The following is a 72,089-nucleotide window of genomic DNA, read 5'->3' on the forward strand; positions in this document are numbered from 1 at the left end:
CCTCATTCACATTGCCTTGTGATATTCTTCAATATAAACTGGAGAATTATTACTTGGATAAGCCTTGGATGTGAATAACTCTTGCCATTGCTCTAGAAGTGGGCCTATGAAAAATAAGCCTTATTTTAACTGGGAGAATGGAAAGGAAACCAAAATCATTCAAGGTTGTAGGAGATTGAAAAACTCACTTTTTTGCATAGACCTTGAAAGTGTAATATATACCTCATTGTGCTCCAATCATGGTACCCACCATCAAGATACAAAGTGGAAATCCTCTGGTGAATAAGCCAACCACACTAATGCTCTTAATTGCCTACAAAAATGACATATTTATAGACATTACACACAATTAAAACTAAGAACAACAAGAAGAACTATAATAGAATATAGAAAATCAATATATTTAATAAAATAAAATACTATGTTTTAATTTCATATTAGTCTTTGTAAGAGATTAATCTTACATCAATCACACATACGTTGCTGCTACAACTTAGGATTGAAACCAAGTTATCTGTTGGCTAGGAAACGAGAGCACTAGAGACACTTGCAATGTAACCTGCTACAAAGCTTACTCCCAACTGTACTACTTTGGAAAACTTCTCCTTTGGTATAGGGATCATGTGCTTGTATATACCATCCACTATTTTTCTCATAGCAAGCAAATTTCACCATTATATCTATAAATGAAAAGCACCAATCTTAAATCATTTTGTTTATCAATTGAAAAACTTTCTATGATAGATTTCAATAAAATGGCTTTTTTAAGGATCATAAGCCATGTACAATAGATAGAGCCATTCAAAGCATACACAAGTCACAACAAGTTCAAAATATCAGCTAGAGCCATGCTGCTATAGTATGAGAACATGTTACCATAATGAATTCAAATTCAAGGAGAGGACAAGAGATTGCTCTATCAAAATATAGGCTTGTGCTAGGTCAAGTGCAATAGTGTGAGGGCACTGGGGCCAACATCACATTAACTCCAAGGCTATGATCCAAGATGTAGTTGGTCTTCTCAACCAACTACCAAGTTATCCCTCTTTACAAGGTTTGTACCAAAAGCAAAAACTCAAGTACCAACCTCCAATGTCTAATCTAACACCCCAATAGGTCTCCTCATTTTACATTTAATATGTCCTAGCTGCCTAGGTACTTTCAAACATTGATTTGATATCAAATCCCTTCTAGGGCTTAACTAGGCTTTCCTTGTAGCCCTTCCAAACCTATTTTTTTGACTTTTCTCTCAAACTCCCCAAAACACTTGACAAACCAATCATAGTTTTAGATACCCTTTATTGAGATACAAAACATATATGAACACCACATATCACTACTTTGGGCCAATTGTGTGCACAATAACTTGCCAACCCAAGGCCTAATTAGCCCTATTTTCCAATGCAACTATAAGGCTACAAGATTAACACCATCCAAAGACACCAAACCAAGTGGTAGTCTTCTATTTTACTCCCAAACAAAGGATTCTTACAATTATTTGCATAGCCATAGCCATTTGATAGGCTAACTTACAAACCCTCACTAATAGACCCTTAAATCTAGGGCTTTTTCAAAAACACATCTCTAAGCACTTCTAGACTTGAAACAAAGTTATCACCGTGCATTGATCATGTACAAACATAATCCATCATAAAAATATGCCCTCATATGGATAGATCCTCAAATCCAATACCAAACCCTCAACTTTCATGATTTTCTTGAGCATTCTTGCCGTCGAACTCAAATATCACCATCTTATCAACCTGACCTCTACATTTTTGTTAGTCAATCATGTTAGAATACATGTCAAGGCCACGTTCCTAAAGAAATAGAAAATATATAAAGAGGAATGAGCCCTACGTAGTCATTAGGCTCACAAAATTAAGGCAAAATAGTCACTTACAACACTGTCAAAGAGAAGTCAACATAAATGGATCTCAAATTGATAGGAATACCTTAAAAATGAATTCAAGTGCTCATTAAAAATTCAAGAATCATAAGTTTTACATTATTAGATCAAAGTGTAAAGGTAACAATACAAACAACCAAGCAATACTCAGACTTTGTACTCAAGACTATAGAAACTTGTGTATCTTCATTAAGAAAACTGTTCACCTTACATTCCCCTTCATTCTCCACATTTAACAACATTAAATAGGCATGGATCAAGAGTTTTTAAAATCCTTTTGCATACCAAACCTCCCATTACTAAACAAACTCCCATCCCAACCAACTAGCCATTGGAGTTCAAATTTGAAATTCACAACTAGAGCTGTGTTCTAGCCAAAAGCGTAACTAGATGATAAAGAATCACACATCTCTCAAAAGAGTATGTATGTACAAAACACATGTACTAATATGGTATGTAGTCTCAATCCTTTGATTTCCCAGCTTATCTTTCTTATAAATTTTAATATGGCAACTTTAATAGGAACTTGTATCATATGACTTTAATATGGAAAATCTTATAAATTTGGACATTCTCACATTTTCAAAGATTGAAGAGATGGAAAGTTTTGCACATCAAGGTCATCTAAAGAGGATTATTGTTCATGTCCAAAACCACAGAGTACAATAAGCTATATAGAGTTGAAAGGATTTTAGTATCTACATCCTATGGAGCTATGTAAATTTGAATTCATAGGTTAGTGATATTAAATTGTTATATAGAGAAAACTTGATCTTAAGCTTTCTTGAAATTCATCAAGATAGACTGTATTTGGTATTTTAAGTAGGCAGCTCTTTAACATTATTTTGATTTATTGTTTTGTATTTTTTTATTTTTACCAGTTCAGTGGTTTCTATTAGAGATTATATCTACAACTATAATGATTGTAGAGTCTAGACAGACCAAAAAGATCAATGTTCTTTTAATACACCGAATTTATTCAAGGAGCCTAGTATTCTTGGTGGGAGTTGAAACAACTTTTCAGTATCTTTTTCTTACTGTAAGAAATAGTTTTTAATGTATGTCATAAATATGTAGATGTCAAGGTGGGTTTAAATCTTTAACAAATGGTCAGCATAGAAGTAGTGATTATGTTTTGATGGATGGGGCTCTTGTTTGTTTTTGAATAGTCCAACTTGGTTTCCATAGACTGCCTAAGTTGATCCATGTCATCAAAACTTTCACACATTTACTCACTCATTTAGAACAAGCTTAAATTGTTGAATATTGTTGCATTTTCAATTATCACAAGTCAAAGGGAACCACAAACCCCATAAAAGCTATACCAAACAACAAACAATGGAAAGAGAAGCAACATATTTTGTGCTTGAAGAGATGAAAGGAAATGAATAAAAAAAATTGCAAAATGGAAAGTTGAGGAAGAAAGGAAAGGAAAAGTAAGACCTAATGAAATATTCTTAATGAAATGACAAGAGTTAACTACATTATAAATCTATTTTATGAGTAAAAAATGCAAATAACCTTAGCAATCAACCAAAAAAAGAGTAAGCTAAGATGACCTTCATAGGGATGGGGTTGGTCAAAACGATCAATTTTTTTAAAAAATTCAATAATGTAATAAGGAAAATATCTTCACTGAACCTTCATTACACTAGTGTCAAATGCTCACATTCGAAGAAAACATTCCAGTGATTATTTATCAAGCATAAGAAGTTATGATGTTTGATTACCAAAAAGGATTCACAAGTATACAAATTAAGATCATTTGGAAAACTGTTCACCTTACATTCCCCTTCATTGTCCACATTCAACAACATAAAATAGGCATGGATCAAGAGTTTTTAAACTCCTTTTTCATACCAAACCTCCCATAACTACACAAACCCCCATGCCAACCAACTAGCCATTGGAATTCAAATTTGAAATTTGTAACTAGAGTTTTGCTCAAGCCAAAAGCATAACTAGATGATAAGGAATCACACATCTCTCCAAAGAGTATGTATGTACAAAACACATGTACTAACATGATATGCAGTCTCATTCCTCTGATTATAGACAAAATGGGTAGAATTGTAAATGATTATATGATTTTAATTTAAATTAAGATTTTATCCATCCTTTAAAAGTTATCCTAGTTATGGTGGACTAGCTCTTTGTAGGTTTTTGATTTTTGTTGGATTGTATAATTTGGTTTATGCAAAAAATTTGATGGATTTTTTTGGAAGACAATGGGAAGATGAGAGACTAGAATTACAATCTCACAAAACATTACACAAAAATTATAATTCTAGAGAAAGTGTAAAGGACCAAGGTAGGCAATAATTTCTTTACACTTCATAGTATTGCTATTATTAATTAATTTCAATTCCTAGTCTGAAACTAATACTACTTATTCTCAAGGAAGTAAATGGATTGTTAGTGGATTGAGATGTCAGGTGAGGGTGAGTCTCTAACTAATACTGCTCAGTCTCAGGGAGGTGAAACTGAAGGGGTTGTCAATAGAAGGCTACATGTTAACAAGGGTAAGACCCCCAAGGGAAGTGAAGGGATTAATCTTACATCAAAATGCCTAAAACTTAGAGATACTACCATAAAAGCCTTCTTTGGAATCAAAAATGTTTTTGGTCCATCAACTTGTGCAACTACAAGTGTAGAAAGAAATCACAATAGCTCACCACCACCAGAAGATGGGGTTGTTATTCAGTTAAATCAAAATGCATCAAATGAGGATAATAATGTGGAACAATAGAAGATGTTGTAACAAAAGATAATATTGATGTTGGTAGGAAGAAAAGAAAAAGGAATGTAAAAATGGGGTGAGAGTGGAAAATGAAAAGGAATTTCTAGGTTGATTGGGTAGCAAAGTACTGGTTTATTAAACTAGTCACAAACAATGATGAACCACCAATAGAATGTAGGTGTATGATTTGTACCTGAAAAACTTAAAGAGAGAGAAAGTTCTAGCTAAAGCTTGACACTATAGAAAAACATATTGGTAAGGTTTATGAAAAACAAATCATAGATGGAAAGGAAGTAGTGGTAGTGAGATGGAAATCAAAGGAAGAATGCCTTCATGATAAGCATGCCATTAAATATGAAGAGCATTTCAAGAAAATAGAGGTAATTGATAGTGGTAGTAATGGCAATCCAATCAAGGCTGGGCTTCAACATGCAACCAATGATGCAAACTTGGCAAAGACCATTCAGATGAGTGTTATTTTTTATATTCTATCTAGAGGGAATCCTATGTGAGACTTTTTAGAATATAGTAATTTATTATATTTTTTGAGAGTTCCTCACTATCCTATGTCACATTGGTCAATATAGGTTGGATGGGAAATGACAAGCTATCTTGTTGAGGTGGAAAAGCAAAATGTATAGGAGAGAGTAAAAGAATCCAAGTTGATTTCATTATCCTTAGATGAAGTCATTGTAGTAGATAAAACTGCTTGGGTCTATATGCATGTATATATTATAAAAGAACATGTTCGTCAAGCTCATCTACTTTGTGTTCATAAAATGAGGGCCAATTCAACTGCAAAAAATTTATATTTAGAAGTTAATAAAGCTTTGAATGAAATTGCTGGTATGGATGACTTAACAATTGCCAAGAAGTTAGTGTGTGTCAGAGCTAATGGAGTTGCACTAATGCAAGGGCAAAGGACTGGTCTTTGTGCAAGATTACAAACAAGTATTGCACCTTACATGCTTGGCATACACTGCATGACCCATTGAATGAATTTAGCATATAAGATTGTAAGTACTTTTCCTACAGTGTCAAAAGTTGAAGATCTAATCCATGAGCTCCACTCCTACTTTTGTAGAAGTCCTAAACATTTTGCAAAATTTAAGATTTTTTTTCTGAGGAAGTAATAACAAGAAATAAGATTCTCAAGGATGTTGAGACTAGATGGATATCTTTGCATGGACCAACAAAAAAAGTTCTAGCAGAATATTAATCCTTGATTGGAGTTATATATGAGCAACGCCTTATAGTAGACAAAGCTCCTAATTTGTTAAATAAGTTAAGTGATATAGATAGCCTATTAACTTTTTCCAATCTTCTCCCCATGCTGGATTTAATGAAAAGACATGTTAAGAAAGCCCAAGACAGAACTATGTATATTCATGAGTATAGTGATTTACATAAAATGACATGCATGGCTCTAGATTCTTTGTATTCAAATCTCACAGGTCATAGCCCAATTTTTTCAAGGTGGGAGATAATTATAGATTCGAATCATGTTGAGATTTTTTTATGATTCAATGCAAAAAATGAGCTATGTGTGTTTGTGAAAGGATTTCAAATACCAATGCACCAATCTAACACAAGCAAGAGAGGCAGAGTAATACCAGTTAGAAAGGATGATTTTGAAAAGATTGTTAATTCTATTAGTGAAATTGTGAAGTCTATTTCCTACCAACTTCCAAGTGAGATTCATGAAAGATTCCCTCGAGAAGAAATTCTTGAAGCCATTAGTTGTGTGTTTCCTCAATTTTGGAAACACTTCAAAGATAATCCAAGTGATGCAAAGTTATTTCATAATAAACTTGATGAATTGATAACACAATTTTCAAAGCATATAGATTGTAATGGACAACCAATACAAGGAATCCTAGATTCAAATAATCTTAAAAAACAATGTAAACATTTTGCATTGTCTATGAAACACCAGATGGAAAACTTTGAGAATCCATTTGATCCTGGTGCAATAACAAGGCTCTGGAAAAATGATACGTCAGAGTGAAGTATTGCATACTTCAATATCAAAAAATTTCAAAGTTGCTAATTTATGTTAGACAATGATATTAGGGTCGGTGGAAGATGAGGTAGTTTTCAACGCATTGGAGTTTTTGAAATCAAAGGTTAGAAACAAACTAAACAAAAATTTGGAAAATTGCTTGAGGTTTTTTGTAACTTAATACAATGTTAGAGATCTTCCTTATGATAGGTCATTGGCCATTTGGAATTCCATGCGTGAAAGATGGGGCCTTTGCAACACTTCAAAAGATGGTAGCGCTATTGCTGATTTTAACATAAATGATGAATTTAGGTCTCAGAGTCAGAATGAAGATGAAGATTTTATGGATTTTGAATACCTGACTCAGAATGAAGAGGAACCTATTAGTACTAGTCAGTTTCAAGATCTGGAGTCCATATGGGATATAGAAGCATCACATTTGAGATTGAGTCAATGAAGTGATTTAACATTCAATTCTAAGGTATTTATATCTATACTCTACTTTAGTTCTTCCATATTCAGTCATATTACAATTACAATTTACAAAAATAGAGTTCAAGATTTTTGTTACTCTATTGTTGACATAATGTTATATTTGTTGGGACAACTTAATAGTTTTTTTGTTATCAGCTAAATTAATATCTTTGATAATTTGTTATCATCATCATTTGAAGCAGATCATGAGGTACATAGCCTTTTAAGAGGAACTGCAAGTGCAAATTTATGGATGCTTGTCATCACTGCTAGTGTTGATGAATGTAGGGCATTAGCAACTTCTATTGTTGCTGAGGAACATGACATTATTAAACACGGTCTTAACTAAAAATGCACATCTATAATATGTTTATGGAAATAGAAAGGTTTATTTATAATTGTATTTCCTGTAAATAAAATAAGTTCAAACCAAGAAAGTTTCTATCAAAATTTCTTTTATTTTTGTAGATCACTACCTTTAGGCTTTGAGTGGTATTACCATGCCTCATGCTTTAAATTAACTAATACAAATCTCTTTGCTTATAGATGTGGGCTGGATTCAAAGTTTTAGATTCTGTGCATTCTGATTTCATTAGTCATACTGAAACAACATTCAAACAACTCTCATATCAATACATCTTGAGAAAAATGAAAATCTCAAAAAATAAATAAGAGAATTATGTCACAAATTTGAAATTCTTAATGAATGAGTGCTTTTACAAAGATGGAAAATAATTTACAAAGAAATAAAATGATTTATGTATGATGAACATTAATAAATTTACCATTTCATAAATTATCCTACAACTATGCTTGCCTATGGTCATACTCACATTGGATTTTTACCATCATCTTTTATTGTAGAGACTCCTATACCTCAAGCATTCTCTATAAGAAAAGGAAGTAGTTGGCATATATAGTATTCATGGGCTTAAGAAGTGTACTAAAGAAAATTATATTGATGAATCCCACTTTGGATTTACCATCATTAATTCTACAGACTCTTTTACCTGAAGTACCTTTTGAAACAAAAGGAAGTAGTTGGCATATCTAGTATCCATGGGGTTGGGAAGTTTACATTAGAAGATGATATTGATGAGTGGTTGATGTTTAATATCTATGCACACATCCCTTACCCAAGCTTGCCTCATTTCCTATGGCATTACATCCAATATAGAATACTATCTATCAAGGCAGGTGGTTCGTAGTTATGTTCTTTGTGGTACAAATGAGGGACCAACAACAATTGCATCTTTGAAAATTTGTTTGAAGTAGGAAGAATGTTTGGTAGAATCCTCTCCCCTTTGATTCTTAATGTCTATGTTATTTTGTAGGGAATGACATACAAAGCTACATAGTTTTAGTGATATTTCCTTATATATTTCCTCCACCTCCATGTACCACCTAGTAACTTTCATAGCCAGAGTTATTTTTTCACATTCTTTTAATAACCTTTTCTCACTTATGCAAGTTCCTTGGACATATCTCTATCATCTTTGGAATGGCTAAGCCTTCCCTGCCATTTTCTTCTATAAATCTCCCATTCTGTGCTATATCCTCTTGCAAATATTACTTTCTATAAATATGTTTTGTTTCTGCCAAAAGTTTTCTATGGGGGACATATCTTATGCATCCCCAAAATGTATCCAATAGGGGAGGAGTCAACATATGAAAGGGATGCATCACCAACATACCTGGGTATAATATACAAAATTTAATAATATTTATGATGAAGATAGCAACTTCTATGGTCCAAAACTATTGGTTGTCTATCATGCAATTTGATTTTGCAAAAAAAAAAAAACACTAGCTTTGATTGCATGTTCTTTTTTTGATGATTTATCAAGATATTTTTTATATTGAGGGTATGTGCAATTGATTGTAATCTATATTTGCATCCCCAAGGTACCTATGTATAATATACAAAATTTAATAATATTTATGATGAAGACAACAACTTCTCTAATTTACTATGCCATTTGATTTTGCGAAAAATAAGTTTAGCTTTCATTGTATGTTCTCTTTTTGATGATTTATGTAGATTATTTTCTATATTGAGGGTACATGCAATTGATTGTTGTCTATATTTTCATAAGTTGGTGGGCATCTTTTTTTGTTTTAATCAAAGTTTTTGTACTCATTAATAAACTATAAGCTCGTGTCCTTGATAATAGTCTTAACTAGAAAGTCTCTCTTTAATACAAGGATGGATTGGCTTAAATTAAACTGTCTATTCATTGAAGGCCAACTTACAAAAATAGTTATGTAAATTGTTACCTTGCTCTCAAACTCTATCTAAAATGGTGTTTTTTTTTGGGGCAGAATATGTAGGCACATCTGTAGTTATTACAGCAACAACATCAACATCAAGGGCCTTTACTTCAAAATTATCAAAGCCCTTCTCTTCAGCAGCAACAAGTGGGGTTAGGTCTTTGATTGTAGTCACAATCCATTTTAGTTGCAAATGCTGCATCTCAAAATTAGTAGGTGCAATCATCTATTGTTCAAGTTCTTACAGCGAATTTGACATTAAAAGAAAATGGTAATCATCCCATTTCTTGTTTATAGATAATTATTTTACCTTTTGAATAAGTGGGAAAAGAGTATGAAACTTTGTGTTTTCCCTCTTGTCATTTTCCTTTTGGTGTTTGAGCTTTTCTGAATGTTTTTAAAATAGATGTTTCATCTATCAAGGTGGAGGGGCAACAACTTTAGCCTCTGTAGTAGCTACAACAAAAATCAGCAGAAGATTCACATGAAGCAATGACAGCCAATGCCAATGGATATGGGAGAAGTTTTACTAGTGAAGACGACCTAAAGAATTCTTATACTTTTGATGTGCCTATAAGAACATATTAACACTCAATGTTTTTAAATTTATAGTATCACTCAGATACCCTAACAGGGGTTTGATTGTTTCTTTTAGATCAAAGTGGTTTGGAAGTTGATAGTTTTTATTTAATTTCTTCACAAGGAAGGGGAACATGAATAACTCTGGCAGCAAGCCCTTCTATGTTGTTTTGTGATAATTAAATACCCTAATAAAAGAAAGATAATACATTGCCCATTTATTTTGGTTTCTCACCCTAAATCTTATCATACATCCTTTCTTATCCTACAAGAATAAATCTCTCTTGTAGATTCTTTAGATATTTTGGGGTGAAATCCCTGCATTTGTATTATGAATGTTGCACATTCCTTTTGTGTTCATTGAACGCAGTTTTTAACTACTTTTCTTAATGGGTGATCCCACAATAATGGGTTCCACTTTTTGACCAATTTTGACACTGAAATCAATATTTTTGAAACAAACCTCACGTTTGAGTGACTATATCTCTAAAACTATAAATAATTTCAAGATGACGTAAACTAGTGATTTTTAGTACTCTGTCCTACTTTGTAACCATATTTTTTAATCTAATTTTTTTATTAATGTCAATTTTTTCTTCTCCTCCAAAAAGTGGTAAATAATAAAATTCAATATTTTTAAAGAGTGACAGTCCACTTGACACACATAACTTTTTTTCTAGAAAAGATAATGAGGTAATTATTTTGGTGTTGGATTTGTAACATCAATATCTAGAGGATGCATTTGGTTTGATTCAATTTGGTTGAATATTGTATCGTTTATGAAGTTTTGAAGTGACACCAATCGTAATTTAGACCTACGTTCATTTTGACACAGATAACTTGAAGTCAATTTATCATAAATCTTTTTTTTATAATAAAAGGCTATCTCAATAAGCTATTTCCTCGATATTTTTTTTAAAAAAGGACATAATTTACTAATTTTCTCGAAATGTCGATGTCAATTGATGTTCAATTGGTAATGAACCTATGATGAGTTAAACTCATATTTGAAAGTCTCAATGATTAAAATATGTATTACAATTATAGTAGTTGGAAAGCTTGCTTCGAGCAACACATTTTGGTATTTTTAATTTTATAGTAGGAGATCACTCATCTACAATTATGGGTGTCGAAAGAGAAAAAAAAAATTTAAAGAAAAAAGGGCCCAAAAAAAATTAATTTTGCATGTTCACACGAATACATTGTTCATAACGAACATATAGCACATGTTTGCTGCAAACATGTGGCCCAAAAATTTTCAACCACCAAAAATTGAGCTAGAGATGTTTGCGCGAACATGTTTAGTTCTTTACATTCATGCAAACATGTAAAAAAGCAAATATGTTGATGTCAGCTTCAAACAGGTTAGCTTAAAAATAGTGAAGCCGTACTGCGAATTTGTACAATGGCATTTTTATGTAGTTATTGTACGAAATTTATCTTGAGGCAAGGAGTACATTTTACTTTTTTATGATTTTATAATGGGAAACAAGAAAGGAAGGAAAAACAAATATGCAAGGAAGAGATCTGATGAAGCAGAACAAAGAAATCTTCAAAAGACTGTGGCACATTATCATCGAATTAAACAAGGTATGTAATTATATATATATATTAGTTTTTTTTTATGATTTTGAATTTAATTATGTTTCAATATTTTTTTAAATCTAATTTGATTTATTTATAAATTTTTTGCAGCCAATCAACAAGGTGAAGGAAATGTTGAAGAAGGCTTGATAAAAGTAGAAGAAGTGGATATGGGAGAGAGGTCAGGAACACTCCCTAAAGAATCTCAAACAATGAATGTTGAAGAAGGTTCAAGATCGCTCCCTATAGAGGTTCAAGTAATAGAAGTTGGAGAAGGGTCAGAATCTTTCCCTGCAGAATGTCAAACAATGAATGTTGGAGAAGGTTCAAGATTGTTCCTTGTAGAAATTCCAGTAACAGAAGTTAGAGAAGGGTTAGGATCAGGTGTAGGAACTGGTATGGATGAACTCCTAAGTATTGCCCAATCTATAAAGAATTCTATTTCTCCAAAAAATTTAGATCATTTACTTAAAATGGATGTGGTTAAATTGAGAAGACTTGCAACTACTGTTCAACCATTAAGTTTTTCTAAGAAAAGGTCAATGAATAAGAAGATAAGAGAAATTATGACTCAATTTGATAACACTAAAACACTTGAACAAGCTCAATTACTTTCAAATTTTCTTACACAAAAGAAGTTGCAAGAGGCATTGAAATTTTTAGTTGTAGACACAACATCAAAGAAGAGAAGATTTTCTAGCATGCAAACTGATTTGATTGAAAATGTTAAACAAGGTTTGAGAAACATAGGAAAATACTCTCGAACTAAAGATAAGTTTGTTGCAAGAAAAGTGATGTTGATGTTTTTTGTAAATAAGAATATGACCCAAAATAGACAAATATCTTCAATTTCATCTAAAATGGGTTTTAGTAGGAAAACAATGAGAAAATATGTTAAGAGAAGATTAATTGTGTATGACAGTACTATGGAGGGCAATTGGGCAATCATGTGTAGAGCACCTCATTCTGATAGGATTGAAGAGTCATTAAAAATTTTAGTCATATCATTTTGAATTGATAACACTCATTCTTCATCAAATAGTAGAGATGTTATTAGGCATAGGATTGCATTTGGTCAATATGAATATCATACAAAACATTGGTTGGACACAACACAACATGAGTTATATGGGTCATTTTGTAGTGAACATCCTAATGTAAAACTTGGGCAAACATTGTTTGAAAAATTGAAGCCATACTTTGTGAGGTCAAACAAAGTGTTTAAAACATGTTGTCATCATCATATTGAGTTTGATCTCCACTATCAGGTATTTCAAAAGTTTGTAGAAGACACATATGGTTTTCATGTTGCTCCTCCTAGTAGGAGAAGTAAGTTTATGTCATCCATTCTATGTGACAAAATAGATGATCTAGCTAGTCAAATAAATTGCATCAAAGAATTATGTGAAACATGTGGTGAATTGCCTCTATTTCCTTTGAAAATTGAAAATATTGATGCAACAAAAAAATTGAATTGCAAAAGTTACAAGTATGTCAAGAATGAAACAAAGTTAGGGAAAGGGAAAAAAAGGTTGGAATATGTTGAAGAGGAGTTACAATTTCTAACATTTATGGACAGATTTAAGAATTTGATTCAACCTTATATTCATCATGCATTTTTTGTAAAGTGGCAAGCACAAAAATTTCAAACTTTGAGAGATAATTTCCCACTTGGAATGATTGTATCAGTTGTTGATTTTGCATAGAACTATTCCTTTGTTCATCAGAATGCAATTCAATCAGATTATTACTTTTCTAAGTAGGTCACTATTATGGTACATGTTTGTTATAGACATGCACAGTTAGATTTGGATGGTGTTCAAAGTATAGTTCAAGCATGAGTAATTAAAAAGGAATATCATTTTTATATAAGTGATGATAAAGAACATGACATTCACTATGTCAAACATTACTTCAATATCTTCTTTTCTTATTTGAAAGAAAGAAACATAAATGTTGATAAACATTATGTTTGGTCTGATGGATGTGCCACACAGTTCAAATCATCTAGACCATTTTATGCATTATGTAGATATCATCACAATACGAATATAAAACACATGTGGAATTTTTTTGAGAGTGGCCATGGAAAAGGCGAATATGATGGTGTTGGAGCTTGCATCAAATGTGCTCTGTGAAAGTATCAAATGAATTATCAGGGAGTTCATGTAAATGATGCACATGATGTTGTTGAATTGTGTAAGACACATTTTGCATTAGATGAGGTTGGGACATCATCAAAAACAAGTCAACAAGTACCATATAGAGTCTTTTGGGAGATAATAGGTATGGATGTGTACATCTGTTTAATTTTTATGCAATTAAGTTATACAATTTTATTGTCAAGTTTTATTTTTCAATTCATTGAATTTTAAATTTAATTTGTCCATACTTTCAATTTAATGAACTTTCAAGTGTTAATAGAAAAAACATGCATGGTTACAAGAGGATAGAAAAGACACGTTCCTTACATTTAGTCATGAGTACATATAATTGCAATTGGACATTGAAGACAAGAGAATATTCATGTTTTTGTGACAGTTGCATTGATGAAGATTATGAAGAATGCATCAATCAAGCACGTGGATATATAGGTGCATGGATTTCAATACCACTTGATGTTACTAATACATTTGATAAAGATGATGAAAATTTTGATGATATTCCATTGATTTCTGATGATTATAATCATATCTTTGGATTGGTAACAGTGGGCAAGTATCATACAAATTAATCTCAACAAGTGTTATTTAATTATCAATTTGAACCATCTTATATATGTACTGTACACATACACATGTATACTTTTTATGCATGAGATGTCTTTGTAGTGATTGCTGAGCTTGGAAATCATGAAGGTGTCAGTTATTATTTATTGCAATGTACTACAAAGAGGAAAAAGTTATATGACCCTAAAGAAAGTGATGGAATGTTGTTCCCCATAGGTAACTTTATATGAATATATATATATATATATATATATGTATGTATGTATGTATGTATGTATGTATGTATGTATGTATGTATGTATGTATGTATGTATGTATGTATGTATGTATGTATGTATGTAACTTTATATTTATCAAATTTTAAAATACTTAAATTTGTGGTGCAGGTTCTATTGTGATAGAGGGAACATATTTGAAGGAAGACAAAATAGTCCAACATGGAATACACTTTGTTGATTATCAACCTAACAACAAGGTTTTACAATACAACCACTTGGTCGTTGCTACTGGGCTTTGTCTACATCTAGTCAAAGCTAAGCGTGCATGTCACAAGTGGAGACTAGACAGTGAAGATCATGAGAAGATATTACATGTTATAAGTGTACATCATGGTTGAATTGACATTTGAGATTTATTTTTTAATAATTTGAATATCAACTTCTTTTCAAACTGTTGAATTTCATCTTGAATTAAATGTGTTTTTAATTGTATGATCATACTCTTAGATATCATTAGTTTATTAAAAAACTATATAAATTAATAATATTAATTGTACCGTGGATGAATTTAATAATTTAACAACTTGATATATAAATAGGCTAAGTTAGTTCGAACTTACACAATCATTATCTATAGATACATGTATCAAAGATAATTTAATATGTTAGAATTCTTAAATATCAATTCTTTTCAAACTATTGAATTTCATCTTGAATTAAATGTGATTTTAATTGTACGATCATAAATTCTTAATTATCATTAGTTTATTAAAAAACTATATAATTTAATAATAAATTAACTGTACAATGGATGAATTTAATAATTTAACAACTTGATATAAATAGGCAATACAAGTTAGTTCAAACTTATACAATAATTAAAGATAGATATGTATATATCAAAGATAATTTAATATTTCTTTAAAAATTCACTTATCAACTTTTTTTCAAACTATTGAATTTCATAAGTGAATTAAATGTGTTTTTAAAATTGTAAGATTAATAAGTTCATAGTTAGATCATTAGTTTATTAAAAAACTATATATTTTAATGTTAGTTTATTACATCTACGGTCATACTCTTAGTTTAAATTAGTTTAAATTAATATGTTTTTAAATATTATATTTTGTAAAAAAATTCTAAAATAACGTATTGGCTTACCTAATTAACATATTTTTATCCACATAAAACTAATATTTATCTTTAGCGGGTTAGTAATTGATAATTTAAGAAATGTGTATCTTTCTAACTTCCTACTAATTGATTTAACAAATTTGTATCTTTATGCCTACTAATTGATTTACCAAATTTACGTATCTTTAGTCATACTAATTGTTTATTTCATATAGTCATTGCAAATAAATATAATGTTTTAAATTTATAATCTAAATCATTTGGGTTAATTTAGTAGTTTTAAGCACCTATGTTAATTCAATTCAATCACCCTATAAATTATTATTATTTTTCAAAATTTTAAATTAGGTTCATAGAGATCAATTTGGAACTTCTTTGACTATTTAACTATTAAAGTAGGTATTTAGAGAAGTTAATTTGATTATTTTATAATGATGAAAATAAAATCTAAAGTTTAAAAGCTATAATCTAATTCATGAAGAATGTTCTACTATAATACAAAAAAAATAACACATGTATATACACATGTACACATCTCAAGAACATGAACATTCTATAGCTATAATACAAAAAAAATACACATACAAATATATACACGTCTCAAGAATAAACATCTACATCTAATATATCTCTACAATTGAAATGCATACATATGCAAATTGTAAATCTCAAATAAATACATGTACATAGCAAAATATAAAAAGTCATATATACATGTGTGACCATCTAACTACTGAAGTACTAAATAATCAAATAAATAGTGAAACATATGTATACATGTGTCATGTCAAGGTACTAAAATACAAACACACACACACACACACACACGTGTGTGTGTATGTGTGTGTGTAAACTATCTCCAATATATAAATGAATCAAAAAAAATATAAAGATCTACTACTACTAGAGGGACCCCTCAAGACGCATACAGATAGAACGACCCTCTAATCGAGTCTCCTATACATCCTCTTGCCGAGGTGAATCAACTGAACCCTGCAAATATATATATATATATATATATGTGTGTGTGTGTGTGTGTGTGTGTGTGTGTGTGTGTGTGTGTGTGTGTGTGTGTGTGTGTGTGTGTACATTAGAGTTCTATCTAAACATATATATACATGTGTGTACATTCAAATTAAATATGAGTGCATATATATATCTAGTTTGAAGCATAAATAACTTTAAACAAACTATTTAAAACTTGTACCTGAGCACTACCGAGTGCCTCAATAGAATCATCTCTCTCATGTACATGATGCCTTGAACCAACACTAGATGTAACCATGTGCTCAACAACTTGTACCTGCATGATTTATTATAGTTAAAGGTTAAATTAAATATCTATTTGAATTGAATTTTTAAATAAATTCACATTTTTAAATTTCATGTATATTTAAATTTAAAAATAAATTATATATATGTACCTAGGTCTATGGAGGTGGAGGATGATCAACATACTCCATCGTATCATCTATCGATGCACCTCCTGAAACTCTGACACCTATTGAACCACCCTCAGCACCATGTCCAACTGCTAGTAATGATGAGTGAAGTGGACTGTGTAATTGGCTGGGTAGTGGTGTAGAATCATGTCTATCAAGTTGGAATAAAATCTCCATGTACTATGAAATACCCATGCTTGAACTAGTATCAATCTCAGATAGGCCTTGTAACTGCTCACCAAAATCATCAAGACCCTCAGCTATGATCCTGACATCTCTAACAAGTATGCCCGAGTCATCTGCAGAGTGTCGTGAGCCTGGTGCCGAATGCTATGAGCTATGCACAGATGTATCGTCTGTCACTGGTGTGTCGGCCTATTTCTGTGGAACTACGGGGCTCTGATGTTGTCTAATGGCATCCATCACTAAGTGAACTGGCATCCTCTGTGTATCAAAAATATAACTAATACTCTGCGACAGATCCTTCAAAAAATACAGTGCCAAATCCATATGTGGGTGATGTCCTAAAAGAGCATGAACATCACTTGGTATTGGTAGCCCAACAACTCTATATGCATCATCAAAGGAGGTGCCTGAAGTGCTACTAGACGCCTCTGAAGATGGTTGACCAGGTGGAAATTGGAAAATAGCAAGGTATGATATTACATCTAATGTATAAAAGTAGGCATAAGAGGTGAGATAGAAAGAGTAAAGTTACCTTGAGATGGATCACGTCTAGTCAACCTAGTCCTAGAAAAAATTTCATGATTTCAACCTAGAAATTTGGTATAGACAATTTCTTAGTAATTTGATGATTTGAACCTAGAAATGGTATATTCTTAGTAATAAGAAATAAATACTAGAATCCATAAGTATGGTTGATTAGATGTGCTTGAAATGTATTTTTGAAGCAAGGATTCCTTTTTAAACGCATGTTTATATATACACTTTCCAATCTTAGATCTAGAATAAATTGGTGTTCTTTATGGTCATCAATGGAAAAGAAGAGATAAGAAGAATGGATAAATTTGGATCTTTTTTATTCTTGAGAATTATTCTAATTGGTAATCATGTATGAAGAAAAATATACATCAATTTATATAGAATATTTCTATATTTTGAATGGATCTTAAAAAGGTGAAGACTTTGAGTTCTTTAATTGGGCATTTTCCTTCAAATGTTGAGTACAAGTCTTCAATTACACAAAAACTTGAAAAATTCATGGAAGATTTAAATTTATTAATCTATTGATTTCATGTTATCGAAAGTGAAAGGAGGAAAACCCCTTTTATATAAATTTTGGATTCAACATTGTCAGCATGATAGAACATAAAGACTGGGAAGAAGATCCCTCACATTGGGCTCAAATATTACCTAAATGTAGACCTAGTCAGCCAAGTCTTGGCATTATTATAAAGAGAAGAGAGTGAAATCTAAAGATATATTCAAGAAACAAACATTAAAGACATCCACACCTCGAAATCACCAAAATGGGGTCTAATAATTATTAGAGCCTCTAATAATGGGTGCTAACATTTTAGGAGCTCGCATAGCCACATTTCCAATCTTGGACTTGTTCTTATCTCTAGGTATGCCTTTTTTTATTGGTTAAGTGGAAAATTTTATTTGTTATAGACTCTAGAGCCTTATCTAAGCCTAGAAATGGTATCTTCTTAGTAATGCAAGTAACTCAAAATACTCACGAGGTTAATTAAAATTACCTAGCTATCTATATCATGTATCTCTTACATATACTTGACATGTGGTTCAACAAGCTTGAGGGAATAAAAAGGATACTTCTTTGGCTAGGAGTTAAAGATTCTTGAGAAGAGGTTATTTATTACTGATTAGGAGAAATTATACACTCCCAAAATCTTGGGGGATTATTTATGTTTGTAATTTTCATAACTTGAATTTGGTCATCCTTCTAAATTTAGTCTAAACATGTAATTAATTATTAATTTGAACACATTGGTCCATAATCCATTATTTAAAAAATATATAAAATAAGAATGATCTAAGGATATTAGATCTTATTTTATCAGGCCTAGATCAAATATTTGGAGTAGTTAAATTCTAAAAAATATACAGTTTTCCTATTTTGTCTAGTTTGATTATTAATTGTATAAGAAATATAAAGGGTCCATCTTATTCTATTTAAGTAATATGTTTTTATAATTTTCTAAGAAGTGCAATTCAAAACATTTCTATAGCTCTCTCATTTGGTATCATTTAGCATGTTTATTAAATCTAGTTGAGGATTGAAGAAACTTACAGTAAGGAATTGTGAATTATGGTCTAAGTTGGTGAATGATCAGGTATATCAAATACAACTCATGTACAAACTCCATTTTGACTATTATTTTTCTAGGGGCAACATAACACTGGTAACTTTACAATTAGATCATTTAGAGCCATGGGTATGATGGTGATGACTAAGTTAGGTAGATACAAAAGAATTAAAATGGATAGACAATGTTGTGAACCCTGCATGAACTTCTTCTATTTAATATCTTCCTTCTCTTTGTTAACATATTTAATAGAAGTAGATCTAGGTACCTCTCTTTGTTTTCGAGCTACTAGTGTGGATGTATATATATAATTGGTCTTAAGAAAGTGTAAATATATGTAGGAGTTTGAAATTAGGGTTAGCGTTAGAAATTAGGGAACTAGAGTTTTCAAGTTAGGGTTAGAAATTAGAGTTAAAGAGTTTGAGTTAGGGTTAGGGTTATGGTTAGTGTTATCTTTTAGCCTGGTTATAGTTAGTTTTAGGGTTATGTGCAGACATTGTTTATGTTTTCTTATGATTGTTAATGTTGTTATGTATTTATGTATATAATCTTTATGTTAATTATATGATGTACATTCTTTATGTTTATATATAATCAAGTTATGTTCTTATAATTAACTTTTATTAATTAAATGTTGTAACATGTATTCTAAATAGGTCATACTCTTTATGTGTTCTTATGTACACATGTATGTTATATTCTTACCTATGCATTAATCTACATTCTTATATATGTATAATTTAGGATCTCCCCTTAAGACATGTCATTGAATATTGTTAATTATATACTTAGATTAAGGCATTAAAAATAATAACATATACATAAACATGAATATTGAAAACATACATGCGTCTACATTTAACATGAATATATTTACATGTACATTTATGAAATAAAATATACATTAATCTACATTGTTGTCATTAAATATAGTTAATTACACTTAGATAAAGACATTAAGATCAATAACATATACATATAAAAATGTGAATATTGAAAACATACATGTCTACTTTTAACATGAAAAAATATACATACATCTATGTTCAAAATAAAAAATACATTTTAATCTACATTCTTATGTATAATTTAGGATTTGGGCCCTTAAGACATGTCATTTAATTAAACTTAGATTAAGGCATTAAGATGAATTTAACATATACATAAACATGAATATTGAAAACATACATACATGTCTACATTTAACATGAACATATATACATATATCTATGAAATAAAATATGTACATTTTAATCTGCATTCTTATGTATAATTTAGGATCTCCCCTTAAGATGTATGTCATTAAATATAGTTAATTACACAGTTTAGATTAAGATGAATTTAAGGCATTAAGATGAATAACATGTATACAGAAATATGAATAAAACATATACATAAACATAAAAGATTAACACATTAAAAGACCAATAACATGTACATAAACATTAATAAATTTATATGAATATTGAAAATATGTTTCTAATATTTTCCAATGTTTTTTCTAATATTTTCTCACTATTTTCTAATATTTTCCAAACTAATATTTTTAAATATATTTTCTAATGTTTTTCTAATATTAAAAAATGTAATGTTTTTTTTCTAATGTTTTTCTAATAATTAACTAGTATTTTTCTAAAAAAAATTTCTAATGTTTTTATAAATAAAACTAATATTTTTCTAAAAATTTATTTCTAATTAAACTAATATTTTTCTAGTGTTTTCTAATTTTCAAGACTAACGTTTTTAAAAATATTTTCTAATGTTTTTTCTAATATTTTTCCTAATATTTTCTAATGTTTAAATCCTAATATTTTCTCATAGTTTTCTAATATTTTCTAAACAATTTTTTTTTAAATAAATATATTTTCTAATGTTTTTCTAATATTCAAATGTAATATTTTTTCTAATGTTTTTCTAATGTTTTTTCTAATGTTTTTCTAATGTTGTATTATTATAAAATTTCTAATGTTTTTCTAATGTTTTTTCTAAATTTGTTATTATTATAAAATTTCTAATGTTTTTCTAATATTTTTCTAATGTTTTTCTAAATTTTATATTATTATAAAATTTCTAATGTTTTTCTAATATTTTTCGTAATGTTTTTCTAATGTTTTCTAAATTTGTTTTCTAATGTTTTTTATAATGTTTTTATAATTTTTTTTCTAATGTTTTCTAAATTTGTTTTCTAATTTTTTTATAATGTTTTTTCTATTGTTTTTTAAATTAATATAATTAAGTTTAGCATAAATAAACAATAAAAATATTAAATTAACATTAAAATATGCTTTGAAAACATTAAAAACATAAAAAAAATTAAAATATGCTTTGAAAACACTAAAAACATTAAAATAATAATATATAAACATACTTGAATAGTGCGAGGATGAGAATCTGAAGGAAAACGATGGGGGGGCTCTCACCAATATCGCACGTTCGCTTTAGCCACTGTTCAACGTCGTAAAAATGAACAATGATGGGGTAAAAATGATGTTTTTAATGCCAGAATTTGGCTTTAATATGTTCGCATGAACATTCCTTAAATTTGTTAAGATTGTTTGCTACAGACATTTTTTAAAATATGTTTGCTGTGAACATATTTTAAGTGTTCGTGTGAACGTACGTAAAATTTGACTTTTATTTTTTGCAATTTATTTTCCCTTCCTTTGTCCCACTAAAGTGGAACCCATTATTGTGGGTTCACCCTAATACATCATACTAAATTATGCATATTTTATTACACCCATTCAGTGCAATAATGAACATTGCAAATGTGTAATGTAAAATAACGTCAAAACATAAAAGTTTCCATCAATTAAAAAGTTTGTAGCTTAGGATATATTTAATATTTCAAATTGAATACCATTTGTGTAATGAAATTTTGTCGGGTGAATGATGGTTTAAAAAAATTACTAAATTGTTGAACATGGAGAGTTGTTTTTGTATTTGAAAAATTCATATCTTGTGAAAACTGATATCTTGATATGAGATTTCATCATCAAGATGTACTAATATTCATACTAATACTAAAACCTAGACTTGATCATTTTGCTATGTTTAAATATATAGTAGTTAACCTAACAAGTATCATTGGGTCAACATACCGAAACAGTGTTATAAATTGGACGTAGTGGTTGAGTATTCGATATCTACTATCACATCTACAAATTTTGTTTTCATTGTAAGGTTGTGTAGGGTCATCCCCTCAATAAGGCTCACATTCCTACTCAAGATTCTATCATTCATTCACTTGTATAATCACATGTCATGGATTTGTTCTATTCAGTTGTTATTTGCAAAGTGTTGTTGCAATCGCATACAGGCTTTTTGTTTCAATCTTTTAGAATTTGTAGCGTCTAGACCTCCTATCAAGCATTGTTGCAACTTGTGACTCATTAGTCTGTATGTACTCTTATAAACATGTTTTTGGGATTTCTTTCATTGGAATGTGATTGTAATTGTGCTAATCTGTTGTAGTCAACTTGTCTTTGATGTCTTGAAATGTAAACGAGGGTGCTAAGAGTAGTGGCAATGTTGTATAAATGTTTGGACATTAGGAAAATTTTGCAAGATGTCCATAATGGCCTCTTGTAGGCTATACACCCATAGATATGAGCAGGGAGAAAGTTATAAGAGGAGAAATGGGCTCTTCGAGATTTTTCACCCACATTGGGTTTCTCAAAGTCATTTTATGGGTTACTAGTACTTGTCATCATATGTTTGCTCTTTAATTCACTAGATTGAATATTCCTTTTAAAAAATGAATGCTTAAACAAATCATAAATTGGAGCTTTAAGGAGTAAGGAGTCTTCTCCAGCATATTCTACTTCAAATAACAAGTATGACAGTCAAGAGTTGATTGGAATAGTATCTATCCATGTTTGTGATACAAAGTGTGGAACATTCAATCTGTTTATGGATCATTAGGTCATGGAGGTTATAAATAAACAAAGGGTGGAAAAGCTGATTGATTTTGGTAGAACTCATAACTTCATTAAGACCAAGTTAGCAACAAATCTGGATTGAATTGTGTATCAAGTATACTTATTGTCAATTGTCAAAGAATGTGTGGTGCATTAAAACACAAATGGAAGATTATATATTAAATAGCCCATATTTCCATTGAAATGGACAAGATAGATATGGTCATAAGGATCCAAGATTGTTCCTTCAATCATAATAAAGATGAACTTCCATAAGTTATTCATGCAATTTCATCCAAAAGGTAAAATATTGAACTCAAGAGCTTTAAGCAAAGTTACCACAAATTGTTAATTTCCATCCATGCAAAAATTGCTCAAAAAAGGATCTTTGATATTTGTGGCACAATTATTTCAGTCCTTGGTGTTTAAAAACTTGTAACTTGATAAATCTCAGCAGACCCAATTTTGACATAGACTTGGTGACACACATAATTCAGAAAATTAAAAAAAGCCAAATATAAATATAGAGAACTCCACACATAGCAAGAAAAGTTTTCACAAAAATGTCCATGCACCAAGACACAATATCCTAACGCCAAAGCTTTAGCAAAGGTCCTCACACAACTAGTCAATTCAGTAATGAAGAACCACACAATAAAAGATATTAAGAACATCAATATTGCATGTAACAATAGATAACATGCTGATTCAGGGTCAAATATGTGGTATGGAGCAGGGTATGTAAGGGACTATTAAAAAAAGAGGTGAAGCACTGGTACTTTATAAGTTAAAAATACTTATTCTACTTGTGTGTCCCTACAAGAATCTACCATTGCTTACATCTATTCTTCTATGAACTTTAGCTTCTCCCTCTGCCTCAATGCCATCCAACTTTAGTAGTTGGACCATTAGCATCTATGTGACAATGCCTTATGAGAGCAATGCTAAGATCCTTGAATGATAATGAATTGTAAAAGATTCATTTAATGCCTCCTCACTTAGAAATAATTTTACCAATTTATTGGAGCAGCAATAGTTGACTGAATCTTTGAAGCATATACAATTTTACCAATATTTAGTCAACTTTTCACTAGAGATAATGGCAGTAGCTTGGGGAATCTAGAGGTGAGCCTAGAACTTGGGATAGTGAAGATCATAGAGATGCATACAAAGAAGAGGATTTCAATTAGAGGATAAAAACAAATATTAGGATATTGACAATAGTTTCAAATATATTGGCTGCTCCAATATATTAAAATAATTTTATAGGATGCTGGCAATAGTTTCAAATATATCAGCCGTTTCAAAGATTCAGTTGTTGATGGTGTTAAGATATGTTACAGATGGGCATAAATAGTCAAAAGGAAACCAGATTGTGGAGTTAAAAAATGCCTAGGAAGCTATAGTTTAAATACCCGTTTAACTTATTTTTGATTCATTGCTTGTTTAATTATTTTTGACTGGAAGCCTCTAGCAATTGGACTGAATTGTGATATTTGACTGAATGAAGGCTGAATCAAATGAATTTCATGTGTTTTAGCCTATAATGAATGTTATTGATAACTTTTAATAGAACCTTAAGCCTATAATGGAAGTTATTGCTAAATTTTAATGTAGACTTGTGTATACTATAAATTTACTTCAAACTTTGAATTGAAAAGCTCACAAATTACCAGCAATTTAGGTGTAGTATGGAGTCTGCATCTTTTAGGCTTTCACTAGACTTTCAATTTAAACTAATACATGTCAAATAACCTAATGAAAACAACTTGTATACATTTAAAATTTAGACTGTATGGTGTTCTTGAATCTAGATGCTAAAATAAATGCTATGTTCCTAAAGTATCAAATCCTCTTACTAAAGATTAACTTATGCCTTATAAGAGCAATACTAAGATGAGAAATATAATTATGAATTGCTAATATGAGAAATATTATTATAAAATTTAACCATATAATTGTAATGTATATATTTTATGTCTAGCAGTAGCACAATGAATTAATTCGCCCACAAAATTTATGTTTAATTTTAAAATTATTATTATTCGCTAATGTATATATTTTCTATCTAATATAATGAAATGATTCGCCCAAAAAATTAATATTTTACTATGATAATTATTTTTTGTTAGCCAATGTATATATTTTTTATGGTTTTAAAATAACACGATTTGCCCAGATTTTACACATTGTTCAAGAGACCATGAATGATTCACCAATGGAGATTATTATTTTCTCTTTGTAAACTAATTTTTTTCACCACAAAAATTAAATTTTTTTGTCAGGTGTTTTACACCTTTTGCCAAATTTTTACACCTTTTCTAAAGGGGGGGTTTCTTAAACTATACCCTAATCTCATGGTAAGAAATTAGAAGTAACTATCTTGAAAAATGATTTTTTTAATATAGATTGTTGTAGCTCCAATTTGAAAAAAAGAATATTTATTTAATAATGGCCTAGTTTTCAAAGGCAAATCCCTTAACGTCCTTGATTGACATCCTTTCTTTAACCCAAAAAACCTAGACTCCTTCTTAATAAATCATGTTATTAGTTTGCCTAATCTCCTTATTGAACTACTAAAAAAAGAGAATCTTAAACTAATAGGCAATAAGTTAGGAAAATATATAGGTTGTGTAGAAACTGAATTGAGGCTCTCTTGCTTGATTATCATAGTCAATATGAATTCCAACATATGTAAACCTAAGCTTTTAAATATTTGCATTAAGGGAAGGTCACTCATGATAGAAACAAGATCCTCAAAAGGATATTTCATAGAGGACCCAACAACAATTTCTCTCATCCCAAATTGAAGCCCTTCTTTTCTTTGTCCTTTGTCAAATACACAAATAAACCTTAATAAGGAAAAAGGAGGTTTTGACATTGCGAAATTTCTTGTAGGGGATAATTTGGAAGAGGAAGAAAGAAGAGAATTCACACCCTCACTCCCCTTGGTTATAGTGAGAAATTTTATATCTACAAATTAGAAAGGGGGGGCTTTAGGAATCATCATGAATGACCTTGTTTTAGCCCAACTAGAGTTAGAGATAGATGTAGACAAAATAAGGGGTGAGGAAAGTTCCAAGAAAGACCATAGTGAAAATGCAGGGGTAGAAACTATAGTGGTAGGGGGTAGGGACTCCAAAAGGGATAAACCTCAGAAAGAAATAGAAAAAGCACTTAATGAAGAAGAAAAAGGTTTAAGAATTGAAACATGTCAAAAAAGAGAGGAAAAGGATTTTGGAGGAGAGGATCATCTAGATAATAACATAGATAAACAAGATGAATCATTATGTCTATCAAGCCCTTCAAATAAAGAACCTGATAGGAAAGCTAGAGTGAAGGAAGATGTTAGGATCATTTCTATGCATTTATGCAAGTTTGTAATTAATGATCTAATGAATCAATTTGTGGATGAATTTTTTGATGAGGAAGGACTATTGAGACATAAGAAATTATTGATTAAATATTTGAAAGATAAAGACCTTTTGGAAAAGGGTTGAGTAGCAGTAGAACACTTGATAATAGAACTAGAAGAATTAGAACATGATGATCAAGAGAAGTTGGAGATTGTCATGACTTAGCTAAGTAAAAAAAGCTCTTGATTAGGAAAAAATAAAAAAGAAGCAGGGAAGAAAATCCCTCTAGGAACTAAGAATGAGAGATGGATGTGCTCATGATCAATCAAAATTAACTAACATCCTTAATGCAAGGAAATAGAAGATCCTTCCCAAGACACAATGATTGTCTTAACATAGAATGTTAGAGGTTTGAATGCCCCTAACAAGCAAAGGGTTTTTAAACACTGCAAATAAAAGAAGAACTCATTTTATTACAAGAAACAAAGCTAGCTAGGAATGATCTAGAGGATTTAAAAAAAGCTAGGATATAGGGAGACATGGGGATCTCCCTTTAGGGAAGCCTTAGGAGGTTTAGCTTTCATATGGGACCCAAGGTTTTTGAATCTTACATCTTTAGAATATTATGAAAATTGGAGCTGTAGCTTAGTAAGAAACTCCCAAATGAAGTTGAGCTTCATGGTTTTTATTGTGTATGGTCCTATTCAAAATATGGAGAAAATAAGAGTTTGGAAAGAGATTGAAGAAAAAATAAGTTCTTATAAAGGAGAGATTTCAATCATAGTAGGGGATTTCAATACTATAACCAAGGCTTCAAAAAAATGAGGTAGAACTCAAAAAATCCTTAAAGTAGTAGTAGATTTTAATGAACAGATTAAAAGAAATGGTCTAATAGATATTGCCACTTCTAGAGATAGCTACACCTAGAATAATAGGAGAAAAGGATTCAACTTTATTATAGAGAAATGGACAGATTTCTTTTAAATTGGAATATGACAAAACTACCCTTTACTTTGGAATTAGAAGTGAAACCCATCTCAAGATCGGATCACTACCCAGTTGAATTATGCATCATAAAGGATAAAAGATAAGATAATTGTCCTTTCAAATTTGAACAAATATGGTTTAAGGATGAGGGATTTCTAAAGATGATAGAAAAATGATGGAACAAAATTGAGTAATCTGGGTCTAAACTTTACCAACTAGTTAACCAACTAAAAATTATAAAGTGAAGGCCGAAGATATGGAATTTTGAATACTTTAGGAATATTTTTCAAAATAAGGATGAATTGAAAGTAGAACTAGAGAATATAAATAAGAATGTTATAGAGAAAGGGATAAATTTAGCCTTGCATGAAAGAGAAAAGAGCCTAATTAAGAAGTATGAAGATATCTTAACCAAAGAGGAATTGTTTTGGAGACAAAAATCAAGAGAAACATGGCTAGATGCAGAGGATAGAAACATAAGATTCTTTCACAACAGTACAAAAGAATGTAGAATAGCTAAAAGAATCACTTCCATTCAAAATAATGACGGGGACAAATTAGAGGACTCAGACGATATTGCAAAAGAGGTAGTAAAATACTTTGAATAAATCTTCAATAATAATGGTAACCAAAACCTATGGGCACAAGAAAGGATCATTAAGAACATCCCAAAGCTTATATCCAAAGAACAACATAAAATTTGGGAAAACTCCTCAGGGAGGTGAATGATACTTTTATCACCCTTATCCCCAAAAAGGAGAAATAATATACCTTTAATGATTATCATCCCATACACCTTTTTAATACTCTCTATAGATTATTTACTAAGACTATCATGATGAGAATCCATAATCTTCTCCCAAACTTGATTTGCGAGGAACAAATAGGGTTTGTTCAGGGAAGATCTATCTTCGATGGAGTAATTATTACCCAAGAAGCCATACATATTGTTCAAAACAAGAAAGAGCCCAGTATGTTAATTAAGCTAGATATTGAGAAGACATATGATAGAGTGGATTGAGGATTTTTTAGGAAATGCCTCAAAGCCTTTGTGTTCACAAAAGAATGGGCAAATTTGATCTTTGAATGCATTCTCCTAAGTTATCTATATTGGCAAATGGATCACCCAAAGGCTTTTTTGGAATAAGGGACTTAGATAGGGGGATCAAATATCCCCTTTTCTTTTCATCTTAATGACAAAAGTGTTAGGAAGATCAATAAACAATGTCTAGTATGAGAAGACTACTAAAGAAATAAGGATCAATAGTGACCTAAACCCGACAACCCACCAACAGTTTGTTGATGACACTATTCTTTATGGACAAAGTACCATTTCAGAGGAAACATCATATAAAATAATATCAAGACAATATACCAATGCATCAGGTAAGAGATTAATCTCGAGAAGTAAAAGATCTTATTCTTTAATACCCATCATAATCTGGAGTAGTAGATTTGCTAAAATTTAAATTTCAAAAGAGGAGGTTTACCTTGTAAAGACTCGGGTCTCCCTTTAGACAAAGGCACATTCAAAAGAACTATGGGATCAAATAACAGAAAAGATCAAAAGAAAAATGGACTCCTAGAAAGGAAAACGGCTCTCTTCTGTGGGTAGAGCAATGATGATACAATTTGTCGTTTCAACACAACCTATTTATCAGTTATCTTATATTGATGTCTCGAGGAAAAATAGGGAAGAAATCAATAGACTCCTTAAAACTATCTTTTGGTAGGGAATAGGGAAAAATAAATGTTTTTTACTGTTAGCTTGGGACAAGGTACACATACTAAAAGGCTAGGGAGGTGTAGGAATTAGGGACATCAATATCCAAGGTAAAGCTTTATGAGCTAAACTTGTGTTGAGAATGTATAGGAATCCACACCTCAAATGGGCAAAGATCCTAATAAAGAAATATCTTAGCAATACTAATCTGATCAACATATTCGGGGAGAAATCTCCACCTAGAGGATCAAGAATTTAGAACATCATGATGAATTGTAGATCCTCCATCTAGGATAGCCTATCATGGAACTTGGGGATGGGGAAAGAAGCTCTCTTCTAGGAAGACTCTAAGGGAGGATATGGTGCTTTGGGAAAGGATGGTAAACTAGCCCAATTAAGGTGTACACTTAAAGCTACTTGGGGAAAAAGAGTTATAGATTACGTGTCCTTTGAGGATGGAGGAAAAGGTTGAAAATGGAAGGATTTTAAGGACATGAACCCCCCACTTAAGGAAGTAGAAGATCTAAAAAGAATGTTATCAAACATGAAAGTAACTTTGAATTTATGCAAGAACATATTGATGCATGGAGGAAGCAAGAGCGAGGAATACAACTCGAAGGAGAATTATAAATTCCTTAGGTCTCTCCAAATGAGCACAAATGAGTCCCTCCCTAAAACATCATGTTGCAATAAATCTTGTTTTCCTCAGGAAGAATTTTTCACATGGTTGGTTTTAAATAGGAAGGTCCTTACCTTATAAAGATTCAAGAAAATGGGACTCCAAGGCCATACTAGATGTACTTTTTGCAAAAATGAGGAAGAATCCATATACCACTTTTTTTTTTTGCATTGCTCTTATTCGAGTCAATGTTGTAAATGGCTTTGTTCATAACTGGGGTGGATATCAACATTTCCAAGAACTATAACGTATATGCTTCTTATTTAACCCCTCCTTCGAAAGGATAGTATTTATAGCTCTTTATGGATATCTTCCCCTTCCATATTCCTATGGGAATTATGGAAGGAACACAATCGAAGAATTTTTTAGGATAAGAAGATGATTGTAGAACAACTTCTAATTAAAATTGAGACTTTTGTCATTGAACTCACCAATAGTCGAGTTTTGAATAGACAAAAGGATGAGGCTATAATGTCTCATTGGGATTAGAAAATGAGGGGTAAGAGGATAGGTCTAAAAATACCCCCTTTATTGGAACATGGGGTAACTTCAAAAAGGAAACAAGAGACGTGCCAATGGAAACCACCCAAGGAGGGTTGCTTTAAAGTCAATTTTGAAGGTGCTTCAAGAGGGAATCCGGGTAGAGCAGACATTGGTTGCATCCATAACTTAGAAGGCACATAGATAGCAAAGTTAACGAGATATATGGGAATTGAAACTAATAATTTGGCATAATTAACGACTTTAGTTGAAGGACTAGAACTATGTAAAACTCTTGGTTGCAAGAAAGTAGAGATTGAAGAATATTTAATAATTATAATAAATGTTTTAAGGAAAGGATCCCTCATTGATTGGAAATTGGACTCAATTTTATCTAGAGCCCTCTCTCTATATCAAACATTTGACAAGATCACAATCAATCATATATATCGGGAGGGCAACCAAAGAGCAAATGAATTAGCTAATATAGGTATAGAAGAAGATCATATAAGAAGACAACATTTCAATATAGGGACTCCATTAGCATTAGGGATAGTTTAAATGTTTTTAAATTTCAACCATAATTTACATCTCATTATCCTGGGGAAGATTCAAGGGCCTTCTTTAGCTTTTACCCAATACCTAAATCTAGTATCGCAATAAAATATGATTGGATAGATAAATTCTTTGGGAAGGATGATGATGGAGCTTGAAAAAATGAGTTTGAGTTGAATCTTCTAGTTTGGACTCAATGAGCGTTCATTATGTCAAGGAGTCTCCTTACCACCATTTTATGCCAATAGAGAAACATTTGTTTATAACTGTTGTATTTTTATGTAATTAAGCCTACAAAACACACTTTGGTGTAACAAATTGATATCGCATTGCTTTAGATATGTGTTCTCAGCTGAAGAAAGATTACTTTGCTCTATTAAATATATTTTCAAATGATTTAGATGCATATTTTAATTTTGTTTAAGGAAAGTTGTTATCACTTTACATTTTGTTTCTACGCTCTTTTTATATTAATGTTTCGTGACTTTTCAAAGTTTTATCCTTAACATATGTGCAAGATGTAGTACTTAGATTATATATAGATGTTAATCGAAGGCAAAAAAAGGGAAGACCGAGGAATGACCTAGAAGGAAGGCATTACGGTGTAACTTGGGACTAAACGGTGATTATATAGATGTACCTATGTTCTTCATAATGTATGAAGACTTAAAATGTTTATCTAACAAATTAATTAATTAAAAAACTATATTTTTGAAAATCTTATTATGTCACACTTATAATTTTTTATTTATTTTAAATATCATTTTATATTTTAAAAACAAAATAGAATTTTCATAATAACATCAAAACAAGATTTTATTTAACATAATGATATTTAATATTTTCAATTGATTGAAAACAATTTGCAAAATATAATAAGATTTTTAAGATTTTATTTATAATTATAATTAAAAAATAAAATTTTTTTTATTATAAGAGTTAGTGTCTAATCAAGATTCAGATTATAGTTCAATTATAATTACTATATTAAGAGGTAAGATTATATTTAAACTGCCCAAAAACTAGAAATATACAGTTCACGTTATTGTACTTATTTACTTAGATCTTAATAATTGTAGCTACTTATATCTACTTTATAAAAATAAAAATACAATTTAAATGGGTTTCATCGACTCAGCTCAACGCGCAGTGTAGCTGGCGCGGGCCAAGTGCCGGCTCTGTTATTGTTATCATTAAATAATAATATAAGGACTCATTCATTCTTCTCGACTTCCCAACATAGTAAAAAACAAATCAGATCCAATGACATGTAAGTTAATGTGAATTTAAAGATATTAAATAAATAAAAATGCGATTACTTCGAGCTTAAACATATAGTACGGCAATCAATGCCCCAAATTCAATCATTAGCGACTAAAACAGAAAATATTTACATATTTCAGCAGCAAACAAAGTGTGTGAAGTTTGAAAGTGATTCTGAATGAAGTGCGAGCATCTCTCAGTATATGTCGTCGCGCATTTGGGCTAACCTGCAGAGAAAAAGAAGCATTTGTGTAAATTACAAAAGGTCTTTGGAAGTGTAAAAATAATTAGATTAAAAAAATGAGAGCTAAGTTTGAGGGAAGAGACACTTGGAACGAGGGAGGCCGGCGATGGAAACCGGCTGAACAGAGAGACAATTTCAATGAAGGGAAGCTGGCATACAGCCATTCCAGACGGGCTTTGTTATGCGTTGTTAACCATGATGACAAAAACATCATCTGGGATTCTACACCCTAGGTGTTCGGCCGTCCGTGTCTATATTGTTACTTCCACAACATTCCTCGAGGTTGGAGATATGATGGGATCGAAGTTTAGTTTTCGTGTTTAGTACTTCATTTGCCCATGCCCATTTCAATCTTAGAATCGTCCCTCAATTCTGTGCAAGAATTGTCAAATTGAGGTCTCTCGCTGACATTCCGAGCTTAGTTGATTGTTTGCAGAAGTTGCTCAGACATTCTTGAAGTAGGATTCAAAGGTACTCTGACATTCTACAAGTGAACAGTTTCCATTGTACAGGACTGGAAACAAAAAAACATCTAAGGTACTCTGACATATTCTCCTATGTTGATTGTTTGTACATCGCTGAAGTTTCAAATTGAGGTCTCTAGCTGAAGGACCAGGGAATTTGTATCACTTTTACACAGTTTTTGAGGGCTTTTCGAGGAAAACGATTCATTTTCCGAGGGAAGAGGCAGAGATTCGAGAATGGATAGATTACTCACAGTTCAGCCCAAGGAGGTCGTAATCCGATTCGAACCGGGTCAGAGATGCTCGGGGTTCGTGGAGCTGAAGAACGTGATGTACACGATGCCGGTGGCCTACCGAGTGCAGCCGATGCAGCAGAAGAAATACACTGTTCGGCCGTCGTGCGGCATAATATCTCCTCTGGGGAAAGCGAGCGTGGAAATAACGATGCAGCCGCAGACGGATCTACCGGACTTCTTTCCGCACTCGGAGGACCAGTTCATCGTCCAGAGCGTGGTGGTTCCCGGCGGGAAAGAGACGGAGACGGTGTCGCTCGACTGGTTCTCCGCGCGTAAGAAGCAGGTGTTTGAAGACAGCGGGCTCAAGGTCATGTTCACAGGGGGTGCCATTCTCACCAAGCTTGTGGCGGACGGTTCTGTGGAGGAGATCAGGGAGGTGCTGGAGAAGGACGAGGGGACGGTGGATAGCTGCGACGAGCAGGGGAGAAGCTTGCTTCATATGGCTGTGGCGAGCCGAAGGCCGGATCTGGTGCAAGTCTTGATCGAATTCAAGGTCGACATGGAAGCGAGGAACAAGAAGGGCCAGACGGCTCTGCATGTTGCAGCGGCAAAGGGGGAGGGGCTAATTGCAGAGCTCCTGTTAGCCAACGGGGCTAAACCAGGGGCCAAGGATCCATCTAACTGGCAGGCTCTGCACCTCGCCGCTGCAGCCGGCCATGTCGAGGTGTTGCGCCAGGTGGTTCTCAAGGCCGCCGAGGAAGTGAATTCTGTTGTTAGCGACGGGCGAAGCGCACTGCACATGGCGGTAGAAGGCGGATACAGGGACTGCCTGAAGGTGCTACTGGTCGCCGGTGCAAACGTGGATGCCAGATCGGAGGACGGCGATACGCCTCTGCACAAAGCTGCAGCTCGAGGAGACGGATCCATGGTGAGATTGCTGATGCAGAAAGGGGCTACGAAAGACATCAGGAACAAGCACGGGAAGACCTCATATGACCTTGCGGTGGACACAGGGGACTCCGCTTTGCTCGATTTGCTGCGTCTCGGCGATGGCCTCCGTAGGGCTGCAAGGCGCGGGGATTTGCGAAGCCTGCAACGGTGCCTTGAGCAGGGAGCCGCCATTAATGGCAAAGATCAGAACGGTTGGACTGCGCTCCATCGCGCGGCCTTCAAGGGATGGATCGAAATCGTAAAGGCGCTGCTCGACAAGGGCGCGGATCTGGACAGCAGGGACGATGAGGGTTACAGCATCTTACACTGCGCGACGGAGTCCGGTCTCATGGAGCTCGTGGAGCTGCTATTGAAAAAGGGCGCAGATGTGAATGCCAGAAGCAAAAGAGGCGTCACACCGCTGCAGATCGCTACTTCGCTGCACTATTCCGGGATCGTCCGCTTGCTGGAGGGAGGCGGCGCCGCGAGAGAAAACGTCAGTATTATCACTACAAAGTCTGAAACCCTAAAGTCCGAAATCCTCCCTCGTTACGAAATGCCGCCATTACCTGCTAAGAAAGTCGCGCGCCGCGTCCAGGGGCTTAAGAAGCCGCCGGCTTTGTCTATACAGTATGGGAGAACGGCCGTCGCATGATTCGGATCCATTGCTAGGGTTAGGGTTTCATTTTTTCTCATCCTTCTTTCGCTTTGTCTATATTTTTACAGCATAGGAGTAGAAGGTGCACGAGATTAGGGTTCTCATTTGGATAATCCGTAGAATTCTTTTGAAGCATCAGATTTGAGGTGCTAACTGGAAAACCCTGACTAGGGATTGGGAAGGCAGAGCGAGTATTTGTCAAAATTTGCAGGAGCCTCTGCAACCTTCCCAAACGTCTGAGTCTTTTGAGTCTTCTTTCATGGCAATCTCTTTGTTGAAACGGTGTCAGATCTTGTACACTGTATATTATTTGTTTTGTAAGGAATCTAAATAAATCTTTGTAATTTTTTCTTCCCTTTGATGAATATCAGCATCTTGTTGAACAGGGTTTGCAACAAAATTGTAATGAGAACCGTTTATTAGATGATATGCGCAATCCATTGTCTGGAAATTCAAACGGAAAGTTGAAGGTCTCCTTGCGAATTTCATGAAAAATACCGGGGGCGTGACAGTTTACAGTAGACAAGATCTTCAGTTAGCAGTCCCATCGACCAGATCCATAGGCCCCATTGAATCATTTTTTGGACTGTTCTTGTCCTCCGCCAGGTGTTCAAATTGATCCTTCGATTTTGTCCTGTATATGTTAGCAGTTGATTTTGCAATATTCCAAAAGATATTTTTGCATGTAATGTCAGACAGGAAAAGCAGCTTGCTGACATATGCAATGAGCTGTTAGAAAGGCTTGTTTTTTTAATTGGAAAAAATTGTGTTTAATCAATTGAAAAAGTAAAATAAACAAAAATAATAGCAAAATGAACGAAATTAATTGTATAGGTAAAAATTTAAAAAAAAAAAAAAATTAAAAAAAAAATATATATATATATATATATATATATATAACAATCTTCTTTAATTTAATTATTTTTTAAAAATAAAAGTTAAAAATTTATTAATAAAAAACAATAATATTTTTGAGTGAATAAAATAAAATACATTTATATAAATGTAATGATAGGAATTTTTTTTTTAATAATATTTTCATAAGATTACTTTTTATATTAAGAATTAAATAAATACAATTTTTATTCTTATAACCAAAATATTATTCATTTAATTAATTTAAACAAATTTATATAAATTTAGATTACTTTTTAATTATAAATTAAATAAATATTTTTTCAATATTTTGATTATCATAAAAAGAAGATATCTTGTATTTAGCTAATTAAAAAAACCTTCATTAATAGAAAATGTATTTTGTTTTTAACATTATCTTTTTTATTAATCATTTTGAAAATTAAAATATAAAATGTATAAAATAATATTAGAATCGATAAAATTAATTCTATAAAACATAAAACATATATTTTTTTGGTAAGAAAAATATGTATTAATCAAACAAAGTATTATATTTAAAAAAAAAAAATTAAATAATCGAGAGAATAAAAAAGGTACAACATCAAAAGGTACAACATCAAAAGAGGGGGGGAGGCAAGCCTCAACCACCAAGTTCAAAGTCCAACTATCAGCCAGAATCAGCCAACTAACACATTAAGTAGCAGTTCTAACGAGATTACAAAAAAAGGAGACATATAAGCTATTCAAGAACATCATCATGATTATCGAACCAAGTTGTCCATCCTAGCTCTCCTTCCATCCATATGACTTTCTTCCGCTCGAGAAGTTGAGCAAAGAAGTCAAGTCTATTAGAAAAGGGGCGTCTGTTCTCACGTATTTCCTTCAGCAGCTCCTTGAGAGCTTTTCCAAAAGCAGTCTGGTTATCAAGAATGTTGGCTAGTTCTAGCCCATGCTTCATTTCATAAATGAACATTGTACTGAGCCCATCATGGAGGAATCTTTTTAGCTTGTTCATCTCGAGCTTCATAATGCAGCAAATCTGCAAGACAATCTTAAAACGGATGAGTTTCAAATGAAACAAACTAAGGGATCTACCAACATCTTGAAAGTTGTCCTCATTTTTACATTTCCAAATAAACCAAAGAATGTGAGAGGATAGAATGTCCCAGAAAAAATTAGCATCCTTTTTAAGACCAAATAAATTGCCAAGAATGATATCTAAAACAAGGACATGATCCGCTATAGAAATTCCAAAGTATTATATTTCAAAATATTATAATTGCAAAAACAAATCTCATTCTAATTAAAATAATATCCTTGGATGAATAAATAGAAAAAATCTAAATGTAATGATAATGTTTTCACATTTTAAAAAATAAACTATAATAATATTTGGAAAACTTTATATACTAAATTTAAGATTACTTTTAATATGAACAATATTTTATTTTCATAAAAAATTAACTGTTATCTATTTAGTTAATTTAAAAAAAAACTTAAATTTAAGAATTTTATATATTAAAAATTAAATATATATTTTATCAATATACATTTTCTCCCCCTCTATTTGTTAATAAATAAAGTAATCAAAATAAAACATCCTTTTTATTAAATGAAAATATCAAAATTTAAATAAACAATAATAAGATATCTACATCTTTATAATACTAATTAAAATAGATTTTTATGAAATAAAACAAATTTGTATTAATTGAATTTTTTCATAATAAAACTAAAAAAAAATCCCTTTTTTTTAATTTATTGCAAAAAAATCCCTTTTAAAATTATATATAGTCTATTTTATTAAATAAAAATGCAAAAATTAGAATAAATAATATAAGACTCGTAAATTTCTAAAGTGATAAATAAAACAAAAAATCATCTTTTTTTTTTAAATTAAATTTTTTCTTAAAAACTGTGCATAAATCTTGTCATGTGTTGAACTTCTCCTTATAAATATAGGGTCAGAGTATTTCAAATAACCACAAATTTGAGAAGACTCGCATACTGAAAAGTATTTGACATATTTGTATGAATGAAGTTCATATTGGATTTTTAATTGTCAGTATTTTGGTAGTTGTCTATTTTGTATAGTGTTAAGTATCAATTGTCCATTCAATATATTGATTACTGCTAATGGAACAACTGTTGCAAGCACTGATATTCAAGATTTCTGAGTTTGTGTTTTAAGGCCCATTGAATAGGCTCAAGATTTTTTGTCAGAGACAACTTGTCACTCAGTAATATCCAACTGTGTTTTAGATTGTAATAGCTTTTACTGTGTCGTATGATTTTAGGTTCAAATTAGTCCTCATGAATCTTGCAATTGTTTTGAATTAAGTTTTAGTAAGTAATTATTACGTCGATGGTTGGTTTTTTTGGGTCTATTAAACTTTACTTTTCCTACTTTTCGAACATTTTAATAAGGATTTAATGACTTTGTATGTAGAATGTTTCATTAACATCTGTATGATTAATATAAAAAGTAGATTGTGATAGACACTTGGTTTATTTGAGCTAACTTCAATAAAAATTATTTTCCTACAAATCAGAGTCTTTAAGTTGTGTTACTCTAATTTTCTCTTCTTATTACATTTGCAAGCTTGCAATTATGTGGAGAGATTCTAGTAGTCAATCATCAAAGTATTTTCCATACCTCCTTTGGGATGAAGGGGAGTTCTATGTTCAGGATTGATAGCAACATGTGGGAAGGGTTCACTTGATAGTTCTCAAAATATTAAACTACCATGTGGGTAACTATAAAATATGAAAGGACACTTGGGTTGCTCTAAATTTTTCTTTTTAACCCGATAGTTCGTCACTTCCAATCATTAGATTTCTTATGAACAAAGTAAAGAATGTTGAAGCTTTAAAAAGAAAATCACTTTTACCTCAATACAGGCATGACAAATGGCAATGGTGACAAGAAGGCTTTGTTTTAGAGGCATCCTTCAATGCCACAATGAAAGAGAATGGATTTGATGCTCCCTATAACTTTGATATGTAAGATAGTGCATGGTGGGTTTCCTTGGAGTTTTCACCAATCGAGCAAGTTGAGATACCTTTCCTTTTCTTGTTTCTTGAGTTATTGGGTCCATCTGCCATGACAAAAAATTGTTGTAGGGTAACATATCTATTGGGTAGCTTTGGTTTTCATGTGATGACTACAGGAGCCAAGAAAGCTCTTTGATTGGGGCAAATGATGCACACAATTGGTTTTACCTGGATAATTTGTTCAATTTTACATAGTAGTTAAAACATGTACAAAATTACCTATTAGTTATTCCCTTGCACCTCATATGGTGCAAATGCTAGTATTATTATTATTGTGGTAATGTAAATTTCTATCTGTACATAATATTATTATTAGTTCCTCTAGAACAATAGACAATGAACTAATTTTTCTTTTCCATTCATTCTCATGAGAAATGGATTGGGTGAAACACTACTCATGACTCAAAAAACTCATAGTTTAATTCTCATAACAATATCACAATTAATTAGTAATTAAAAATAAGTCAATATATTAAAGGTGTTTTCTCTTAATTTAAACAAATAATAGTTTTTATTATATATAGATGTAAGATTTTTAACAAAATTAAGAGTCCATTTTTAGTTTTACAAATTAGTTCTAGTGTAGTCCATGTTAAATATTTCTTTGTTTAAAAAATAATATATTTACATTTTAAGTTTCTAAAATTTAATAATAAATATAATTCCTTATTGTAGTTTAGTATTATTATTATTATTATAAACTTTTAAATTGTTTTTCAAACTTTAAATAGTCCTTATACAAAATGCACCATGAACTTAGCTGCAACCTTGTTTCTATTTGGAACTATTTACATATATGAATTATCTATTATTGCTATTATTTATTATTTATGGTATCTCTTTGTTGGTATTATTAGACATTGTGAGTTAATGGATAGTGTATTTTTCTTCTTCTTTAGGGTGCGGTCCCATGAGGGGGGCTACAAGATCTATTTTTGTGGAGTGGGTGGTCCTATGAAGCCAGAAAAAAGTTTTATATGGGATTAATTGGAATCTTCTCCTCAAATGTTGCAGCCCCTACTTTTTAGGGTGCAAATTTTTGCCGGTGGAAAAGATTTAGGGCTAGAAATTGCCCCACCGACTTAGGCTTTTCTTGTGCCACTTGTCAATCATATACCAATTTTCAAATTCTATCAATAATTTTTTTAAACATATTTATTTATTTAGTAAGTGAATTGATATATTAAAATAAAAAAATCATGAGATCACACGCTTGCATAAATTATGGGGCTTAAAATTTTTAAGAATAACTCTAATACAAAATTCACGGGACCTCCCACTTTAAATTAATTCTAAAAAATCTCTAGAGTGCCCGCAAAATAATTTTAGGAAGCCTCCCTCCATGGGACCGCATCCTTATTCTTTCATTTGTAACTTGTGTTTGTGTGTGTGTGTGCACGTACAAAATTAGAAATAAATACTTTTTTATTAATCACTTTAATGTGTAGAATCATAATTGCATCTTTTTACAATTTCATCTATAGTCTCGATTTACTTTGGTAGTTGTAATTTCATATATTTGTTATATTTTCTATTAATCACTTCAATTTGTATTATCATAATTGCATCTTTTTACAATTTCACATATTGTTTGGATTTATTTTGGTAGTTGTGTTGAATGTGTACCTAATTCATTTTTTATTGTGCTCAAGACCAAGACTCTTTCAATTCAATTTTTGGGGTTGCACCGAAATTTGAATTATTAATGCAAGCTTGTAATGTAGTTTGTCAAGTGTCCTCTCATGTTGACATGCATTTGTGTGTGTGTGGGTGCACACACACACACACACCCTCTCTCATTTAATTTCTAAGTGATCTAAGTTGCACAATTGAACAATCATTGAACCATATTCAAGGCATTTGAGCATAGATCTATAATCAAGGAATCATGTATTCAAGTCTACATCTTTGTTTCAACTATCATTGTTGGTGTAAATAAGTATTTACTATTTACACTTTACTTTAAAAGTTTACTTAGGATAATCCATATTCATATTAGTTGTCATGTAGACACCTAGGAGCTTGCATATTCATATGAATTGTCATGTAGCAAACACAGTAGTTTGTGCTCCAATTGAGCACATGTTGTCTACTACATCTCTTTATGAGATACACCTTTACATTCTTATCCTCTCATTGTAATACATACATTCATGTATAATGGAGGATAATCCACTCTTGGTGGACATGTGCTTGGTATGTTTATCTCTTTGCATGACTCCTAGTCATATTGATTGCCTTTATATAAAAGGCTCTTCTATGATGTAATCATCCAATATCTGATTAATCTATTCTCCTTTGATCATAACTTGTCTCTCTTGTGCAGAGTCATTTGATTTTTGGAGGTGCAACGGTGGTGATTCAGGAAAAATAATTACAGAGGTGATTTTCAAACAACGATATCTCCCTCATATGGACTCCTTTTTTCAAGCAATTTTTTGTTTTGTTTTGTGGTAGAATTTCGTGATCTACACATTGGTGTAGGTTGTTTGTGATATTTGTTCCTAAATTTTTCTAAAAATTGCCAATCCCAATTTTTCCAACTTCAAAGGCTTAGTTTGGGCTCATATGGACAAATATTTAGGTGCTATTTTTTTTTGAAAGTGCATGATTTTTTGTCTACTTTCTAGATTTGGTATCAGTTTGGAGTAACTCTGAGTAGACATAGTACTTTCATTAGTTGGTCATTTTTGGCCTATTTTGGCACTTGTAATTAATTAGATCCTTGAGAGGTCTTGTGTCTTATCTTGTTGAGTCTAATATAGATTCATATTTGTTGTTGTAACCATCAAAATTACAAGTCCACTTTGGTTCATTTTGACAAGTGGTAGTTGTAAATGCACTAAATATACAGTGCCAAAATCATCTATTTTGGGGGGTTCTTTGATTGAGTGATTTGGGGGGGTGTCTTGAGTGTTTGCACTTCTCTTTCTCGTGTTCTTTAATTTTGTATCATGGGTCCTCCTAGGTTTCCACTTTTAACTCCACATAATTATGCTACATGGAAAATTAGAACATGGAGTAAAATGATGGAAAAAGGCTTAATTGATTATGTTGATGGAACCATGGTTGCACCATTTGACAATGAATGAAATCATAACAATAAGGTTGTTATTGATACTTTGAGGAAGTATGTACATGAAGATCTTATCTTCCATATTGATAATTTTAAAACAATAAAGGAAGCGTGGGATAAGTTTGCTAGCTTGTATGCAAAAGTAAACAAAGCTAGGGGTTTTGAACTTGATGAAAATCTCATGTCATTAGATCCAAAGGAGTTTGACACAATTCAATACTATATGACCAAGGCACATGAGCTAAGGTCAATGGTTAAGAATTGTGGAATTACCATAGAGGATGAAAAATTGACTATAATTTGATGAGAAAACTTACTCCAGAGTATGCATCATTTGTTTTGAGCTTCAACACTCATAAGTTGACCTTAGGTTTTACCTACACCATGCCTTCATTTGATTCCTTCATAGAGATGTTGATGGTAGAACAATCAAATTTGATGAGCATGGGGATTCTCAAGTCTTGAAAGTCCAAAGCATTGGTGGCTAGTAAAGGGAATCAAGGAAAAGGGTCTATCTAGAAGCAAAAATCATGGCGACAAAATTCACATCAAGAGAAAGAACAATCAACCTCCTCACCACAAGACAACTCCAAAAATAAGGGAAAATCATCCAAGAAGGAGTTTCTTACTTGTGCATATTGCAAGAAGAATGGACATGAAGAACATCATTGTTACAAGAAGGAAATTGATGAACTCAAGAATCTTCTCAAGAAGAATCAAATTAGTCTACCTTCAAGAATGACTACTTCACCCTCTTCTTCACATTCAAATTTTGATAAAGGAAAGGATCACATGGGAAAAGGTCAAGCCTTAGTAGCTACTTCAAGTCAAGATTCAAGGGCTTCTCATCATATGGCATCTTCATAGTCTATATTTTCATCATTCGATCCTTGTCATACTCCACCTATTTTGATGGGAAATCATACTTACATGAATGTGATTGGGAAAGGAACTATTGATAAGGGGGAGGGATACTTCAAAGATGTGTTATGTGTACTTCACCCAAGTCATAATCTTCTTTCCATCTATCAGCTCAGTTATGGAGATAGAGGAAGGACTGTGGAATTCACACCTAATTCAATTTTTATCAAAGACTTGGAGACTAGAAAGATCATTGATATAGGGGTGGTTGATCATGCATCTTAGCTATACTACTTCTCAGACTTTGGTCATGATGATGACAGTGATTTCTTAGCAGATTTTGATCACACTTCTACTATTGATTCATATTTTGAGGAGAACTTTGGCTACTTGAACTTGGGTGTTCTCACATATGATCAAGTTCTTGAGCCTTCCATTTATTATCCTCCTATTGATATTACATCTACTATTTTTCTTGATGATAATTTTATTCACGTTGCCATGGATTCAAGTGATTCAGTGCAACAGGATATATTGTCTTCCAAACTCAGTTCCATGGGATGACTACTTGCCAGACATTTCCAATTTGTTTGTGGAGTCCTATATTACATATTTGGGAGACACTATTGATGAAATTCATCTTCTCTTTGGTGAAGATGATCCTTCTTCAGTTGTTGTGAGGGAATAGTCTAACCCTCATCTTCATTCTCTACTTGATCGGTTTTTCGAGGTTGACATGATGGTAGATCCTTTGATACAATAGTTGGAGGAGGTCACTTTATCTTCAGAGGAGACACTTGAGTCTTTGATACATGTTCTACATTCATCCTATATTGAGCCTGATTTGTCTTTTTCAGTAGAGTGGCATAGTACACATGATTTGGAGGAGGCACCTTTCAGTATTGACATGGGGACACTTGAGCAGGTTTCAGAGATTTCATATATTTTAGGTTTCTTCCTACATATGGGAGAGGCTTCATTGATACACCTTTGGTTCTATTTCTTCCTAAGGGTAGGAATATTGTTCTACACTCATGGAGGGGTTTCTACATTGAGCCTTGTGCATCTACCACAAACGTACATTCTACATTGAGGGGAGCTTACTTGGTCTATCTTCCTCTTCTTCTCTCTTATGGGGGGGGATCTTTTCCTCACATGAGGTCTTCTTCTCTCTCATTTTCTTTTATTGTACTTATCTCTCTTTTTGGAGGGGGTTTTTTTCCATGTGGGTTTCCCTCTTTCTCCACTTTATGAGAGATTCCATTGCATCTATCTTTTGTACTTGCATATTGTACATGAATACCTAACATGGCCTAGTAGCTGGGACCCATCTTGCATTATTATATAGCTTTTGTGAGCTTAAGTACATTTCCCTAAGTTGCATTTAAGGGGGGGTGTTGGTGTAAATAAGTATTTACTATTTACACTTAAGTTTACTTAGGATAATACATATTCATATTATTTGTCATGTAGACATCTAGGAGTTTGCATATCCATATGAGTTTTCATGTAGACAACACAGTAGTTTGTACTCCAATTGAGCACATGTTGTCTACTACATCTCTTTATGAGATACACCTTTACATTCTTATCCTCTCATTGTTGCACATACATTTATGCACAATGGAGGATAATCCACTCTTGGTGGACATGTGCTTAGTTGGTATGCTTATCTCTTTGCATGACTCCTAGTCATCTTGATTGCCTTTATATACAAGGCAACTTGTTTCTAAATGCAATGATAATATTGTCACATTTTAAAAGACAAACTATAATAATATTTGGAAAACTTTATATACTAAATTTAAGATTACTTTTAATATGAATAATTAAATAAGTAGAATTAACTATCATCTATTTAATTAAATTTTTAAAAAACTTAAATTTAAGAATTTTTAATATTAAAAATTAAATATATGTTTTCTCAATATACATTCCCCCCCCTCTATTTGTTAATAAATAAAATAATTAAAATAAAACATCCTTTTTATTAAATAAAAATGTCAAAATTTAAATAAACAATAATAAGATATCTACATCTGTATAATACTAATTAAAATAGATTTTTATGAAATATAACAAATTTGTATTAATTGAATTTTTAATAAAACTAAAATTTTTTTGTAATAAAACTAAAAAAAATCTCTTTTTAAATTATATATATAGTCTATTTTATTAAATAAATATACAAAAATTAGAATAAATAATATTAGACTCGTAAATCTCTAAAGTGATAAATAAAACAAAAATTCATTTTTTAAATTTTTAAAAAAAATTTCTTTAAAACTATGCATAAATCTTGTCATGTGTTGAACTTCTCCCTATAAATATGGGGTCAGAGTATTTCAAATAACCACAAATTTGAGAAGACTCGCATACTGAAAGGTATTTGACATATTTGTATGAATGAAGTTCATATTGGATTTTTAATTGTTAGTATTTTGGTAGTTGTCTATTTTGTATAGTGTTAAGTATTAACTGTCCATTCAATATATTTATTACTGCTAATAGAACAACTGTTGCAAGCACTGATATTCAAGATTTACAAGTTTGTGTTTCAAGGCCCATTGAATAGACTCAAGATTTTTTGTTAGAGACAACTTGTCACTTAGTAATATCCAATTGTATTTTAGATTGTAATAGTTTTTACTAGGTGGTATGATTATAGGTTCAAATTATTCCTTCGATGAATCTTGCAATCATTTTGAATTAAGCTTTAGTAAGTAATTATTATGTGGATGTTGGTTTTTTTGGGTGTACTAAATTTTACTTTCCCTACTTTTCAAACCTTTTGATAAGGATTTAATGACTTTGTATGTATAATGTTTCATTAACATCTATACGATTAATATGAAAAGAAGATTGAGATAGACACTTGGTTTATTTGAGCTAACTTTGATAAGAATTATTTTCCTACAAATCAGATCCTTTAAGTCGTGTTACTTTGATTTTATCTTCTTATTACATTTGCAAGCTTGCAATTATGTGGTTGGGATGAAGGGGAGTTCTATGTCCAAGATTCGATAGCAACATGTGGGAAGGATTCACTTGATAGTTCTCAAAATATTAAACCATTGAGTGGGAAACTATAAAACATTAAAGGACGCTTGGGGTGCTCTAAATTTTTCGTGTTAACCCAATAGTTTGTCACTTCCAATCATCAAATTTCATATGAACAAAATAAAGAGTGTTGAAGCTTTAAAAAGAAAATCACTTTTACCTCAATATAGGCATGACAAATGGCAAGGGTGACAAGAAGGCTTTTGTTTTAGAGGCATCCTTCAATGCCACAATGAAAGAGAATGGATTTGATGCTCCCTATAACTTTGAGATGTAAGATAGTGCATGGTGGGTTTCCTTGGAGTTTTCACCAGTCTAGCAGGTTGAGATACCTTTCCTTTTCTTGTTTATTGAGTTATTGGGTCCACCTGCCATGACAAAAGATTGTGGTAGAGTAACATGTCTATTAGGAAACTTTGGTTTTCATGCCATGACTACAAGAGCCAAGAAAGCTCTTTGATTGGGGCAAATGATGCACACAATTGGTTTTATCTGGATAATCTGTTCTATTTTACATAGTAGTTAAAATATGTACAAAATTACCTATTAGTTATTCCCTTGCACCTCATATCCAGTGCAAATGCTAGTATTATTATTATTGTGGTAATGTACAATTTCTATCTGTACATAAAATTATTATTAGTTCCTCTAGAACAATAGACAATGAACTAATTTTTCTTTTCCATTCATTCTCATTAGAAATGGATTGGGTGAACCACTACTCATGATTCAAAAAACTCATAGTTAAATTCTCATAACAATATCACAATTAATTAGTAATTAAAAATAAGTCAATATATTAAATGTCTTTTCTCTTATTTAAAAAAAAATAGTTTTTAGTATATATAGATGTAAGATTTTTAACAAAATTAAGAGCCCATTTTTAGTTTTACAAATTAGTTCTAGTGTAGTCCATATTAAATATTTCTTTTTTAAAAAAAAAAATATTTATATTTTAAGTTTCTAAAATTTAATAATAAATATAATTTCTTATTGTAGTTTAGTATTATTATTATAAACTTTTAAATTGTTTTTCAAACTTTAAATAGTCCTCATACAAAATGCACCATGAACTTAGCTTCAACCTTGTTTCTATTTGGAACTATTTACATATATGAATTATCTATTATTGCTATTATTTATTATTTATGATGTCTCTTAGTTGGTATTATTATATATTGCGAGTTAATGGATATTGTATTTTTCTTCTTCTCTAGGGTGTGGTCCCATGAGGGGGGTTGCAGGATATATTTTTGTGGAGTGGGTGGTCCTATGAAGCTAGAAAAAAGTTTTACATGGAATTAATTAGAATCTTCTCCTCAAGTGTTGCAACCCCTACTTTTTAGTGTATGGATTTTTGCAGGTGGAATCGATGGAGAGCGAGAAATTGCCCTACTGGCTTAGGCTTTTCTTGTGCCAATTGTCAATCATATACCAATTTTCAAATTTTATCAATAATTTGTTTAAACATATTTATTTATTTAGTAAGTGAATTGATATATTAAAATTAAAAAAATCATGAGACCACATGCTTCCATAAATTATGGGGCTTAAACTTTTTAAGAATAACTCCAATCTAAAATTCACAGGACCTCACACTTTAAATTAATTTTAAAAAATCTCTAGAGTGCCTGCTAAATAAGTTTAGGAAGCCCCCCTCCATGGGATCACACCCTTATTCTTTCATTTGTAACTTGTGTGTGTGTGTGTGCATGCATGCACGAAATTAGAAATAACTATATTTTTTATTAATCACTTTAATGTGTAGAACCATAATTGCATCCTTTTACAATTTCATCTATAGTCTCGATTTAATTTGGTATTTGTAATTTCATATATTCGTTATATTTTCTATTAATCACTTCAATTTGTAGTATCATAATTGCATCTTTTTACAATTTCACATATAGTTTGGATTTATTTTGGTAGTTGTTTTGAATGTGTACCTAATTCATTTTTTATTGTGCTCAAGACTGAGACTCTTTCAATTCAATTTTTTGGGGTCACACTAAAATTTGAATTATTAATGCAAGCTTGTAATGTAGTTTGTCAAGTGTCCTCTCATGTTGAAATGCATTTGTGTGTGTGTGTGGGTGCATGCACGTGCACACACACACACACACACACTCTCTCTCTCTCTCTCTCTCTCTCTCTCTCTCTCTCTCTCTCTCTCTCTCTCTCTCTCTCTCTCTCTCTCTCTCTCTCTCCCTCTCTCATTTAATTTCCAAGTTAAGTTGCACAATTGAACAATCAATGAATCATATTCAAGGCATTTGAGCATAGATCTATAATCAAGGAATCATGTATTCAAGTCTACATCTTTGTTTCAACTATCATGATCAATTGTAGTTTGTTCCTTCACAATGAGATAATGCATTAACATCATTTAAGTAATATCAAGTTTTCTTTGAAACTTCAACCTAAGAGTTTCACATTTGTGTAACATTTTCCAATTTAAACATTTCAATTATTATTTTCGCTTATACTTTTAAGAGGAAATTTTTTTCTTTTGTTCAACCACTATTATATTGGATGTAAAAACCCCAAAATGAGGTTTGACTTAGGCACACCACTGTTAGATTTTTCATGTTTTTCATCTGTGCAAGTTTAAAATCTAGGAGAAAAGAGTGTTACAGGTGCAAATAGTAGAGGTTGATAAAATACCCATGTTTCAAATAGGCAAAACCACTAAATTAGACTACCCAATTCACATGTGCACCACACTTTGATTCAACTTCAAAGAAATAGACCTACATGACCTCCTAAGTACAAATCTACTTCATTTTGTTTGCATGAACACTCTCAAACTAGGGTAGTCAACATACCAAAAATATATTTCTAGGGTCTACTTATAGTTGTAAGTTTTACATATCCACTTTTTGGATTTGAGTTGTGTTAGTTTGTATCCTATAATTCACTATTATTGTATAGAGTTATCAAATTCTTGTCAATAAATCTTAGATTTTAAACATATACTCTATAATTTAAATTTGAATGACCAATAGAAAATATAACATTAATCTAAATTGTTCATCTCTCCTATAGGAAAAATGTCGATCCTTATTGTTTTCTCAATATTTGTATCAACAATTGAGATTCGAGTTTAAATTGTTTGTCATAATTTTGAGTGCTACACATAGGCGAGTGAGTTATAATGTTTATTTTAATTGACATTTGAGATATTTTGTTTCCCACTTCATTTTTTATTTTAATTAGAAAAGTGACCTTTTTGAAAAAATATAAAAGAGACATATCCATTATTGGAGATGCATTCTTCTTTTCCTGGAAAGTAGAGGATAATTAGGGAACATCTCATGTGATTTGACAACATCTATCTAACATTCAAGATGCATATTTGAGTGTTATTAATTATTTGAAATTAAAAATTATGTTGAGATTTTTAATTTTAATTAATTAATAAATAAGATTAAATGTACATCTAAAAAGACAAATAGATAATTTGTACGATTCCCTTGTCCTAAGAACATATAGAAACAACAACACTGAGATGGGAATGTGCACACAAAGCCAACTATTTCCATATTTTTAACTACAAACTATAAAAACTCCACACACACACACACGCATGCATGCACGCACGCACACACGAACACATGTACACACACACACACACACACACACACACACACACACACACACACACACACACACACACACACACACACACACACACACACACACACACACACTAGTGCAATTTCAAAATCTAGGGAACTATAAATAAATGTTTTTAAAGCTAAATTGTCTAGAATAAACATATTTTAAGAACAAGAATATGTAGACAAAGTTGTGCATAGTTGGAAAGTAATTGGTTTACAAAAAATGATCTAATAAAATTGTATTCATAGCTTCCCTTGGTACATGTGTATTGACTTTGTATCTATTCACATATGTGTTATTGCTCAATCATCTAGTATAGCTCCATTTGAAAGTAAAGTTATTAATATTAGTGACATGAAAAAAAAAAAAACTACTTCTATTTGATAATTATTTTCTAACATAATCTATAGATTTACTTGACAAAATTTTGCTATTTTGAGAGTAAGTTTTTATATATGAGAAGAGAATATTTTGATAAACCTATTTAGTTAACTTAATGTGTCTCGGCTTTGAAGGATAGAGTACAAGAACAATGGAATGTGAGGATTTAAGGAATGAATTGTTGGAAATATGGTCAGTTAGATGTCTTGATAGTTGTCATTTATGACAACATATATTCAAGATTTCATTTATGCATTTAGAGTTGGAAAATTGTTCAAGTGTTAAATAGTTTGCAGCAACACAAAGACAGATATGATGTGTACAAATGACACACTTCAAATTAGCTTATGTGTAGTTGAGGATAAATCTATGATAGTGTCATGATGATGTGGTTAAGTGTGCAGATGTGTATGGATAGTATGACACAAGTTACAGTTGAAATACCAATAGGAGTATTTACAAAGCAGAGAATTGAGTTGTATAGCTTAAGGAATTATTTTGGTAACAAAATAATTACTAAGTCATGATGAGTTAACTTTGTGGATATTAATCTAAAAATTATTTTATATTATATCAAGCGTGTGAAGACATGAAGTTCAGCTGAGTGGAGAATTGATAATTTGTGAGGTATAAGAAGAGGTCTTATCTTGCACAAAGAATGTGAAGTTGATGTGATGAGATATGACATATGAACTATTGTATGGAAAACTTGAAATATATAAGAGCCTTATGTGATGTGATATCTGATGTATGATTAGAGAAAATGTGAATTACATTAGTAAGAAAGTATTGTATGTATATCTATTCTTGTGAAGAACTTTATTGTATAATTGCATGTTAGGGCAATGGGCTCTTCTTGCATACATTGTATTTGACCTACCAATGCCTAATAGGGTTGAGGCTTCTAACGTAACCTAGTCCTCTAACAATGAATCAATACACTATATGTACTTCATAGACTCCTAAAAGGGTCAATATCTGTTGTCACTTAGGTTTGCACCCTTGTCCAAGGCCTATGCGCGAGGACAACCTAGTAAAACATGGAAACAACCTCCAAGCTGTGGGACTTGAACTGCGAGGTTGAGTCTCCGAAGAAGGCCGGATTCCTCTTACTATCAGGGTGCACCTATCTAGTCTTGGAGAGGAAAAGGAAGAAGGAGAACATAAAAGAAAATCTACCTAGTCTAATCTAAGGAGGTGATGCACCAAAATAGAGTGTTCGAACCAATTCTCTGCCCATACATGTGTTACTGAACCAAAATGAAACTAAGGATATACACATCTAGACTTGCTTTAATCAAATAGCCACACATAGATCAGAAAACCAAGATGAATGACACAAGGAAGAAATTCACTTATACACCATTCACAGGCCAGCAGAGATACAGTCATGCGAATTACAGATTTCCACAAAATAATGGCACAGACAAAGAATTCTTGCACTTAATACCAATGGCTGAAGGAGATAAATAGAGAATCAGACGGTTCAGAGGCACAAGGGAGTTCACACTAGAATTACAGAGCAAAAGTAGAGGAAAATTAGAGAGAAGGTCCTCCTTACAAAAACTACAAAATCTGCCTTTATAGTTCAGGCATAACTGAGATCTTTTGCATTATATTTACTTCTCAACTACTGGCAATAACTTCTCACCCTGAAAATCCAATCAAAGATCTAGTGGCCTTGAGTACCAAAATCTGATATTCCTCTAAGAAAGAGCCTGGAGAAGACAGAACGATGCCATAACTGTGCTCTGACTAGGTAGATGGATTGACTAAGACGGTGGAGTGTTTTTCTATGTTTCGCATTCATTTCTGGTGGTCGAGATTGATCATGAAGATCAGATCAGCAAGATAACCCTCAGTTTTCCCTTTTTGGTGCATGAATTAGCAGAGCCGACAAGTTAACTTATCCTTGGCATCAGAATGAGCTGCATGGACCAATAGCTTTTTACCCTTTTGCCACCCTGCTAAGTCTTTCTGTATTGACCACCCTTTTATTGAACTAACTGCGCCACCCTCCAGACTGTTATCCTTAACTGTAATGATCACACTAACCGTCAGCCGTTAACCGCCAACCTTAGCCAAGCCAGCGAGACACGTGTCAACAAGGCGCTGTGTCACCATGGTATCCGCCGTGCAACTTCGGAAGGCGAGATAGCGCCAACCGTCGATCTGCCTTAAATTTGACGATCGTGGAGATTCGTCGTACCACTATACTATTCTTACCTCGGGCCCATCATATTTGGCGCCACCTCAACAACCACACTACGCCCAAACGACACCTGGCAATATTTGACCGACGTACCCTATTGCAACCTGGCCCCACTGACACGTGGCGAAAGGGTGCCATGTCGCTATGGTAAAGATTGTGCAACTTCACCATGGTGACATGGCACTTTTCGTCAATTTTCCTTGATCTAACGGCAAGCAAGATAGATACTACCCCCTACCCCTCAGCGTATCAATCAATGGGAACTGGTCACGTGCCAACCATCTGTATTTCCTGCACCTCCAAACTTGGACCCACCGGACACATGTCATTAGGGTGCCATCTCGCTAACGTAAATCTCGTGTGGCTTATTCATAGCACGATGGCGCCTATCGTTGATCTCTGTAGATCTGATGGTGGAGATCTTAACCTTTGATTGCACTGGCTGCGTTGACTGTATTCTGACCTGGCATATGTGGTTGTTCCCCATTGGCCTAACAAAGCACCACCTTGGTCTGACAAGGCACCAACCTAGAGGGTTCGTACCGCTTGACCCTACTGAGGGACACGTGGCACCCAGGCACTATGTCACTGTTGTAAATCTCGCGCAGCTTTTCTATAGCGCGATGGCGCCCATCGTAGATTAATTTCAATCTGACAATCAGAACCACCTCGTACTCTGCACATCCTTCCCTCTGAAAATCACTGGGCCCGTGAACCACATATGCTCTAACTCATACACCTGGCACCTCTTGATTGGCTTCAAAGCACCAACCTGGCAGAAATTGGTATTGTTTAATCTTGCCACGCCACGTGTCGACCAGGTGCTATGTCGCTAACAAAAAACTCATGAGTTTTCTGTTGGCGCCATGGCGCCCTGCCGCTTTTTGGAACTTTTTGGCCCGTGAAACTGATCGCCCGCTGCTAACTTTTCGGTGACGCAACCTACCCACCCCTAGACCTTTCCGTCGGGCGCTATGTCGCTATGCAGATTTTTTGGCCAACACACGATAGTGACATAGTGCCCACAGTGCCGTGGAACCTTTTCGACCTGCTGAAACATGTTGCCCAACCCGTTGGACCCACCAAACACGTGGCGAAAGGGTGCCATGTCGCGAACATAAATCTCGCACAACTTTGCCATTGCGAGATGGCACCCTTCGTAGATCATCCTAAGATCTGACGGTAGAGAACCTGCGGCCGCAAAATATAACATAAGGCTTGGCATTAAAATAATACTAACTTTGGGAATTAGCCATTGAACGAGCTGAACATTTGAAATTTGAATCTTTGGCGGGTGATAAAAGATAACATTTTTGGTGACTCACAGGGGACACAAGCCTGCTATGTGTATGACCAGTGGCCTCATGTATCCATTGGGCTATGGAGTCAAAAAAGTACGAATTTGAGAACTGCAAAACCCTAACCCTTCCTATGAGAGATTAAAACATGAAAACCCTAGCTCCGTGACTGCAACTGGAAACAAAAAACAAAACTTCCTCTATAATCCTGAGACACCCCAAAATCCGCTACCTCACAGGGAGGCGACTGTGCCCGCACACTTCTTGAAAAGCAGGAAAAAACATAAAAGAAACTAAACTACCTATATACAGGAACTCAAATTTTCAGAAATAGGGCTTCAGATAGATCCTATTGACTGGAATGGGCAAAATTTCACCATTTGGCCTGCTCAACTGAAATGCATTAGCCTGCTTGCAATTGGCAACCAGATAGGGGCCACTCCATAGTGCATCAAATTTGGAATGTCTTCCTGGTTTTGCTCTGTCTGAATCCCACTTTAGAACTAAATCTCCCTCTCTGAAGGTTCTGACCCTAGTTTTCTTATCAAAAATCCTCTTCATCTGCTGCTGATGTATCTCTAGGGTTTGCATAGCCTTATTTCTCTTTTCTTCTAGTTTAATCAGCTCTGCCATTCTTATTGACATGGCATTATCTTCAATCAATTCCAACTGATGAGCCAATTCCAAGGATGGGAATTCCAATGAAATTGGGAGTCTGGCCTCTCTACCATATACCAGCACAAAAGGTGAATTCCCAACAGATCTCTTGGGTGTTATCCTATCAGCCCACAGAGCAGTTCTTAATTTCTTATGCCAGATGCTCTGATTGTCTTCTATTGTCCTCTTCATGATTCTGATCAGATTCTTGTTGGAAGACTCAGCCAAACCATTACTCTGGGGATAGTAATTTGATGATGTGCTTAGGTAGATATTGTGATTCATTGCCCATGCACAAATCTGGGTTCCAACAAAAGACTTAGCATTGTCCGAGATGATAGTAGAAGGAGCACCAAACCTAGATACAATCCCATCAAGGAATTCAACAACTGATGGTTTTGTGGCATCCTTCAAGGCAACTGCCTCTGTCCATCTAGTGAAAGAATTAGTAGCAGCCAAAATCCATTTATGACCTGCACTAGATGGAGGATTAATGGGGCCTATAAAATCCAACCCCCACTAGGTAAAGGGTCGATCCACCTGAATAGGACGAAGGGGGAGAGCTGCAAGCCTCTGTTTGCCTGAAAAGAAAGCACATTTCTCACTTTTTATCACATATCCATAACAATCATGAAACAAAGATGGCCAATAATAACTAGCCCTCATGATCTTCATAGCTGTTGTTCTTGCAGAGAAATGGCCACCATCAGGGCCATCATGAAGTTCCTCAATCATCCTCTCAGCTTGATCCTCTTTAATGCATCTCAACAGGGTCCCATTAAAATCCCTCCTGAATACATAACCATCAATTACAACATAGGGAATGGACTGCAGTCTATATTGTCTTCTTTTAGCTCTGTCCAATCCCTGAGGGTATCCATCCCCTAATAAGAAGCTCTTCATATCATTTATCTAGCTCCTTGGATCATTAGCACTTTCTTCCTCCTACTGCTCTATTATTACCATAGCAACCTCTTCATCTGAATCCTGGCCTGATAACATTTCTTTGCACAATCCTATTCCCCTTACTAGCTTGGTAATTTGAATAGCAACATCATATTCCATTACCCTAGTGATCCATCCAGCTCTCTTTTCATTGATATCTTTGCTTAACAGGAAGTCTTTTACACTGGCATGGGGTACCAACAAATGGATCTTATTGTGGGACAAGAGGTGCTTGAATTTCTTCAAGGCTCTGATGACTGCAAGGGCCTGCTTCTCTACAAAGTTGTACTTATCTTCATATTCCTTGAGCCCTTCATTAAAGAAGGCTATGGGATGCTCCTCATCCTTGTCATTTTTTTGAGTCAAGATAGTAGAGATACTTGACTCACCACCTAGAGTGTAGAGGATGAAATCCTTTTCAAAATTTGGGTTCATGAGAGTAGGGGCTGAGGCTATGGCTGTCTTGATCTCTTCAAAACTCTCCTTCCCTTCCTTGGTCCATGAGAAGACCATACCTTTCTTAAGCATAGCTATAAGAGGTTTCACCATGGTAGCAAGATTAGGAATAAACCTTCTTACAAAATTTATTCTACCAAGGAAACTTTGCAGCCCCTTCTTGTGTTTAGGAAGAGGAAGGGCAAGTATTGCCTTTGTTCTTTCTGGATCAATGGTTGGCCCATCCTCAGATACAATGTGTCCCAACAGTTTTCCTTGGCTTGTAGCAAAGACACACTTGGCTGGGTTGAGGGAGACCCCAAACTCTCTACATCTTAGAAATACCTACCTTAGATGATTAAAATGATCTTCTACATTCTTTGAATATACAGTTATATCATCAAGGTATACTAAGACAAATTTGTCAATTAATTTTTTGAAGGCCATCTCCATTGCCTTATGAAATGTGGCACTTGCATTTGTTAGCCCAAATGGCATCTTGCAATAAGCATAGGTGCCCCATTTAGTAGTGAATGTTGTCTTATATCTGTTAGATTCTTTAACTAGCACTTGATTATAACCAGAGAATCCATCAAGAAAAGAGAATCTCCTTGAACCACTAACCTTGGATATAATCTTCTCCATGGAAGGGAGAGGATGGTGATCTTTAAGAGAAGCCCGATTAAGATCCCTAAAGTCCACACATAGTCTAATTTCTCCATTCTTCTTCCTTATAGGGACAAGGTTAGCTACCCATGATGAGTGTTTGATAGGAAATATTATATTAGCCTCTATCAACTTGGATAGTTCTTTTCTCATTAGGGGCTCAATCTTAGGATTCACTGGCCTATGTTTTTGCCTTACTGGTTTGGCCTTATCAATTAAATCTATGGTATGCTGAAACAAACTAGGGTCAAACCATTTTAAGTCATCATATGTCCAAGAAAATACATCATTAAATTCTTGACATAAATGAATGAAGTTTTCTTGCTCAGTTTTAGAACATACCTTCCCCATATTTAGAGATTTTCCATCAGCAATTGTAACTGGGGCATAATCATCCTTTTTTACAGCTAGATTCATTCCTTTGCCTTTTGTTTGATCATCAGGATTAAAGATACTCTCCAAGGTTATGAGACCCTTGGGCAACTTGTTAGAACTGAGGTGAATGATCTAATCACCATACTGATCTTGCAGTCTTGACTGGTTTCTATCTGAGAATTCTGCCTCATTCTGCAAGAAACTCACAATTTTCTCATCAGAATCAAACACCTGCCAATGAGTGTTGTTGTCAAGGATGGCAGGCCTCACTACCACCCTTATTTTTTGCTTCCTCTTTTCCTCAAGATTCCCTGGTACATCATAAGATGCACCCACTGCTGCAAGTCTATCAACATGTCTATTTTCTTTCCTAGGAATGCTCTGAATATTAAATGCATTGAAGCTCTCAAGCAAATCCCAGACTCTGTGTTTGTAAGACTTGAGCAGACCATTTTTGGTGATGTTCTGGTTTCTCACTTGGTTAACTACTAACTCACTATCCCCATATACTTTCAAGGCTTGAATTCCTCTCTTTTGGGCAAGTAAGAGACCTTGAATCAAGGATTCATACTTGGCCACATTATTGGTGCAACTGAATTGGAGCCTAAAGGAGAAGTAGTATCTTATTTGTGTAGGAGAGATCAGCATAACACCAGCCCCTGATCCATTTCTATTCCTTGAGCCATCAAATTACATACTCCATGTTCCATTCATATCATCATTAGTCCTAACAAGGTCAAGAACTTGAGCATCTTTCTCTATTATGCAATATGTACTAAGGCCTGTCTCAAGAGTCTCTAACATAGGCTCAAACTGATATGCATTTGCCCACTCATCCAAGAAGAAATCAAGAATCTCTGCTATGGAAGTGACAGGCTCATTTACTATATCATTTTCATCCATCACTAGAATAGGGCAATTCATTTTGATGGGATTGGGGGTGTAGGATTCAATGTGATGAAGGGCTTCAGGCTCTGCTCTAATTGAGGCATTGGCTCCATATCTGGTCTTAAATGACATATATGACCAATCAACAAATATGAATCCACCAATTTGAGCAGTGAAGTCTCTTGAAAGACAGATAGCAAAATAGGGCTTGACTTCAGCAACAGATATGTCTTGAATCACAGTGCAACCAGGGCATGCATGTAGGGCCATCTCTACATTCTTAAGGATACCTATAGTTTTGACAGTACTACCATCTAATTGTAACACATCCCTAACAATGGGCTCATATTTCATTCCTAAAGCATCAGCAACACACCTAGGCATTACTGAGCTACTAGCCCCTAAATCTATCATGCAATTGTGGACTAATTTGCCTCCTATAATCAGAGAAACATAGAATGGAGGAGGTCTAACCTTTTTATTTGTCTCCACATCCCCTGCTCGTTGTACTAGACTTGTGGCACTCTCCATGATAGATGACTGATCCTTGGGTTCAATCTTCTCTAATTCTTGCTGCAGCAACCTCTTCTGCATTGGTATGGTAGTAACAACATCCCACATAGAAATATTCACATTGGTCTTCTTCATTTGCTCTACCACACTGAAAGGTGCATTAGGGACTTTGGTAGAAACTTTGGGAGCTGCACTTATAACAGGTTGAGATGGAGCAACATAAGGATCACTTGCATCTTTCTTTCTAAAATCTTGCTTTTGCTGCTGTGAAGTACTTGTTTTTTCATTTGCCGCTTGTATATGAGGTGTAGCACTTGAAGTTGAGGCTTGCTTAGGAGAAGGAGGGGCAGCATGTTCCATAGCTCTCTTCTTACTTCTTGTGTTATGAGCAATGGAATCCTGGTTTACATTACAATGCTCCCCAATCTGATGATTCATGAAAGAGCAACCATCACGTCCTTGAATATATGAGGCCTCCTTGGGATGATCCTCCTTGTATGATTGCTTTGCTGTAGGTTCTTGGTCAGTTAGGGCCAAATAAGATTCTGCCTTCTGGCACATGCAATAGGCATAAGAATAGTTGCAAGAAGGACAAAAATCTTGATCTTGGGCCAAGTTATGTTGAGGGACTATAGCTCTATTCTGGTTTGAGCTTGAAGCAGAAGCATGCATATTTTTCCTATCTTGATCAAAAGAGCTATTCCACTGATTAGGAGGCCTACCACCATTTGGAGCTTGATATTGCAATTGGGGAGGCTTGCCACCTTGAGCCTGCCGCCTTTCTAAGGCCACCACCTTGTTACTCATTTTTTGTATCATAGAAAAACTATCCTCTAATCTCTTCCCCTGGTCCTTCAACTCCCTCCCCTATTCTTGCAATTTTTTATCTAGGGTCTTCTCTCTTTTATCTGTATTTAGCACTAGACCTTGGAGCATCTCTTTGAGTTCATCTATCCCATTTGAGGATGTGGAAGCTTGGGGAACTGGAGTAAGGGCTTGTGATGTAGAAGTTGTAGGAAGAGGGGCCATTGCTGGTTGGTGGTTGGGAACATTAGGAAAGAAAGGCATAGGGGGCCTTGGAGCTAGTTTGCCTCCTTGTATCAGGATGTTTTCAGCTTTTATGGCTATCTCATAAGCATTAGGCAAGGTATCTCCTCCCATAGTTTGGATTGTAGTGGCAATATCACTGTTAAAAGCTCTAAGGTAAAGCAAGAAGGCATTACCGGGAGTAGGTTTCACTGTAGTAGGTATTCTATCCCATGTCTTTTGAAATCTATAGTTAAAATCAATCTTACATTCATGGGGGGCTCTTTTTATAGTAGTCAGCTGCTCTAAAAGTGATAGATAGTCACTTCTATCCTCAAAATGTTTGCACAATCCTGCTCCTAGTCCATCCCAATCAGTTATAGAACCATGAGCTAAGCCTCAGTACCACTGTAATGCTTTTCCTTTAAAGATGAGGCTAGAAGTCTGACAACAACATCATCTTCTGTGATACCATGAATATTACAGACATTTGCTACTTCTTGGATATGATCTAAAGGGGGGAGATGGAAGTTTCACCAGTAAAATCAGGTATACTTTTTAGTGCAGATACTGGTATATCATGTCTTTGGGCTAACAATAGAGGACTTCTACCATTAAAGGTGGCAAAAGCATGGACTCTTGGCTGTGCCATGTAAACAAGTGTTCTATTGATGAGTGTTGATGGCAATCTAGGCTAAGTTCGAGCAGTAGGAGGAGTAGAGACAAACCTTACAGGTATATTAACTGTTATTGCACCCCTAACCGGTGATAATGAAGTTCTAGTCCTCCTTCTTCTAGGATTTGAAAGAGAAAGCTCTTGATATTGAAATTTACCTCTAGAAGATGCCCTTGTTTCAACTCTGGGCATGAATTACTACAACTTTGGCCTGGAACCAGATATGTATTTGAAGCTCAGAGTCGCCAAGTACTTTAAAGAATCAGCCTCTTGAAGGCTCGAATACTGAAGCCAACACTACCTCTTCAGTATTAATCTTTGAAACTCTTTCTTCTTGACACCAGTAGACTTTAAATTTTTTATATGCAGTCCCACTAGGCATGCCAAAAATTGTTGTCACTTAGGTTTGCACCCTTGTCCAAGGCCTATGCGCGAGGACAACCTAGTGAAACATGGAAACAACCTCCAAGTTGTGGGACTTGAACTGCAAGGTTGAGTCTCCGGAGAAGGCCAGCTTCCTCTTACTATCAGGGTGCACCTATCTAATCTTGAAGAGGAAAAGGGAGAAGGAGAGCACGAAAGAAAATCTACCTAGTCTAATCTAAGGAGGTGATGCACCAAAATAGAGTGTTTGGACCAATTCTCTGCCCATAAATGTGCTACTGAACCATAATGAAACTAAGGATATACACATCCAGACTTTCTTTAATCAAATAACCACACATAGATCAGAAAACCAAGATGAATGACACAAGGAAGAAATTCACTTATATACCATTCATAGGCCAGCAGAGATATAGTCATGCGAATTATAGATTTCCACAAAACAATGGCATAGGCAAAGAATTCTTGCACTTAATACCAATGGCTGAAGGAGATAAATAGAGAATCAGACGGTTCAGAGGCACAAGGGAGTTCACACTAGAATTGCAGAGCAAAAGCAGAGGAAAATCAGAGAGAAGGTCCTGCTTACAAAAACTACAAAATCTGCCTTTATAGTTCAGGCATAACTGAGATCTTTTGCATTACATTTACTTCTCAACTACTAGCAATAACTTCTCACCCTGAAAATCCAATCAAAGATCCGGTGGCCTTGAGTACCAAAATCTGATATTCCTCTGAGAAAGAGCCTAGAGAAGACAGAATGATGCCATAACTACACTCTGACTAGGTAGATGGATCGACTGAGACAGTGGAGTGTTTTTCTATGTTTCGCATTCATTTTTGGTGGTCAGGATTGATCATGAAGATCAGATCGGCAAGATAACCCTTGATTTTCCCTTTTTGGTGCATGCATCAGCAGAGCTGGCAAGTCAACGTATCCTTGGCATCAGAATGAGCCGTGTGGACCAATAGCTTTTTACCCTTTTGCCACCCTGCTAAGTCTTTCTGTATTGACCACCCTTTTATTGAACTAACCGTGCCACCCTCCAAACTATTATCCTTAACCGTAACGATCACACTAATCGTCAGCCGTTAACTGCCAACCTTAGCCGAGCCAGCGAGACACATGTCAATAAGGCGCTGTGTTGCCATGGTATCCACCGTGCAACTTCGAAAGGCGAGATAGCGTCGATCGTCGATCTTCCTTAAATCTGACGATTGTGGAGATTCTTCGTACCACTATACTATTCTTACCTCGGGCCCATCATATCTGGCACCACCTCAGCGACTGCACTACACCCAAATGACACCTGGCAATATCTGACCAACATGCCCTGTTGCAACCTGGCCCTGCTGACACATGGCAAAAGGGTGCCATGTTGCTATGGTAAAGATCACGCAACTTCACCATGGCGACATGGCACTTTTTGTCGATTTTCCTTGATTCGACGACAAGCAAGATAGATACTGCCCCCTGCCCCTCAGCGTATCAATCAATGGGAACCGGCCACGTGCCAACCATCTGTATTTCCTGCGCCTCCAAACTTGGACCCACTGGACACGTGTCATCAGGGTGCCATCTCGCTAACATAAATCTCGTGCGGCTTATTCATAGCGCAATGGTGCCTGCCGTTGATCTCTGTAGATCCGACAGTGGAGATCTTAACCTTTGACTGCACTGGCTGCGCTGATTGTATTTTGACCTGGCATATGTGGTTGTTCCCCATTGGCCTAACGAAGCACCACCTTGGTCTGACAAGGCACCAACCTGGAGGGTTCGTACCACTTGACCCTACTGAGGGACATGTGGCACCCAGGCGCTATGTCACTGTTGTAAATCTCATGCAGCTTTTCCATAGCGCGATGGCGCCCATTGTAGATTAATTTCAATCTGATGATTAGAACCACCTCACACTCTGCACATCCTTCCCTCTAAAAATCGCTGGGCCCATGAACCACATATGCTCTGACTCATACACTTGGCACCTCCTGATTGGCTTCGAAGCACCAACTTGGCAGAAATTGGTATTGTTTAATCCTGCCATGCCATGTGTTGACTAGGCGCTATGTCGCTAACAAAAAACTCGTGAGTTTTTCGTTGGCGCCATGGCACCCTGCCGCTTTTTGGAACTTTCCAGCCCGTGAAACTGACTGCCCACCACTAAATTTCTGGTGATGCAACCTGCCCACCACTAGACCTTTTCGTTAGGCACTATGTCACTATGCAGATTTTTTGGCAAACACATGATAGTGACATAGCGCCCATGGTGCCGTGGAACCTTTTTGACCCGCCGAAACATGTTGCCCGACCCATTGGACACACCAGACACGTGGCAAAAGGGTACCATGTCACGAACATAAATCTCGCACAACTTCGCCATAGCGAGATGGCACCCTCCGTAGATCTTCCTCAAATCTGACGGCAGAGAACTTGCGCGCTGCAAAATATAACATAAGGCTTGGCATTAAAATAATACTAACTTTGGGAATTAGCCATTGAATGAGTCGAACATTTGAAATTTGAATCTTTGGCGGGTGACAAAAGATAACAATATCCTTAACATGATCCTTTTGTTTAGTTAATCATCTTGTGGGTATCATCCCCATCGGGGTTTTCCCTTGGCCAGGGTTTCCCTAGTTAAAAAATAATGGTTTTATGAGTTCTCGATGTGTATGGTTATATTTACTATTCAAAATTGTTGGTTTACTTTCATATGAAAGTTATAAAGTAATTAACAATATTCAGCTGTGGGAAAAAGTTTATAGAATACTGATTCACCCCCTGTCTTAGTATTATCTGTTTCTAATAGTTGGTATCAGAGCATAGTTACTCTAAAGAAGCTTAACAACCTGAGTAAGATCTCTATGGATATGGAATAGTTAAAAGGAAACCTCAAAGAAGCTCTTGAATAGATTGACCTTCTTACAGAAGAAAGAGATAACTTGAAAGATAAGTATGAAGATGCAAGAGTTTACATTGGCAAACTGAAAGAAAAGATTGATGAATTGAAATCTGACAAGGAATCAAATGTGTAGACTAGTGACAATGATGAAGTAGGTGTTTATCTCATTTTGGTCTTGACATATGAGAGACAATATACTTAAGTCATTACTTAACAATACTTAATGCATGTCGAACAAGTAGTGTATGTCGAGCATAAGATGTTAGATAATGCATGTTGAGAAAAATATATAGTATGCACTTAGCAGACAGTTAGTGACGAATCACTTTAGTGATGAGGAAGATAATATATGTCAAGTGATTTAGATGTCAAATGAACAATGGATAGCGAGTCATTCAGAGGCCAAGTTACAACATTGAGAATATAGTGGATGCTAAGCATCATAGGCTTCAAGTGTCGAGTAAATAGTTTTGGACATAGTTGTTTGTAATGGCACAAAATCTTATCTAAATCATTTTTGGGCTGACTTAAGGATTGTTTTACAATTCTAGAAGATATATATGAAGGTATATTATGAATCCTTATGCAATACATGAAACTAATCAATTTGAGAGATGTTTTAAGTGACAAAATGGGTGAATCACAGTTATTGATTACTACCTAATCTTAGGTCACCCAAGTCTTCTTAAGGAGGGAAACCTCTAAAGATTTCTTGTGTGAAGGAAGAGGTTTTCATGCATAGACAGAGTATTCATGGTGACTAAGGAGATGTGAAAGGATTGAATTGCAGAATTAGTTAGAGAGAACAAAGAAAAGCAAAGAGAGGACAAAAGTGATACATCTGTTTAGGAGGATCAAGTTTACATTAGGAAAGAGGAGATTTGATATCTAGTAGAGAGGTACTAACTGAAGGATCAAGGCTGAAACATTCTAACAGTTGAATCAGTAAAAATATCTTAACCAAGTAGTCCTAGCAAGCTTTTTAAAATCCAAAAACATGGTGCTTACTTAATTTTAAGTTGAAGTCCTTTAACTAGGCACACTTTTAGTAGGGTGTTCAAATACTTTAATAGGGTAAGATTTAATAGTCTTTGTAAGCCTTTAACAGGGAAGACCTTTCATAGGGTAGATCATAGTTTATGATCAAACAATTGTAACCTTCATTGGATACACTTTACAACTGCAGTAATGAAGATTTGTTGGTGTTATCCCCTCGCCAATTTTACCTTCTCATTGCAAGGTTTTGGGGTAACCAAATATCTTGTGTCATATGTGTCAATTTTTTTCATGTTATGAATGAATATGTTTAGTTTGGTATTTCAATTTAAATGAAAATTATGATATGGATGTGTGGTGAATTTTCTAATGGTTAGAGTTTTGAAGTACTAATTCAAAAGAATGGTGCCCTGACTCAAGAGGTCAAAAATCTTAAGATAGAAGAAGAAGTCCAATCAGTATTGCTATGTAAGGTGACCGAGCAGAAAAAGAAAGCTGAAGAAGAAAAAGTCATGATTGAAGATGAAAAAAGGACACTAACCAATAGATTGGAAGAGAGGACATCAGAGGTACCAAGGATTGCTAGCATGAAACTAGATACAATGAATCAGTTGATGATTGTTGAAAGTTATAGAATGAACAACTAGGGAATGAATTGAAAAGAGAAAATAAAATTTCTGAAAGTTTCAACAAACCTAGTGAAGTCATCAAATACTTTGAGAAATTGATGAGATCTCCTAGATCTAACAATGATACTACTAGATTGGGATACACCAGTACTGAGGAAGGAGAATCATTAAAAAATGGTGAATAAAGAAACAACAAAAGTAAGAACTATAAACCCACTTGTCATAATTGTGGAAAGTTAGGTTGTACAAAAAATGTTTGCACAAGAAACAATGCAAATAAAAACCCTAAACAAAAGTTCAAGGGTTACTTGTTAGAGTAATTATTCTTTTACACTTATTAATTAGATCATCTTGATTTAGTTAATTAAGTTTTTTTTTGCTCTAGTTACTTAAGTTATCTCTTAGGTGCATATAATTAATATTTTCTATTAATTATAATGCACAACCTAGTTTTATTTCCCTTTAGGGTTTCATTCACCTTGAAGGTTGAACTCTTGTATTTTTGGTTTTAATAATCTTCAAATACATTTTGCTCTCACACCATTAAGATTTTCCAAGCTCTACTTTTTCCTTCTCTGGTTTGTCTTCACTACAGGTTATTTGCATGCAGGTGTTCTTGGTGATCTGTGAAGTTGGTTTTCACAACTTCTACATGGTATAAGAGCGTCCCTACTGCTTCCTGGTTTAGAGATTTTGAAACCACAATTCAAAGATAGAAACCCCAACTTTTTTGAGGTTTTTTCTTCAATTGGGATGAGGCTTTTTTTAGGGTACTTTGGGAAAAAATAGATGCTGCCATTGCACTGAAAAGGCCTGTATAGTCAAAAATCATATAAAATTTGCAATTTTTGGTTACCATAGCATTTGGGAAAACTTTTTGGCCTCCCAGGAGTTGTACAAACACTAAAAATGAGGCAAAAATAAAAAAAACCTTCATTCAGACTACTCCACCTATCGGCCACTTGGGTGCCACCCCACTGCCATTGGAGTGCTACCTGGACCCGGCCAGTGCTCCGTTGTAGCCGATGCACTGCCAATAGCACAGCCCACACCCTGCTACCACTGATGGGCTGCCCTTTGACCACCTCTATTGGCGCAGTACTGCTCGATGACCATCGCCATCAGTGCAGCTCCACCTGGTCATCACTCGATGAGATGACATTACCTTTGTGATAGGTGATGTCACTTTTATATCAGTGACATCATTTTTAGGTAGACCAACATCATCATTCTGGTTGTCAATTTTTTCCCCTACTAATGTCATTTTCTAGCAACCTGATGTCACTTTTTTAGCTGTTGACATCATTTTCTAGTAGATAGATTTTTTTATGCGATGGGTAGTTGATGGTCATACGGCCATCAAATATTTTTTTGTGACTGTATTATTCTAGTGAGCTTAATTTTGGAAGAGCAGTTCATTTTTTGGCCATAACTTGAGCATATAGGGGTCTTTTTTTGATCCAAAAGAAGTGTCAAAAAGCTAGTTCTAAGCTAGAGATGATGATGTAGGTTTCATTTTGTTACAAGGCCATTTGAGCTCCTATTTTTGGCATTGAAGTAGAGGCTTCATTTTCTTCCCTCTCTGCATCTGGCATCTAGGTTTTTTTCTCATTTTTTGTGCTTTCAATAGTTGTTTCTTTGATTTTTGAGGGATATATTTATACATTGTGGGGGGGAGCATTTTCTTTTTTGTAATTTACTTTAGAATTGACCCTTCTACTTCCGTCTTCTTCTCTCAATGTCAGACCCCTCTGTGGCCCAACTAATGCCACACAACTATCACAATTAGAAAGCAAACATGACTTGACTTCTTATGTCATGTGGCTTATGGTCATGTCTAGATGAGAATCAACCTATCTTACAATGCCTCTTTGACGTTCTTCAATATAGGAAAAAAATGGATGAAGCCATGGGATTGATTGCATTGAACATCTCTGATAGTCTCCTATTTCACTTGGATGGTTTGACCACTCCTCAGGCTATTTGGACCAAGTTTCACAACTTGTTTGGCACAATGAATGAGTTTTAGGCACTACAACTTGATGCAAAGTTGACTTCTTTGAACACCTACCAGCTTCCCCACCATTGAGGACTTCTTGATGAAGTTCAAATCTCTGCATACAATTTTACAGGGATGTGGGAAAAAAAAAACATATGATGTGTATATTTTTTTGATACTCTCAAAGTTGCAAGGATAGTATCAGATCTTTTCTTCCACTTTTTACTCCACTATGGATGCCTTGGGTAATAGACATCAAATACCTTCTTTTGAGACATTTTGTGATTGGTTGACATGGGAATAGGCAAAGATCTAATAGGTGGATGCCTCTGGCTCTTCCAGCTAAGCATTGGTTGCTCAAACTTCTTAGGGGAAACCAAAATAGAAAGCCAAGCCCAAGAAGGATACACTAAAAATTGATTCCAAACCTCTAGCTTACCCTTCCAAGGGTAAATCTTCTTCAAAGTCTACTGAGTCTACCTCCAAGACTAAGAAGAAATCAGCTAAGACTTGCAATTTTTTTGGAAAGGATGGACATCCCATTTTTAGGTGTTGGAAATGTTTGGAGGCTTTAGAGGAAGCCATGTAGGAGCATCACATTTTAGCTCCTAAGTCTTCATCCCCCCTGTAGGGAAAGGTCACGCTCTTATTGCACGAGTTATGACTTCTGGGCCTACCTAGATTCTTGATTCTAGTGCCTCTCACCATATGAAAAATACTCAGTAGTTGGTCACCTCACTTGTTGCTTGTTCTACTTCATAGATTGCTATTGGGAACTCATCACATCTTCCAGTCATGGGTTCTAGTTTTGTTGCATTAGCTAGGGGTTCTCTTTAGGATGTTCTTTTTGGTCCTGACATCTTGACAAACCTATTGTCTATTTATTAGATTTGCTACTTTGGCTTTGGTAAGATTGTTGAGTTCTCACCACATGATTGGTTACTGAGGACTTACTTGATTCTAAGTTGATTGTGGCTACTGGGAGTGTTGACTCTACATCTCACCTCTACAAATTTGATGGATTTGAGTCTTTTCATGAAATAGGTTCTTGTCTTGTAGCACATGCAAATTCAGTAAGTAGACTTTGGAATGATCATTTGGGCCATGTCAATTATAGATATCTTCAATAAATGAGCACACAGGCACTTGTTCTTAGGCTTCCCATATTTCTTGCACAGATGGTGTTTGTTAGGGCTATGCTCTTTGGAAACAACATAGGGATCCTTTTCCACATGGATGAGCCACTTGTGCTTTGGCACCATTGGAGTTGATTCATATTGACCTCATGTCATTTCCCACTCCTTTTTCGAGTGCCAGATATGTGCTTACTTTCATTAATGACTTCTTCAGATGCACATGGGTGTACTTTTTAAAGTACAAGTTTGATGTCTTTGATTCATTTTGAGTCTTCAAGACATTTGTGGAGAAGCAGTTTGGTCTTTCTATTCGATAGATACACATAGATAATAGGGGGGAGTATGTGAACCAAGCTTTCAAGGATTTTTTCTCTATCTTTAACATTAGTTTTCAGTGTCCTACACCCCTTAGCAGAATGGTGTGGCAGAGAGAAAGAATAGAACACTTTGGGAGATGGCTAATTGTATGATTTAGTCCAGGTCCATGGATTCCTCTTTTTGGGTAGAGGTAGTCAATTGTGCCAACTATATTTAGAATTGGATGCCTTACAAGGTCGTTCAACATATGACTCCTGAGGAGGCTTGGTCTCATGTCAAGCTTGATGTATCTTCATTCTGAGTTTTTGGTAGTAAAGCATGGACATTTGTACCAGATGCTCAGAGGAGAGCAATAAAGTAGAAGAGTTGACACCTCTTTTTTTGTTGGCTATTGCGAGGATGTTGAGTCCTACAAGTTGTTTTATCCTGATTCTAGAGAGGTCCTATTTTGATTGGATGTCTAGTTTGATGAGCACCTTCCTATAGTAGATACCCTATCTCTAGTGTCTACTTCAGTTACCACTACTCCCTCATCCTTTCTGATCTCTTTTCTGAATCATGATCTTGGTGATCCCTATTTACCTCCACCATAGGATCCTCCCCAGATGCCTAAATGGGCTCAAGCTACAGTTGAGGCTACAGGATTTCCAGATGGTGACCCTTCCACTTCCTATCACACCCGATCTCATACTACGTGTTCTAGTCTTCTCAGTCATGCTATTTGTGATGATCCTTAGACATTTTTAGTAGTGACAGGACATTCTGAGTGGGATAGTGCAATGGAGGAGGAGTATTCTTCTTTGATGAAGAATCATACTTGGGATCTTTGTTCTCTTCCTAAGGGAAGAAAGTTAGTGTGATGCAAATGGTTGTAGTGTACAAGGTTTGTAGCAAATGGTTCTATTGATAAGTACAACACACGTCTTGTTGTGGACTATTTTTCACAGGTTGAGGGTATTGATTATACTAAGACATTTGCCCCTGTTGCTAAGATGAACTCTATTTTCCTTGTCTTATCCCTCGCAACTTCTCAAGGATGGGCCATTTTTTAGATGGATGTGAAGAGTGCATTCTTGCATGATGATCTTACTAAGGAGATTTACATGGAGCAACCTTAGGGATTTGTGTAGGATTCCTCAATTTGTAGACTTCGACACTCATTGTATGGTCTCAAACAAGCCCCTTAGGCTTGGTATGAGAAAATGGACTCTTGTCTACTTTCTATAGGCTTTACATGCCACCATTCTGATCCTACAATCTACATTCAACATCTTGAGGCTAAGGTTTTGATCCTTGTGCTATATGTTGATGATCTCTTTCTCATAGGTAGCTCATCCTCTATGATTTAGGATGTTCAGTGAGCCTTGATGGACTAGTTTGAGATGATTGTTCAGTCCTTTTTTGGAATCTTTGTTTACCAGTAGAAGTATTCTCTTGACATGCTTTAACACTTTGACATGTTTGATTGCAAGCTCGCTCCCACACCTTTTTAGTCAGGTGTTACTTTGTTTACCTCCTGTACCTTGTCATCAGTGGATTCCACATTATATTGGTAGTTGGTTGGCAAATTTTTGTACTTGACACATACTCTTCCAGATCTCTCCTTTGTAGTGGGTCTTGTCTCTCAGTTTTCACATGAGCCTCATGAGCATCATTGGCAAGCTGCCAAGTCTATTTTGAGATACATTTAGGGAACCCTTATGTATGGCATTCATTACACATTAGAGACTCCTCACATTATTGGCTACATTGGCTCAGATTGGGCTAGTGATGTTGGTGATTGGAAGTCTACTTCTGGCTTTGGTTTTTTTGTCTTGGCTCTAGTCCTATCACATGGTTGTGCAAGATGCAGCATGCTAACACACTTGCATCTATAGAGGTTGAGTATAGAGTAGTAGTGCTTGCTAGTCAGGAGATTTTATGGCTTTGACAATTGATGACTGAGTTTGGTTTTCCTCTTGATTGTCCCATTATTTTGTGGTGCAATAATCAGAGTGCTACTCATATTTCACACAACTCGACGGAGCATCAACACACTAAATACACTAAGTTTCATATGCATTTCATCCATTAGCTGATCTAGGATGGTTTTCTCTCTTTGGAGTATATTCCCACTAATGCCTAGGTTGTCGACATCTTCACCAAGTCTTTTGCATCACCTCGCGATCTTCAGTTGCGGTCTATGCTTGGGGTTATGAAAGTTGTCCTTGGGGGGTCTTGTTAAGGCCTTCCTTTCTTCATGTTTTTTCAGCCTATTTGTTCTATCTCTTTTTGGAAGGGGTTTTTCCCACTAGGTTTTCTCCTTTGTCTTCAATTTACTAAGATTTTCTTATTTTGGGTACCTTATTAGGCCTTGTTGTCGTGACCCTTTTTCCTACTTTCATAGCTTTGCTAGGTTAGCTTACCTCCTGAGCTTCACTTAAGCGGGGTTGTTAGAGTAATTATTCTCTTACGCTTATTAATTAGATCATCTTGATTTAGTTAATTAAGTTATTTATTACTCTAGTTACTTAAGCTATCTCTTAGGTGCATATGATTAATATTTTATATTAATTATAATGTGCAACCTAGTTTTATTTCCCTTTAGGGTTTTGTTCACCTTTAAGGTTGAACTCTTGTATTTTTGGTTTTAATAATCTTGGAATAAATTTTTCTCTCACACCATTGAGATTTTCCAAGCTCTGGTTTTTCCTTCTTTGGTTTCTCTTCAGTACAGGTTATTTGCATGCAGGTGTTCTTGGTGATCTATGAAGTTGGTTTTCACAACTTCTACATTATTGTCATAAGTGCAAAAAGAAAGGACATCATGTAGATGAATGCAAGACCAAGAACTCAAGTACACAAAGATTTGAAGGATATTTCCACAATTGTCAGAAGTATGGACATAAAGCATATGAATGCATATCTAATGCCAAGTGGACATCAAACAAGTAGACAAAGTGATAACATAATGGAAAATCTTATAATTGGGATTAAAATACAAGGTATAGTTGTCACTATTTTCAATAGTATGGACATGTTCCTAAAAATTGCATTAGAACACATTTAAGAAGTGATTATAGTAGATGGTTGAGTCAAACTACATGTTTTAACTATTTGAAGACTAGTCACATTAGTAGAAACTGTCCAACAAGATCAAAAGCACCAAGCAATGAATTCAATAAAGGCAAAGAGAAGGTTGATGTTGAGAGAGTCAAAGTGTAGATGAATAAGACATGGAAGAAAAAGAAGATTATGACACATCAAGTTCAGATGATGCCACTTCATCCAATGGATCAGGTGATCACATCATCCCCAACTAGGCAATCAAAAGGTATGTAGGACTGATATCTGAATGATATATTTTACATCAATTCCAATAATCTAAGTTTTGAAAATATTATATATGCATGAATTAAGATGCAATGTATTGGTTATAACCTGGAAGAAATCCACAAGTTTTGTTAGTTTTCATGTTTTTGCTAAGCATGAAAAGTTTCACAGTTGTTCGTGAGTGTAAATTAAATTTCAGTTGATGTCAAGCTATTAATGGTACTAGTATTGGCTGAGCTTACTATAGTTTCCAAGCATATTAGAAATTATGTGTAAGCCGAGTGAGTTGAAATTGCTATGGTAGCCAAGCTTACAACTGTGTAAGCACTGAGCATTTATTGCTAAGTTTTAAGGGTTATATAGTCAATTTTTGACTCATTTACATTCATTCAAGATCAAAGAGAGCACAAAGAGAATAAGGTGAAGGATTCAAGCATTTGTGAACTAGTTTAAGCTACTACTCATCACCAATCATCAAATTCATAAGGTATTTATCGTGTGTTGTCTGAATTATTGCAAACCCTAGTTATTTAAAATAGTGTCTAGCTCTTTTGTTGTTGATAGGAAGGAAGGAAAAGAGGGTTTAAATATTCAATTAATAAGTAATGAGGTTAGACAACCACTCTTCTGAGCTATTCCTAAGATAGCATACAAGGGAGATCCTTCAGGTGTTTTATCGATGATACCACCACAAATTTTGATGATACAAGATGTCAGATGTTGTTATACCTGTAAAGTTGGTAGTATTAGAGACATAGAAATTAGAGTTTTGTATGGAAAACTATGTGTAAATGGAGTATTGAAGGAGGAAAACAAAATCGTAGAGAGAAAAGGGTAAACCCGTGGCCTAGACTTTCCAAATATATTCAAAACGGAATGGATTAAGAGTGTGCTTAGCAAAATACATGATCACTCTATATAGTTGGAAACTGGCCCTACCAA

General features: G+C 34.1%; 1 protein-coding gene across 1 annotated transcript; it reads left to right on the forward strand.

The window, feature by feature from the left end:
* Positions 1–32,360: 32,360 nt before the first annotated feature.
* On the forward strand, positions 32,361–35,212 carry LOC149576110 (uncharacterized). Its single transcript, XM_089816336.1, has 2 exons — positions 32,361–33,117; positions 33,221–35,212. The coding sequence occupies exon 2, from the start codon at positions 33,282–33,284 to the stop codon at positions 34,863–34,865; it is 1,584 nt and encodes a 527-aa protein (XP_089672462.1). The 5' UTR covers positions 32,361–33,117; positions 33,221–33,281; the 3' UTR covers positions 34,866–35,212.
* Positions 35,213–72,089: the final 36,877 nt, after the last annotated feature.

This window comes from Cupressus sempervirens, chromosome 1 (assembly GCF_028749045.1).
Source record: "Cupressus sempervirens isolate cs-2001-9-10 chromosome 1, ASM2874904v1, whole genome shotgun sequence".
Taxonomy (NCBI): Eukaryota; Viridiplantae; Streptophyta; class Pinopsida; order Cupressales; family Cupressaceae; genus Cupressus; species Cupressus sempervirens.

Excerpts from the sequence above, each read along its gene's own strand:
- LOC149576110 (XM_089816336.1), top strand. The coding sequence starts at position 33,282 with ATGGATAGATTACTCACAGTTCAGCCCAAGGAGGTCGTAATCCGATTC.